Source organism: Tasmannia lanceolata, unplaced genomic scaffold, assembly GCF_043159265.1.
Source record: "Tasmannia lanceolata isolate RefF3 unplaced genomic scaffold, GAP_Taslan_0.1 ptg000002l, whole genome shotgun sequence".
NCBI lineage: Eukaryota > Viridiplantae > Streptophyta > Magnoliopsida > Canellales > Winteraceae > Tasmannia > Tasmannia lanceolata.
The window spans coordinates 45,959,206-46,031,294 of NW_027518679.1; the positions used below are offsets into that span (position 1 = coordinate 45,959,206).

A 72,089-nucleotide genomic window follows, 5' to 3' on the forward strand; every position below is an offset into this window, starting at 1 on the left:
TAAGTGAAGGTTCAAACAATGAAATACCTCCATTTATGCATAGGAATTTCAAGTCTAACGAGATAAGTCTTTCCCTTTTCTTTTGAAAATGGTGGGGGGATTTTCAAGATTTCCAAAATAAAATATTTTTGAAAAAGAAAGGCTTTTTAAAAAGTATTATAGCTTTTGAAAAGAGGTGAAAAGTGAAGGGGGGAAGACTATAAGTTAAGTCTGGCATTGGAAAGAGAGCAGAGTAGAGAAGGGTTAAAAAGTATCCCTCTACTTTTCCCTCTTATTTTGAAATTCAAATGGTTTTGCAAATGGCGGGACAAATAGGCAGTGCAGCACGCCATTTGCGGATTTTTGAGATTTCCAAAATAAAATATTTTTGAAAATAAAAGGGCTTTTTAAAAAAAATGATAGCTTTTGAAAAGAGGTGAAAAGTGAAGGTGGGAAGACTATAAGTTAAGTCTGGCATTGGAAAGAGAGTAGAGTGGAGAGGGGTCAAAAAGCATCCCTCCACTTTTCCCTCTTGTTTTGAAATTCAAATGGTTTTGCAAATGGCGGGACAAATAGGCGTGCAGCACGCCATTTGCGCAAGTGCACATGATGTGGACACTGGGCTGTAGGGCACTAGTAGTGCTTTTTGGCACAGCTTGAACGAGTCGCTGATCATGATCTGAGGTGATCTTGATTTATCGGTGTGATCGGGCAATGATCGATCCATCGCGGCTGCAATCTGGACCACACGATCACGCGTAGATGTGATCCGGCCAATGATCAATTACAATCTGGAGCGTCGGATCACAAGGTAAAGGTCAGTGCATGATCGGGTGCGATATGGAGTGCATGATCTCGACTAATCGCATGTCAACATTCAAATCCTCATCCAGGGAGATCAAGACCACAAGTTTACGATTGGTCCCGATCTAATCGTCAATTGAAGAGAGTCGATTTTGGTTGGTGGAGTTGCGATCAAGTGCAATCTAAGGGCCAGAAACTCGCTTGTGAAGGAGCAATTCAAATATAAAAGGACACTTACATGTTTATAAAATGACTAAAAACACACCGTTTTAAGTACCATACGAAAATTCATTGTGGGAATTGCTCTCTAGTGATTCCAAAGCACTGTAATCCCTCTAATAGCCTTTAGTACCTTATATTTTTCTACTCGTTATCTTTCTTGGGTACTGTTATCATGAAGAAACATGAACAGCATCTCAGTCTTAATAAATCCAAATGTTAAACTACCAATTACTCCAAGAGCTTAAGCTGTTGGAGAAGGCGTTATTTAATCTTTTATAATTTTACACTTTCCCTCATGTGTGGCCCCTTTTTCTTTGGGTTTAATCTTTTATACTTTAACACTTGCCATCATGTGTGGCCCCTCTTTCTTTGGGTTGGCCTACACGTGGCACATGTGGTCCTACTTTTGAGTTTGGCCATTGCAGTGGATTTTGCTATCAAAGAGGTTTGAACCTGGCATTTGCTCTGATACCATGTGAAACTGCCAGTTACTCCGAAAGCTTAAGCTATTGGAGAAGGCCTTATTTAATCTTTTATACTTTAACACTCCCACTCACATGTGGACCCTCTTTTCAGGTTTTGGCTTATACGTGGCACATGTGGCCCCTTTCTTAGGTTTGGCCATTGCATGTGGATTTTTGCTATCTAGGAGGTTCGAACTGAGGACCTTTGGCTTTGATACCATGTTAAACTACCAATTACTCCAAGAGCTTAAGATGTTGGAGAAGGCGTTATTTATCTTTTATACTTTAACACGTAAGGTGTTTCGGGTTTCATTACCGTTTGTGCAAATACTTCAATAAGCATAGGTTAATTTCTATCGGGCTTCATTTTATCTTGGAGGCAAATTTGTGGTTAAGCTGTATAATTCAACAATTGGTGGGGGCGAATATCTCTTAACCAAAGCAACATCAGTAATGGGCCTTAAGCATTTCATCATCATTTTCTCACCAGTTCATCATCCCCTCCACCATCCATTTTTTCCAACACAAGGCAAATTCCCACACTTAGTCCCTTGAACATACCAACTTACCAAGTGACAAGATATATGTCTCTGTGTGTGTGTGTGTGTGTGAGAGAGAGAGAGAGAGAGAGAGAGAGAGGAGCATCGTGTGAATTGTAACACTTAGCGCTGCAATAGGGTTGGGTTGGGTCGGGTTTTTCAAAACCCTAGCCCAACCCTGGATCCCATAATCTCGACCCTGACCAGCCCTAACCCTGAGTCAGGGCCGAAAAACCTCAACTCATTGCCCGCCCTACAGGGCTCAGCGCGGCCCTGGCCCGCCCTGATCGGACCGGGGAGGCCTTGATTGACCCTAGTTCAAATACATGTTAAGAGTGCTAAAAATAAAGCAACCACATGTCATAAAGAACAAAATGATCAATAAACAAAGAAAGGGAACAAAATAAAACAATATGAATTCAACAACATGACAGGCAACAGAGACAATTAATAATAATAATCTAAAGAAACATCAATCCAAGATAATAGAAAACATTAGCAAAAGAAACATGCACAGATAGTTCAATTCTATATTGAAAACTTAGGGTCGGGCCGGGTCGGGCTGACCCGAGGTATCAACCCTGAACCCAACCTGACCCTGAGTCAGGGCCAAAAAAATGAACCCTAACCCGCCCTCAGGGTTGGAAAATCCAGCCCAGACTCTATTCAGGCTCAGGGCGCGTCAGTGCTGACAGGGCCAAACTTGCACCCCTAGTACTAACACTTCTCTGATTGGCTAAGGAGATCACGTGTGAATTATCACACTATAATAAAAGCTAAATAGAAAAGTGCAAAATAAGAAGGGAGATATCTCTATTGAACATGTTCCGTACAGCCAAGTCAAAAGTGTCATGGAAGACCTCGATCGACACACAGTGTGCTCCTATCATTTCTACAGTAGTATATTATTTTAGGGAAATGATATATTTGACCTATTTCTTCCCCAGGCCACCACTTGTTGTGTAAAAGAGTAGTGACAAATATGCTAGAGGGAGCTGGCCCAAGTGAGAAAACGGGGCAAATATGTCACTTCCCTTATTTTAAGCATTGCACTATTGAAGTTGTACATTATTTTAAGCAATAATATGGGTTACTGATATTGGCACTACCATGTTTTATTAATTGCATAAACACAGCTTGTCTTTTCTGTTTTTTAATTAGCTCAAATAGTTTTTGGGCACTATAGATGTTTAAATAATAAAGAAAATATGAGGTAGTGCAATTATCAAAGCATGGTAGTGCCACTATGAGTACTTATATTATATTTTTAATTGTTGCTATGGCCCCACCTAGTTCTTTTTTGGTAGGTACCTAGTTCTACACTTCTACTCCATTGACCAACAGAAATGATATTAGTGAATCTCTCAGTACCCCACTAAGGCTTTAAAGAAGGGCCCACCGATATGACTTTACTAGTTTTATTGCCGGTGGGGTCCAGCGTATTGTGCCGATGAGGTCTTGGGCAATACAGCTTTGCTGGTCAGCCAAATTTCTTCAGTAAAGATTACTTCAATCTACATACGTAAAAGTATTTAGAGGAATGCTAAACTCAGGAGCGCCCTTGCAAAAATGGGATGATAGGGCTCCCCCGTTGGTTGCAGATCACCAAAATCCGATTTAATGTTGCTACGTGTGGTTGCTTGGACCGGCTCAGAGAGTAGAGGAATAGGAAGTCAAAGGGTCTGACAAGAATTTTGATTTGCCTAGAATTAACTCGGAAAATTGTGTAGTAGTGTTCGGTTGCGCGGCAAATAATGGGAGAGTAGGAGAAAAAATAGGGGGTGTCATTACTAATATATGGAGAGAGGGAAGAGAGAGATAGAGAGAGCGAGAGAGCATCATTCCCTAGAAAACTCAACCATAATTCTCTTTGCTTTTGGAATGAGTAGATAAGAAAGAGATGAGCAATTATTACATGAGAGAATTCCAAGGGAATCAATAGGAGTCCAATGCATTTTGGCAACCAAACGTGGAATGGCATGCCAAAGTCAAACCAAATTCCGACGGCTGCCGAGCTTCTGTTCAACCAAACGAAGAATTAGTGATATGCAACCAATGAGTGGGCCCATTCATACCATTTTTGCAAGCCCTTGACTTTAGCACTTGCCAGGCAATTTCTCTAGAATAAGGGATTTGCTGGGGAAATTCGCAAAATCCTAGTGCCAGGTAGTAGGTTTTGGTCGTTTTGCAGTTATTTTTTGTGAATTCATACATACTCTGAGACTTGTACACATGTTTTGAGATTTTTTCCTCAGAATGTAAATTCAAGACCCAAGGGCGATTAATTGATGCTTAACTGAAATTACCTAATAAAAATGGTTGTTTACTTCCTCTCTGGTCAACTCAGCTTAGAGTCTCCATTGGTGAGAGAGTTAGAGCTATTTTTCTTATGTTTACTAAAAATTCGATACAGATTCAAATATTGGACCGTAGAAAAATCTATGATTGCATAAATAGAAATCTATATAAAATCTATTGTTCTGTCATAATAATAAAAGGAATATAGTTAAGCACAGATGATTTTCTCATTCTGATGGCTGCTCAAAGACCAAAAGAGGAGGGTCTTGGTTTGGATTCTATTATGCCAAACCATTAAATAGGGTTTCCAACTCACTCACACCTATCACAAAACTAGCAAGAACAAGGACTTTTTAAAGAAGAAAATGGGTTCCCTTTGAATGAACATTGTTTGGAAATAAATGGAATTACAACCAAAGTTCTTGGTAAAAGATCAACGAGAAGGGATGAAAAAAGTTCAGAGTTTAGACTGTCATGACTTAGAGAGAGAGAGAGTTGAAATAATAAATGAAAAGAGAAGAGAAGAAGACAACATTGAATGGGGAATTCTATGGGACATGAGATTCTACAATCAGGTGGGCCCTATGCTTTGATTGTTGAATCGACAATAGCCAAATGGACTTTGACTAGCCTTACTATTATTTGGAGTAATAAACATATGACCACATAATTCTTGTGTTTTTACTTATTTGAACAGTTAGCATAAGAACTTTGGGGCACAACCTATTTACACTGTGGTCATCCTATGGTATGGACACTACACTTCAGTTTCAAAAATATGGGTGGGGCCTAAATTGGTACGAACCACACCATAGGATGATCCAAACCATGGACGGCTTGGATCATCCTATGTTGTGGAGTGTGGACGGTACGCTTCAATTTGAAAAATATCGGTGGGGCCTACGATTGGGCCTCAATGTTAGTGTACGACCAAACTCCATAGGATTATCCAAACCATGGACGGCTTGGATCATCCTATGTTGTGGACAGGCCTTAATGTTACTTTACGACCAACTCCATAGAATGATCCAGATCATTCATTTGATGGGCCACAATGTAAAGTTTTTGCATATCACAAATACCATGTCACCAAAAAGAGATCATTTAATTATAAAATAGCAAAAAAAAGAAAAAAAAACATTTATTTTTTAAATATTTCTTAAAAGTAATGTTTTAAAAGCCGGATTACATTGAACCGGCAGAATCAAACGATCCAAACCATAGTTAGCAAAACGTTATTCGGCAAAAGAAAGGGACGGGAAAAATTCGAGTTTAATACGGTGTTGGTTAAGAAAACATTGTCTAAATAACATAAACACAAAAAAAATGTGTTTAAAATTTTGTAATTTACAAAATATAGTGGGATAAAAGTTAAAAAGTTGGCCAAATTGCCTTTAAAGTGCATTTTAACCATGTTAAAAACGTTTTCCTCAAAAAAAAAAAAAAAAACTCCATTTAAAACGGTGTTTTGCTAACTGTGGTCCCAGCAAATCTAATATGAAAATGATGGGATTCAATTGATTTTCTAAAACTTATGCCAGTTTCAATAAATTGGACTGAAGAAACAGCCGCATCAGATCCAACTGAGTTGGACGGGCCCATTCAGCTTAGTTTTAAAACATCGCTTAAAAGTCTCTAAATAGTAGACCAGAGTTTTTTTCCGGCCAAATTACTCTTCAATCCCTTCTAAAATCATGATTTTCTACCAATCGGTCGTGTTCGTTTTAGATTTTGAGAATTGATTTTGAGTCCAAAGCTGAGTGATGGTCTCAAATTACATTTGATTTTGAGTCCAAGAATCAGTTTTGGACTCAAAATCCAAAACTAGCCGTGCCTAAATTTGTGAAACAACCAATTACTCCAAAAGCTTAAGCTGTTGGAGATGGTGTTATTTAATCTTTTGCACTTGAACACTCCCTCACGTTTGGCCCCCCCTCCTTTCAATGTTGGCCTACACGTGGCACGTGTGGCCCCTCTTTTGGATTGGCCATTACGTGTGGATTTTCTTTTAATAACAACGAGTTTTGAACCCATTACCTGAAACAACCAATTATTCCAAAAGCTATTGGAGAAAGCGTCATTTAATCTTTTACACTTCAACAAAATTTCGTAGCCTAAAAGCAAACAATTTTGTGCAAAAAAAAAAGCTGCTGATATTTGCTCTACCATGTTGATAATGACAGAAACTCACCTTGTCTTTTCTTTTTTGATTGGCTAGTTAGAGTTTTTGGGAATTGTAATAGAGCTTTTGAGATCGAGTTAAATAATAAAGGACACAATGAGTTTGTGTCATTATCAAACAGAACAGTGCAAATATCAGATAAATGTTGTTTCGATCATTCGATAAGTGGGCCCCACTTGTGCTTCTACCCTATCATATTTTTACTGGTGCACAATCATATAAGAACTATCTCTATACTATGGTAGTCCGATTGGGGTTATTTTGGGGCCATTGAAGATCGAATGTCGACGTATAGGATGGACCGTCCAGATCAATCAAAGGTGGGGCCAACTACATACATACTAGTAATTCGGCTTGCATTTATTATATTAAAATGTGGTAGCTCCCTAATGAAGCAATCATGTCTAGTAGTTTTGTAACATAATAGTCATGAGGATGCCGAAATATGGTTCCACAATCAACGAATGGTAGATCTCCAATTAATGATATCCTGCGCTCACGGAACACCCATTAGGGGTCATGGAGTTATGACTCCAGGAGACCACTCCGACACTCAAGTTAGAAATCGGTACAACAGGAGAAACAAAGAGATAGGTGAACTGGAGAATTGTAAATCTTGCTAGCGATTCTAAGATGCGTACTTTTGAGCTGAGCGTGGGTTTTTTTTCTAGGAGAGGAGATCACAACTGTTTAGGAGACTTCCCTTATTAGTGGTCTTTCCTTATTGGACGATTTCCTTTGGAGATAAACATCAAGTTTGCTCGTGGAACTGGTTTCTATTATGATGGAACGACCTTGTAGGAAGGTTGCCGTCTCTCACTAGGACTTTCCTTCTTAGAGAAGACTGCTAATCCCTTGCAGATGGAGAGTCCTTGCCCTCGCTTTCTAGGCAGCAAGTTTAGTTTCCAAATATACTCAATGCCACGAGTCAATCATCTAAAGGAGGTGCCAATTTTACGCCCAATAGGAGGCATATTTATCATCACCAAACCAAAAAAATTGAAAAGGGGGTTAATTTTTGTCAAAAATATCAGCTACAAAAAGACCAAAAAAAAAAACAAACAAACAAACAAACATAAAAAATCCAACGCCCAATATACATTTGATGTGAAGTATTCCAAACTTGGCTTTGTTTGGAAACATCTGGTCGCAAGGACATGTGTTCCAAGCTTCAAATCCATCCAAATTATGTAGAAGAAAAGCATAGAGCAAACTTTCCTTTGTTTCCTCTCTCAGTTCATACATGTGATGTCTACTTGTCTAGTATGGATTAACCAAAATCACATTTCCCATTCTTTGACAAAACTCGGAAAAAAAAGAAGAAGAAAACTGAACATTTACAAAAGGGTATGTAGAACTTTAACGCATTCTGACGTTAAAGGGGTGCGAATTATCCTACAGGGGGTGCAAATTTTTCATTGCCCTTTCAAAATCCTTATTGATCTTGTGGGCCACCATTGTACCCTATAGATATGTCTGCTCCCATGCCAAACGTGGATATAATCCGCTCGATCAAGGCTATGCAAATATCAACGGTCCTCGTCTCAGAACAACCACTATGTGGTGGGACCCATCACTAGTCTCTCATTTGTACTATGGACTCTTACTTTCACGGGGTGTCTTTTGGGTGTTCTCTAGGGACACGAAAACGGCAAAATGTTAAACGTGGTAGTTTGAACATTGAACATGCAGCTTTCGTGTCTCCCTAGGACTCTGTTTGATCAGATAAGTTTTGGATTAGATGATTTCAACTCTTCTATCAAAATCCCACAAATGGTAGTCAAGAACCATATGTTTATAAACCCGAAAGGATGTGGCTCTTTGGCGTAAAGTCATGGGTCGAACCCCCCCTGCTTACCCGATGCGCGTGGTTTCCGGGTGATTGTGCGCATCTGTAGGGAAATAGTCCTACACTGAAGGGGATGGGGACAACCTTTTCTCAGTTAAAAAAAAAATATGATTACACGTGTTAAACACTTTTTGTTCACATTAAATAATACATTCTCTTTTTCTTCTCAAGAAAATCTTCACCTTTCAAATTAGTCTGGATGGTCAAGGCCTAAGAACAGATGTCAGATCCTTCAGGTTGGTCAGACATGTGTTTTGGTACATTTACAATGGCAACCCAAATGATCTAGTCTTCCATACTAATACTTGTAGTCTACCTGAGTTGTCTATGTAAAACAATCTTTCTACAAAGTATCTATCTTCTCTGCGTTCCTACAATCTTTCTTTCGAAGCCATTGATTTTGGTATAGGCACCCCTTCTCACTATCGAGAGGAGTAGTATGACTAACATTTATCCACATGAAATATCCTTAATCGTGATCTAATGGGTAACTGACAATATGGTTTAATATCATGCATGAGCACTTTTCATGTATGACTCTAATGTTTATCCTTTAAGGGTGTCAATGGACCCAGACAATCCGATGGATCGTAATGTTAATGTATAGGATTTGGATTCAAACCGTGTTCATTGGATCCATATCCCAAGATCCAAAATTATTTGGGATAGTGACCAAGACAAACATATAAAATCCGATGGAGCATCCTAGATCGGAATGAAGGGCAACATTGCATGAACATAGCCTTTATAGTATCTTTCATTTATGTCTATTTAGGGGTGGCAATTCGTAATATTTAGGGCACATTTGGCAACCAAGAAAAAAATTTAGGGCAGATTGGGAGAGACTTGGCACCTCCCCTTCCCTCCTTTTCATCTCTTATTTCACAATTGGCTTGACCAATATTCCATGAATAATTTTTCATGGTTGCCAAAAACTCAAAAGTGACCTTACTGTGAAGGCCAAAGAAACATTTCATTTTGCCACTACTTCATTTCGATGATAATTTTCTCCTATCTGGAGTTATCTTCTCTTTCCTCCCCTGACTCTAAGCCCTAGCTGTATAAAAATGTAACTAAGACCTAGGACACTCTGAAGGTAGGCCTGATTCAAAATAGATTGTGACCCAAACTTGGAAAAAAAGGATCCCACCAAGAAGAGATCCAAACGGAACGTTACCTAGACATAGGTGAATTTGATCCCAAGCGTATCGGATACCCCTAGGTTTAATCGTGCCCGGGTAGTTTTTATGTTAAAAAAAACCCCTGATGGGATGTTTGGGGACAAAGAATAAAAAAATACACAAAATATTTGTTTACCCAAGGTGAAAGAGGCGTAGGGCGAGCTGGTGAGTGAGAGATTTAAGGGAGCAACTCAGGCCAACCCGACCCAACCTGAGGAACCCATTTTTCCAACCCAACCCGATTTCCAACCCGGCAGGGTTCAACCCGATTTCCAATTTCCTCATCCCGACCCGATTTCCAATTCGGGTTGCGTTGGGTCAGGTTGACCCGAAAAAATCACAGCCTAGCTATCAAATTTGATATTGCAGTAGAAAAGTAAAGTCTAAAATGGTAAAAACAAAAATATGGCACTTGACCGGAAAAGTCTAAAACTCTAAAAAGTAAAGTCTAAAATGGTAAAAACATAAATATTAATAAAAGTTGAAAAAAAATAAAAAGAACTTCACAAAAACAAGTCGGGTTGCAATTCACGTCGGGTTGCCCGATACCGCAACCTAACCCGATTTGCAATTCGGGTTATAAAACCCAACCCGACCCACAACCCAACCCGGAAAAACCCAACCCGGCAAAAAAACAGGTTGAACCCGTCGAGTTCGGGTTGAGCCCGACCCAAGTTGCACCCCTAGAAGAGACCAAGTGATCCAGTTTGAACACGGGAAAAAAAAAATCCTCATTTACAATAGTTATTTTATTTTGATTTCCATATTTCCCTCCACATCACATCCCTCACTCCCATGTTACGTGCCTAGATGAGTCCCACTCAGGTAGAATAAATTAGTTTATGTTTTGTGATATGTTCTCTCTAGTTGTTTGATATGGATACAACATAAGGATTATCTAGATTGGCTTGGTTTGGAGTTTTAGAGCAAGTGGTCAAGTGAGTTTTCTATAAATATGTAAGTAGCTTTTTATTAAATCATCGAAGAAACTTCTTACAAAAAAGTGTCTGTATGCAAAGGACGACCGACCCTTCCCTCGACGTGGGTCAGCAGGCTGATATTCCCCTTAAGATCAATTTTGTCACGAACCGAATCAGGTTCGTAACAATTGGTATCAAAGCAATTGATCCTGCGTCACGGTTGTATCTTAGGAGATTTTGGATTCTATACATGATGATTTTCGAAAGATCAAAGCGCTTGTTCTAGAATTGATAGAAGGACGTCGACAGTTTGCGGAAGGCTTGAACAAAATTAGCATAGCGATCAAGGAAATGCACAGAGATGAGGAAAAGCAGAATCCTGAAAATGTTGATGTTTGAGTAGAGAAAAGAACAAGAATTAATGGGGACAAGGATGAGTTAGTTGAACACATTACTGAAGAGCATATTTATTTTGTTCTAACTATTTGATCATATGTCATTTAAATGCGGCTCCATGAAGAATAGTATTTCTTTCCAAATTGGATCATAATGGATTTTGACAGCAGTGTACAAATGATGGTGAACACTATTTTTGGAGAACATGAAAGGCTAATGCCAGCTATGTTTTTCAAAAAGAGTATGTCCCATAAGATTTAGGACCCCGTGGAATAAATGTGGAATAAATTATTGTTTCCAATAATCCAACCTTGAGGACAACGTTGATTTCAAGGGGGATGGAATGTAGATGGGTCCCATGCCATATCAATTCCCTTGATTAATTTGTCTAAGTGAATCCGGACTAAGGTAAGACATAAATGGAGGATGTAGGAGCATGAAAGCCCATAAATGAGCTACGATCCTCTGCCAACTATCATGAGAGCTAGAAAAGAGACCTTGAAAAAGCCCAACGAGGACACGATTGTCATTCTGTAAGAGTTAGGAACCTAAATTTGTAAAGTCTAGTAAGAATCTTGGATAAAAAAAAGAAAGTTCTGCTAAAAAACGTACAACCATTCATATTTTTTGCATGAGATTATGAATATGTATAATGCAGCATGGCAAGAGGAAGATAACTAGGAAGGCATGAACACAATGGTGTGCTTAGTACTACTGCCACCACCTCTCTGCCCCAAAAGGGCTTCTCCATGGATGGAAGCAAGCCTAAGTCTCTACTCCACAGCCGAATACCTTACTTGCCTCAGGAACTTCTGCGTTGGGAATTGCCTATGAAACACCATCCACAAGTTGGAATCCAGGGAAGAAGGGATCTTTGCTGGGCTGGGAAGAAGCTGAGCGGAACTGGCCTGAGCTATGGAAAGAGGTGTTCACCCACATTTCTTATGAGTGAAGGTGTTCACTCATAAGGCTGGGCTGGGAAGAAGCTGAACAGAACTGGCCTGAGCTATGGAAAGAGGTGTCACCCACGTGTCTTATGAGTGAAGGTGTTCACTCATAAGACAAAGGAACTTTCATTTGAGCCTCTGACAGCAGCCACAGAGGCTTTTCAGCAGATTTTGTCTTCATTCACGAGGTGGCTGCTGTCAGATGCAACAGACCATCTGCGAAATGCCTTATGCGATGGACGCTAGCAAATTCCTACTAATTTAGATTAGGATAATCTTGATTTAGCAATTCCTATGTTTATCTCCATCTATTTCTATGTTTAAAACTTTATATAAGCACATGTTACTGATAATGAAATCAATGAAGAAACTTGTTCAAGAAAGTGTCTTTGTGCACAAAGGAGGATTGATCCTTCCATCAAAGTGGATCATCAAAGTGGATCAAGAGGTTGATCTTCCTTCTAAGAAGATCAAATCCATTGCGAACCAATTCAGGTTCATAACAATAACATGGCTTGACTTTTGTTCTCGACATCCTACTAGGAGACTAGTTCCTCCTATTCTAAGAAGTGAGAGGGAGCCAAGGAAACAAAAATGCCGAAGTGGGGTGATGGCCATCTAACCGGACCAGCCTTTTTTTTTAAAGCTTTTGCTAAAAAAATGAACTGGAATCAACCCCAATCCAACCCAATTTTATGGTAAAAGCTCAACCCGAATTCCCAAAAATCGACTCGAGTAGCACCCTTAATGAGCATGCATGACGCAAACTTTGACCATTGCTGGTAATATAGTAGCAAATAGCCCTATGAGCAGCTTAAGAGTTGAAGAAAACCTGGAGCATACATGAGCTGACTAATGATATGAACAACAAAAATGTCTCCTTTGGGGATGATCAAGATGAGAGGTACAAAGTACAAACTAGCTGCAAAAAGTTAAGCGGAATGAGTTGAATATTTCACATTTAGTTGAAGTGATTTTTCTAATATCACGGGGTAAGCTCTAGATTCCATCCCTTGTCTTCTAAATTCTTCATGCATTGAATTATTAAAATTTCCAACAAAGTAAAGAAGGGAAAGAAACAATCAAAGGCTGGGTCAAACCAATAAAAACCACTTTACTTAGGATGATTTTCAAAGCAGCCAAACAGAAACCACAATATATTGAGAAGGTAAATTGTCCCATTTAAATATAATAAAAAATGAATGCTTTACAAATTTGATGGAGAGGAATACAAACAAAAAACAAGGAAAGAAAAAAGGGAGTCAAATATTATGCTTGTTCTCACCTAATTAAGCCAACGTGCAACTCCATCTTCTTCACCCACAGCTGCTAGAATCTCAATGTGTACATCCAAGACAGCCTGCATTTCATTGCAATCATGGGAAAATGAGAATCCAGAGCATTGTTTACCCAAAACATTTGAAGCCAACACCTCATACAACATAATGAAAATCAAAATATGTGCCACAGATTTTTTTTGTTGATGCATGAGATAGTCAAATGGATTGAACTCCATTCACATCAAAATTCTTAGATTCAAGTAGGAATATTATGGTAAGTAGAAAGAACCATGGACAGCTATATGAGTAATGGTTGTCCAATACCCAAAAATATGTGCAATAAAAAGAAGATATACGATGTTTTTAAGCCACCTTACAGCCTTTCAGGTCAGGCCACTTACGCTTCTTATATGCATTCGCTATACCTGATCATGAGACTTAAGGTTGTGGCAGCCTAAACAATCCATTGACCAACAAGATTGTTCTAAAGGTCACTTTCGTTTGAGAAGGCTACTCATCAGCAGAAATCACTGCAAAAAATACAGTTCAATCTTTCATGGGCACTTCCCGGAAAAGAGTTACGGGATTACCTTGACAAATGATCTTCATCAAAACTGGAATTTTCTGTAGTCTTGAGGTGATATTCCTTCTTAATTGTGTCAAGTTTAACCTTGATGATAGCTCTTCTAGAAACAAACAGTGGAAAATGCCTGTCAGAAGTAAAAATTTGTTTAACAGGTACTTCGAAACAAACAGGGCCTTGGGAAAAAAAGGGGCCTTGGGAAAAAAAGAGCGCAAGGAGGATCTCTATCACGCAGCATACATAGGTCTAATGTTCTATAACGGACAGCTAAGTGACTGGCTGACTGCTAAAGCTACTAAACCGAAACTAACTGTCTCAAAGTGTCCAGAGATCAGACAGCATATCAGACAAACACGTCATAGCGTAGCTGTCAACTTGTCATATATACGAAAGAATATCGCAGCAAAGTTGAGAATTTTTTTACTAATTAATACAATTCTGACAAAAAAAACGTTTTACACCTCAAAAGGTTTGTGGATACTTCCCTCCTAAATTAGACCTTCAAAACCTTAACTCGGAGGCACCAAAATTTTCATCGCATGCTGGTTATTTCATCGTCAAATATCACCACGTAATTACTACTCATGTTTTCAGAATCACAGTTTCCCAACAGAGTTGCAACTGCTCGTGAATGTAGGATTTTGGAAGTATTTCTTGCATCTGTTATAGACATGAGTCAAAATCAGCCGCTGGCATGTATCAGTTGATAGGAATTGGAATCAAGAGAGTATGACATAATATGCACCTCCGGTCTCAATAAAATTTTAAAAAATCACACCTGTATCAGGAGCATATCAGGCCGATATGGTGTCTCAGCGGTAATATAAGCCTACATCAAGCTGATAGGTTTTTTATTTATATTTTAAAATGTAATTTTTTATAATTTCATATTGTGCTTTTTGGAATTCTGATATAACATATATTGAAGTTAATAAGTTATATAGGCCCAATGTATTTTTTTTATAGGGAAAAGGTTTCTGAGGTATCGCTCAGCCTGAGCAACCCACTAAATACACCCATCTCCCATAGTTGTTTGACTCATCCAACCCATTCATTCTATAGGTTATGGTTAGGATTATGGTTATGGTTAGGATTATAGGTTATGGTTAGGGTTATGATTTGTGGAGGTTTTGAAATAGATGACTAGAAATTAGGCTCCTATAGATCGAATGGTTAGGATTGTGGTATGGAGATGGTTTCTTAGGAACACCCTATCTATGTGAGGTCCTATAGAATGAATGGGTTGGATGAGTCAAACTACATGGAGATGGTGTATTTATAGTGGCTTGCTCAAGCTGCACGATACCTCATAAACCTTGCCCCCCTTTTTTATATGTTATAGCTCATTAGTCTGAGTTATTTTTTATGCTTATTTGATAGGGCCCATCTTTGAATGGCATTAATAGGATACCTCTAATTCTCATAAGTTGAACCATATAAATTCAATGAAGGGGATTTTGAAAATGAAATCTCCTACTTTGTATTGGGAAGCGATGATATATTCACCCCCTTTTCTTCCCCAGGCCACCCCCTCTAGTGCATTGATGACTAACTTTATACACTACAAGATGCCAGGGGAAAGGAAAGGAGCTAAACAACCAGCAGCAGAATTTTTTACTTGTAAAATGTCAAAAATACTCTTACATGTGAAAAGGCAAAAAGACTATTTATTGAACTTGAGATATATAAAATGAGGTTCATCATTTGTTAAATCTAATGACATAAGGGCTTCCCTTTTTTCGGTTTTCCACCTATTGACAAAGAGAAAAGGACTTAATGATATCGTACTGAGTAAACAAATCAAGACAACCAGAATATGACCCAGCTGTGATGATGTGTGTCCTTATATTGCAAGGGATTGGTATACAGATTCCTCATAAGCTAACGTGTTCATAAGCCTCAATCAGGTTATAGCCTCATATTAATTAGCTAAATATAGATTCATTCATTATATTCAGTTATTCACTATTCAGCATTTTTTAATGGAAACAAAAGGAACTATATTGATGATAAAAGAAAGAATGGGTCCCAATATGAATGAATCATAATGAGAAAACCAACTAAAACAAATCTATAGAAAAACATCGCTAAAAAAGTGTCAGACCATTGCCTATGCTAAGCCCTATATATGCCTTCCCTAGTAACGGAGTCCCCATCTCGTTAGGAATCCTGGCGATAATAGATTGAGTGATGATGAAATATATCTATACATAAATCATAAATATTACAAATGATGTTTGAAAGTCTCTGAGCTCAGGTTATATTCCGTCACCAAAGCTATTAAATTTGAAAAAATCACGTTCCACTTTGACTTGATTTGCCTCCCTTGTTCTTCAAATATTCTTTTATTTCTTTCATTCCACAACCCCTGCATCACCACAAAAGGGGATATTCTACATAGGATCCTTTCCTTCGCTCAAAAGAGGCCCTTGGACCATTTGGAAAATAGATTAACCAACAAAGTTGGGAAGACATAAGAGACTACAAAGCAAGGAAGCAGGATTCTTCCCTGGGAGCCTTTGATTCCCGCTTTCGATTCCCGCTCTGACAACCTTGAGCAGGATTCTTCCCTAGGAGCCTTTGATTCCCGCTTTCGATTCCCGCTCTGGCAACCTTGCTACAAAGCACCTCAAATTAGTTGTCCACGCTGCCTTGCCTTTAACATATAAATAAATAGTCCACATTTTCTCCTCCCTCTTACACATGAAACATCTTGGCCCAATAACTCACCTCAAATTATAGAAAGAGGAGACGGAATGAGGAACTTGACTACTCATCATTGAGTACAAATTATCGTCCACCAAAGCTAAACACTTAGTGAAAACATCATAACAACGATCCATGAACCCGAAGACGCCATTGCTCATGGATGGCCAGAACAGATCTTTGAACCATAGAAAGCAATCTGACAGTAATCTAGGTGGCAATTCATCAGATCTGTAAATTCCTTACTAGCAAGAACTACTTTCGGTTCGTTGATAGCCTCATCGAACTTAGACATCATAAGCAAAATGATACCTACAACCAATTTAGGTTTCGGCACAATTTCCTTCAACAGGAAACATTCCTCAATATCCATCTTCAACTTGGTGGCAATTCCCTGACACAACCTTTTCGTAACTATCCTCATCGGTGGTGGTACAGAACAAATCTTTGTCTGGAATAGTTGGTCACGTCAGAAAAGATGTTTAATACACATCTCCTACAACTCTTTTTCATCCTCACCAATATCATCATCATCATCAATGTCAAAAATTGGCGTGGTCTCCTCAAAGAACAATTCTTCCTTCTTGATATCATATCAGCTTAAATATCAAAAAAATTGGTTTAGTTTCTTCATACGATACTTCTTCCTCTTTAACACCATCAACATCATCATATATCAAGTAGCGGTGTAGTTTCATGGAAACAAAATTTCATACCTTCATAGTATTCATTCTCAACAAAAGTGTTGTTCAATGGAAGTTGTTGTCTAAGGGATTCAACTTGATGAAGTAGATCAGCTACTTCTTCTACCTTCCACCCATGATCAACATCTTCAAAAATTGCATCTCTCCATGATGGTGCCATGATCGATCTCAAAGGACCAAACTCGGGCTCTGATACCAATATGATGCAGTGTGAAAGAAGAACCACGAATTTGGGTCTAGGAATCTAGCTTACAAACTATGAAATCCAATAAGAATAACAAGAACTTAAGCAAAGGAAGATGATATCTTTATCTCTCTACTATTATTCCAACTAGAGTAAAACGCAATAAACATAAAACAAGATCCAAATTCGTGGATCCTCCTTTACACTGAATCACCAGCTCAACTTCCCAAGTTGTCCGTTCATAGTAAAGCATCCCTTTGTTCTTGGTTTTTATCTCCCATCATTTGTTCCTTTCTTGATAATCCACTTTTTATCTACAACATTTCATAGAGCTAGTAGCAATTATAAGTTTATAGCAGCCCAATCAAGCCTAAATGATAGGTCACAAAAGAAATTAGCTAACATGTGCTTTTCGATAGCAAAATGGACATACTGCAGAGGAAACAGGAGGCATATGGAAAAAGAAAGAGAGGCATATTATATCGACTCAATCTTTACAGTATCGCATTATTTTCATACCTTCATAGTATTCATTCTCAACAAAAGTGTTGTTCAATGGAAGTTGTTGTCTAAGGGATTCAACTTGATGAAGTAGATCAGCTACTTCTTCTACCTTCCACCCATGATCAACATCTTCAAAAATTGCATCTCTCCATGACGGTGCCATGATCGATCTCAAAGGACCAAACTCGGGCTCTGATACCAATATGATGCAGTGTGAAAGAAGAACCACGAATTTGGGTCTAGGAATCTAGCTTACAAACTATGAAATCCAATAAGAATAACAAGAACTTAAGCAAGAACTTAAGCAAAGGAAGATGATATCTTTATCTCTCTACTATTATTCCAACTAGAGTAAAACACAATAAACATAAAACAAGATCCAAATTCGTGGATCCTCCTTTACACTGAATCACCAGCTCAACTTCCCAAGTTGTCCGTTCATAGTAAAGCATCCCTTTGTTCTTGGTTTTTATCTCCCATCATTTGTTCCTTTCTTGATAATCCACTTTTTATCTCCAACCTTTCATAGAGCTAGTAGCAATTATAAGTTTATAGCAGCTCAATCAAGCCTAAATGATAGGTCACTAAAGAAATTAGCTAACATGTGCTTTTCGATAGCAAAATGGACATACTGCAAAGGGAACAGGAGGCATATGGAAAAGAAAGAGAGGCATATTATATCGACTCAATCTTTACAGTATCGCTCGCATTATTTTCATACCTTCATAGTATTCATTCTCAACAAAAGTGTTGTTCAATGGAAGTTGTTGTCTAAGGGATTCAACTTGATGAAGTAGATCAGCTACTTCTTCTACCTTCCACCCATGATCAACATCTTCAAAAATTGCATCTCTCCATGACGGTGCCATGATCGATCTCAAAGGACCAAACTCGGGCTCTGATACCAATATGATGCAGTGTGAAAAAAGAACCATGAATTTGGGTCTAGGAATCTTGCTTACAAACTATGAAATCCAATAAGAATAACAAGAACTTAAGCAAAGGAAGATGATATCTTTATCTCTCTACTATTATTCCAACTAGAGTAAAACGCAATAAACATAAAACAAGATCCAAATTCGTGGATCCTCCTTTACACTGAATCACCAGCTCAACTTCCCAAGTTGTCCGTTCATAGTAAAGCATCCCTTTGTTCTTGGTTTTTATCTCCCATCATTTGTTCCTTTCTTGATAATCCACTTTTTATCTCCAACCTTTCATAGAGCTAGTAGCAATTATAAGTTTATAACAGCCCAATCAAGCCTAAATGATAGGTCACTAAAGAAATTAGCTAATATGTGCTTTTCGATAGCAAAATGGACATACTGCAGAGGGAACAGGAGGCATATAGAAAAAGAAAGAGAGGCATATTATATCGACTCAATCTTTACAGTATCGCATTATTTTCATTTTCACAAGCATTTTCAATAGCAAAGACGGTAAGAACTATTCCCAATAGAGAACGACATATTAGTAAACCATAACTCCAAAAGAATAGGGTCAAATGAATGTTGACAAGCAAACAAAGATGTGAAAAAAGGCAACAATTTTACAATATATATATATATATATATATATATATATATATATATATATATATACACCAAAAAATATGTAAGAAGAGCCCAGCACATAAATATTACAAGACTAGCAAGCTGATAGGAGGAAAATTGTGCACCAAATAAACTTACCAAGGGATTTCTACAATTGACAAGCCTACATTCCTCTAGAAAAGAACCTTCCAACATCCAGCTCTCCCAAACATCAAAGCTGTGACTTGCGAATACAAATTCCATACTTCTATTTATCTGAGACAAAAAGAAAAGAAAAGAAAAGCTTGATTCATACATAAAGCATGAAAGGAATTCATCTAAAGTAAAGCAAAGTTGGGCCATATTATATAGGGCAGTGATAAATCGACCCCGTATATCTTAAATCGACCCCCATATAGAGGCAGTGCATATATACACACACACACACACACACACACACACACACACACTAGTAAAAGACCCCGTGCGATGCACGGGCCAACAAAGAACTATACGGACCACATCATCGGTTGATCCAAACCGTCCATGTGATAGAATACAACATCAATAGGTGGTGCCCGTAAAATCATTTCCATAGGCTGATCCTAGCCCTCCAATCTATAGAGGTTTCAATAATCTGCTAATTTGATGTTCCTCTTAAGGTGCCCGGAATTGGTAAATATTTTTAAAGGTGTGCGGAATTCGTAATATCCTCAACAAATTAATAAGGAAAAGTAGTTTTTTCGTAATTGTCATATGTTGATAACTCTTCTCTGTAGTTTTTTCCGTAATTGTCATATCCAGGTACCCATTGTCCGTAATTTCCAAACACAACTTTACGACTTTACCACGTAATGATTATTATTGCTAGCTTCTGTCGGTACTTATTATTGCTAGCAACCTTTCAAGAAATAGTCTTTCCATGCAGTTTTTCATCACATCTAATAGGACAAATCTCTGAACACATACAATTGCAAAGGATGGGGGAGACGTAGTATTTGGGGAAGGTGGCTAGCAAATCATGATTCGAAGATTTTTCAACTAATTCCAAAATTCATACCTTTTTGACCCTTACAGGGATAGTATGTACAGATATGTGGAGATATGTGGGGAGGGCAAAAAAGGGTAAAAATCATCCACATTGACGTGTTAAATGGACATAATTCCTCATTTTCTCTTATGCTATTATATATATATATATATATATATATAGAGAGAGAGAGAGAGAGAGAGAGAGACATGGAGGTCGATTTAAGATATTAGGGGGTTGATTTATCATTGCCCCATCACATAATTTTCTATTCAGAAATAGGGGCATAATTATCCTTATTAGTGTATTAAATTTTTTCTTCTACTCGTTACATCTTTTAGTAAGTGCAGTTTAGCGATTGTATACAAGTACAGAGGTCTATTAATCAAGAGACAACTACTCTTAAATTCATATGGGATGTTTTGGGTGCAATGTGCAACCTAATACATTTTACAATATTTAAACTGGTATTCTAGTACTAGAGCCACTTGTACTTGTCTACAACCATGAATATACATCTATCAACATTGTGGTTATTTCTAGTGACTTCTTTGGGACCGATTCGGTTCTGTTGCGGAACCTAGAATCAGCTAAACAACATAGATAGTTTTCCAGCTTTTGTGTGTTCACATGTATTCAGGGGAAGAGACATGGACTTTCATAAGCATGCGTTTACATATATTTTGGGGGGGAATATGGAATTTTCATAAACATGCATATAATTAGAGGAAAAGCTGTGAAATTTTTATACACAGGTGTATCATGAACAGTCTGAGCCACCTTTAGCTTGAAATGAATATCAGTTAAGCACACAGAAATTGCATAAAATACCTTAAAAAGAAAGTAAAAGCAAAGAATGACAGCCTATTACTTGCACTGCTATAATATAAAACGACGGCAAAATACTAAGTCAATCGAGTCAAGAATCTGAAATTACCTGCAACAATTTTCCACCAGCAGCAAATGATCGCAATCCAATGGTGTCCTGAGAAATTAATTCAAATACCACATCAGTTAAATAAGAACAACTAGTATGTGTCACAATTATTGATTGATTGCCAGTCTGAACTGCAAAGATAGTATAGACTTGACCCATAATTATAGATCGAGAAAGGAGTTCCCGATTACATACCTTGCTTCTAAAAACAACAAGGAACTGTGCAGCGGGATCCCTTTTTGTCACATTAGAGATGGTATCCAGGAACCAACCACCGCCAAGGACTCTTTGTCTGGACACATGAAACCCAGGTCGATCCCTTGCATGTAAAGCTATACAATACCCATCTTTCAGCAGTTCACCAGATTTTCTACTGAGCCGTATGCTTAATGCTGCCTGCTTTTCAGAAGCTGATTCTGGAGTAGATTCAACTGCATAAGATTGCCTATTTCTACTATCTTCTGGGGACGCAAAACGAGAACTCGAACTTAACACTTGATCTCTACTATCTTCTTCTCTTTGTGAGGTACAATTTCTATCTCTTTCTAATGCAGAAGGGTCATCTAACTTTTGTTGTAATTTACGGCGAGTAGGCCTCTTTTTACTCTTCTTACCTGACCTGCTAGCCCTGCCTTCAGATCGAGTAGACGTATTTCGAGATACACTTGAACCTTGAGACTGAACTTGGGACTCCAATTTATTGATACTTTGTTTCTGGCTGTATTGTGGACTCACCTGGCTTTCATCTGCCATCTGAGCTTCTTTCTCTTGTTTCTCCAATTGCTCGCCTTCGATTTCAATGTCACTGTTTTCATCATCCTCGTCAGAAATGGCATCTTTTGGAAAAAGCCCATCAAAGAAGAAAGTCTGCAACATACAAACAGCTTTCTCCCTTATTTCCATCCATATTTCTTCACTGTAATCTGCACTGCGGGGTAGTATCAATACATTTGGCATCTCCCTTACCTGAAGGGACAGTTGGATAGATCAGTGCCCACCACCAAATAAAAGAAATGAAATCATTGTCACAAACAGATAAAAATTGAGCCTGCAATGAAATGTGCTTCAAATCTGACATAGAAAGATACGTTAGATATGGTTAGAAATAATGTGCATGCACTTGAAAAGATCTAAATCAGTGCAGAGAACTGACATGCAATTGATACGTTAGGACATTCTTTCATGCCTTTGAAATGATCAATATAATTGCATACATAAAACTACTGAAGGGTAACATTCGAAGAAAAAAAATACTAAAGGGAAGAATTTAACTCTTTTCCCAAAGCCCCAATAAAAGAGTAAAAAAAATGACAATAACCAATCAGCTATAAAAATGTAACATGAGCAGAAAACTTTAAATGACAATAACCAAACAACATTCAATTTAACTTTAAATCTCAATAACCAAACAACTTTAAATTTAGGGAAAAATACACTTAGACCCCCTGTGGTTTCTGACACATTCAACTTAACCCCTAATGTTTAAAAAGTTACAAGTTGACCCCCTGTGGTTTCAATTTGTATAAGGTAGGCCCCCTCAGTCGACGGTTAGTGTATTTTTCCCTTAAATTTATATAAATTGCATGTGAAATATGGCATATGTGTTATGTATAAATATTTAAATGAATTACATGTGAACTGCGGTATATACTAAATTATCAGACATGCGAGATAGTACATGTCAGTAGGTGTTTGATGTTATTAAACCATTATGGTTGATTTTGTTTTAAATGATAGCCAACTTTATTGTCAAGAAAAGACCAAGGAGGTCAATACAAAATAAGCAAAAAGACACAAAAAATTAAGATGGAAGGGAATCAAACAAAGCCAAGACTTCTTTGGATACTCCTCTCGCTAAACTATCCCCCTCCGTATTGGCAATACGGAGAACATGCTGGAACTCCACCGAAAAAGAGGCAAACCAATTGAACATCTCATCAACGAAACGGTCAAATCTCCAAGGGTGCTTCTTATTTCCTTTGAGCCACCGAATAACATTCAAAGAGTCTCCTTCAATTATCACGTTTTCCCTTCGATCTCTAGCAAAGAGCTTTAATCCTTGACGAACTGCCCTCATCTCGGCCTCTCTGTAGCATCGGCTATACCAATGGGACCTGCAAAGGCCCACAAGACCTCCCCACTCTCATTTCTTAGGATTCTGCCAATCTCGACTGGCCAGGATTCCCCAAGCTTGAACCATCAAAATTAAGCTTAACATATCCCATCGTTGGCAAGATCATATCCAAAATTTTGGCAAGAAGGCAAGAAATTGGTAATGGCTGATCTGATCTCAAAAATATCAAGGGGCGTTTGTTGAACAGAGGCAAATTTTGGACAGAGTTCTAATAGCTAACGAAGTCATCGACTCAGTCAAGCGTCAAGGGAAAAGGGGCATCCTACTCAAAATCGATATTGAGAAAGCCTATGATCACATTGACTGGGATGTCTTGGACTTCATTCTGTCGAAAATGGGGTTCGGAGAGAAATGGAGGAGTTGGATCCACTCATCTGTATCTTCGGCCTCATTCTCTGTATTGTTGAATGGTACTGCGGAGGGGTATTTCAAAAGTAATCAAGGGTTGAGACAGGGTGATCTGCTTTCCCCGTATCTATTCATAATGGTGGTAGAAGTACTGAGTTTGATGCTATCCACAGCTGAGGAAAAGGGATATATCAAAGGTTTAAGACCAAACACGAATACTGAAACCATCACCCACCTCCAATTCGCAGACGACACCTTAGTACTGATCCAGGATGAAGAGGAATCTGTTCGGAGTATATAAAAAGGATCTTTAGATGGTTTGAAGTTGTATCTGGCTTAAAAATCAATCTAGGCAAAAGCACGCTGGCTGGAATAAACGTACCATAGGTTAGAGTGAAGCTTTTTGCAGAGATTATCGGATGTGATGCAGCAAACCTTCCTATTTCATACCTTGGACTTCCTTTGGGTTATGGTATTCCCAGCACAATGGGACCCTATGGTAGAGAGGATTGAAAAGAAGCTGGCATCTTGGAAGAAGCAGTATATCTCTTTCGGTGGGAGAATCACGTTGATAAAGGCAGCACTGGCTAATATGCCGGTATATTTCATGCCCATGTTCAAGATTCCGGTCAAAATTGAGCAAAGAATCGAGAAGCTGCAGAGAGATTTTCTGTGGGAGGGGAATGATCATTGTAAAAGGCTCAGACATCTGATCAATTGGAAAAGGGTGTCAAAACTAAAAAACCCGTGGAACTTGGGATAGGAAAATGCGCAATAAATCTTTAATGGGTAAGTGGTTCTGGAGATATGGGAAAGAAAGAAACGCTTTGTGGAATTCGGTAGTGGGAGACAAGTACGGGGGGGAGGAACTTGGAGAATGGATGGTCAAAAACCCATCTACTGGAAAGGGATCGGGAGCATGGCGATTGATATGCTCGTCAAAAGATGATTTTGAATCCTTCGTTCGATTTCGAGTGGGAAAGGGCAATGAGGTACACTTCTGGTCGGACTTATGGGTCGGTAAGAAACGTTTCAAAGATGCTTTTCCTAGATTGTTTACATTGGCAAGCAAAAAGGATGCCCACATTTGGAGTATATGTTAAGGGACCCGGAGGCGGGAAAGATTTTTTGGGATATCAGACTACGACGTGATTTGAAAGGCGAGGAGATTAATAGTTTTGCTTCTCTTGTTTGCCTACTCGAGTCTCAGTATTACTAGCCGAGGGAGTCGGATGAAAGAATATGGACCCCGGAAGCTCACGGCGAATTCTCTTCTAAATCTATTTTCTCTGTTTTGAACAATGGAGATAAAAAGGCAATCTGTCATGCAAGTATTTGGAAATCCTTAGCTCCACTGCGTGTAATTGCTTTTGCATGGACAGTAGTACATGAGAAAATCAATACATGTGAACATATAAAATGAAGATGTTTTCAAATGGCCACTAGATGTATTTTGTGCAAACAGGCAGAGGAATCGCTTGATCATTTACTTCTCCACTGCCCGTTCACCAATCGGGTATGGATGGGGATGGTTAATGCTTTCGGCGTCAAATGGGTTTCCCAAAAATCGATTCGGAGGGTGCTCACTAATTGGTATTTAGTAGCTTTTGGTGAAACAGGGCAGTTGCTCTGGAAGCTGCTACCTTATGCTCTCATTTGGAGCATTTGGAAGGAGAGAAATAACCGTATCTTCGCGGAGAAAAACAAGACCTGTGAAAGGAATGGAATTGAAGTAAAAATTGAGCTTATATCATGGTTAAAGAGCATTAGAGGGACATCATATGGAATTGGGGAAATTCTGAGAAACAGGAACGCGGTGATTTGGGAGAGGAAGATTAAGGATAAAATCACGCCAAAATGGGAGCCGCCAAAGCCGTGTTCTTTGAAGTTGAATTTCGATGGTAGTTCTATAGGAAACCCAGGACAAGCAGGAGCAGGTGGAGTATTGAGGGACGAGAAGGGGGACATATTGATGTCTTACTCCGCTCCCATAGGGATTTGTGATGCCAATGAGGCGGAGGTGAGAGCTCTACTGTTTGGATTAAAATGGTATTCATCTCATTTCTCTAAACCCCTTATTGTCGAAGGAGACTCATCGAATGTAATCTCGTGGGCTTCTGACAATTCAAGAGGACCATGGAGGTTGCAAAATTATATTATGGAGATTAAGGATATTGTAAGTAAGATCCAACAGACAATTATTCACAGAAGGCATTCGGCGAATGTTATGGCGGATGAGTTGGCAAAACTGGGTGCTATGCAGGAGTCAATGCAGTTGTGCATAACGGGTAATGTAAAGGGAATGGGGGATGGGTAGTTTTAGATTGTTATTGTACCTTTAAACTGTAATTGTTCTGGGCTGCTGATTATGTAATCTGGATGGGGACACCTTGTCCCCTCTTGGCTTTCTAGGGATTAATAAAAGTCAATTTTCAAAAAAAAATATCCCATCGCTGGCGGAGTCCACTCTTGGGTGATCTTTTGCTTATTCTCCGCAGTAAGACACACTTCTTTCCAGCCTTCCCAAAGTTCGTAAGCGGATACAAACTTGGTTGCGAGAGATTTCACCCATAAAATCGTCAAGGCTATAACTTTTATGAAAAGAAAATCAGGGCTCTTAAATATCCCTTAAAAAGACTCTAGTGTTCCGTTAAAGGGCTCTTAGATATCCCTTTAAACCATTATGGTTGATGTCTTGCTTATCTGATGGTTACTAAGTGAGTATTTGTGCATATTCTAGCATTTCATCATAAAATTCTATCATCTGCATAGATTTCATACATTTCTGTGATTTTACAAAATTTTCACCGAAACAAAAACATTTCCATTTCTGTGGCGACCGAAATCGAAATCAAAATCGAAATCGAAATCGAAATTTAAAACCTTGCCCCTACTCCTGCTCTAGAGACAATAGAGGATCCCGCTGTCTCCTTGTCTCTTTCTAGGAAAGAAAATAACTTGTTTGCCCCCGGCTCCTTGTCTGCAAATGAGATGCCTAAAAAACTAGTAAGTACTAACCTTTAGCAAGGTGTTTTCAGCCCAGTCCTCTATCTCCATACCAAACCCACTGTCTAGAACCCTATCTGTTTCTGATTGGTGGCCCACTATCCACTATGAAGAAAGATTATCATCATATGTGACTAAAACAAATACCTATATTTTCTCTTCTCCATCCCCAAGAGCACATTGGGCTCTAAGTCACTTAATAAATGATGATCACCCATTTGATCTGAGGGGCCACCACCCAGCATTATTGCCTTTGCAGTCAGCTTCGTCGCCAAGTTTGATGAAACCTAAGCTCTATTAGCCTCTCTCTCCAAGGGCACAGGCCATTGGCGTAGATGCTACCGTGATCCGAAAGCCTGTCACAATTTCTAGCTATTTTGACCCTATTAAACTCACTATCCTTGCTTCTTTGACCAAGACCGACTTGTTGGGTCGACTTGACTCCTACAAGCCCAACCCGACTAGTCTCTATCTCAACTCTTTAATGGTTTCTAGGTCGCACCAGAGAGGACAATCACAAATACCCACCGGCTACCTGCATTTCTGGCAAGACGCAGTTTCAGACACCAGAATTGGCTTGACCCCACATCGAGCCCCAAATAGTATTGCATCTCTTGTTGTGGATCCCATAGCGAAAAGAACGTATACCCAAGCCCTAAGAAATAAGGCCTTCTAACAAGAGAAAAAACATCATAACATGATGATTTAGTGGACCAAGCAAGCTTTTACTCGCGTTCAATTGCTGCCATCTAGTGAACTGGCAATCTCCCTATTCGATAAAAGCCCTTTATTGATTGGTCCCATCACTACGGCATTTTGCCTCACAAATGCCGTGTGCAATGTACCCTGATACCAGCAACCTGGCACTGCAAGCTTGCAGCATGTGTCCCATCTTGAATCACCAGTCCAATGGCAAGATATTCAATATTTGAATCTCCCTCTCGACTCTTAGGCCAAGCACAGCCCCACCAAGCTCTCTAAAACACTTAGTCCAGCTGACTACCAACTGAAGCAACTCTAGCAGAGACATCACATCATCATCCTTTCCCCTCGGCCTATGATTCGATAGGAGACTACAAGATCTACCAAAACTACCTCATCTCCTAGCTTTTGGTGAACGTCAATGCTGGCCCTTCTATTAATGAGGGTTCAACACATCTCTTCTAACAACGCTAGCACTGCCCCTATCCTCAGCCCCCTCCTGTCTGTAATGACGAGCGTCTCGTGTTTCCTCACATCTCAAAGAGATATCAATCAGTGGAGCCTCAGAGACTCCGGCCTAACTAAACACTTTTTCATACGATCAATTCTATCTCCTACTAGGGAAATCGTTGAGGTAGCCCCAAGATCACCTTTTGGTCTTCTTTCACTTCTACATCAAATAGGGAGCCTAGCACTTCTCTAAAAGTGAGCTTATGTCTCAAAGAGGGCTCTGTTGGAGCCCACCGATGAATAGAATAATCTTCCACATCATAGGCTCAAGAATTTGGCATGGAGCACCCATCTTCCAACCTAGAGTTCGGCCTACTAGGGTCACTGTCCTCTAAATCTTGTGGAGACACACATCTATCATTCTTTGACAAACTTACTGTAGGATTTGCACCACGCTCAATACTTGAAATGTTTGAACTTGCATCTCCGCGAATCTAGTCTCCATGCCTTCGTTGCCTTTTCTTGCTTACAATCTTTTGAAGCGATAACTTTAATCAAATTGCCAACACCACCAACTTCCTCCTAAAGCCGTCATAAAAGATGGAAACTTGTTCTAGAAGTGCTCTAGCCTTGGTTTCATTGAAGTCTTCTAACCCTAAAGCTATCTAAACTATTTGTGGATCCATTGAAGTATTTTATCCATAGAGCTATCTAAATTTTTTCTATCATTTCAAATCATACCCACCTCCCATACAAGCTGTCCCCCAATCACCAACACACTCCCTTAAAATTTGAGATCGATAGTGCTCATCAATGGAGCAGACCATCTTGCCACTAACTCTTATGAACCTTTCATTCAGCTACAACCACCTACTTCTAGTTACATTAGAGATTTTTTTATTTTAGCATTGACATGTTAGACTTTCATTTTGCTCATTAAATTTCCTTTCTTTTGATGAGCATCATCATTTTCCACTACCTCTGCTGCATCTACAAAATCCTATCATTTCTATCCTCCTGGATTTTGTCTTTATTCATTTTGTCACTGTATAAATTATTTCAAAAGTGAACGGGTTATTTTCATCCTTTCAGTTATATCACGAAAGGGCATTTGAGCAATTTATTTTTAAGTTGTAAATTATCATATGAGTTGTTTTCCTTCTCACTTGGTTAATCTAGACATACAGTTTTGTGCCATATCACAAGCTCAGATCCAAAATCAAGGTCAAGGGTTTTTTACATATAAATCAAGAGTATTATAAGTTTTTTTTTTTTGAAAGATAACGATTTCATTCTATAAGAGTACTATAACTATATTAAATACTAACTCTTACAAACATTGCAAAGTCCACTGAGTTGTTTTCGTTGTCACTAAGTTAATCCTTTCAGATTATCTTAAAATTTTACTTGCTGGATAAAACTTTCCAATCAATCAACCAGTTCTTAAGCCATTTTGGGTTGGTTTGAGGTAACTTCTGGAAAAACCCAAATGACGGTTTTATCATATGGTTAGGGTTTCTTGAGTAATCAATTTTAAGCTGATCAAATCATGTTTGATCAAAATAGTTTTCCTTTCTTTCTTTATTGAAATCCTACAATTTTATTTTATTTTATTTTTTTGAATGACAGGAGTCCTACAAGTTTGCATTCATCATATTCTGAGTTCAAAATTGTTCTGCATTGATGTGGGAGAGGTTTAACAATGGGAAGGTGAGTCTTTTAATGAATATGGAAGGAACCATATTACCATTAAGGAAAAAAGGAACCAGATGTGATATTTAGTTCTAGAAGTGCATATCTAATGTATAGGTGGCCCTTTCGGCGGGCTTATGTCAATTATGTTGTACTTTTAGTGTCCAACAATGGTCTTCTTTGTATGTATAGTCCATAATATAATCTTATTTAAGTCTTAAAGTTTCAGTTTCAGTATGGATTTTGATCATGACAGAAATGAAAATATTTCGGCTTCAAATGAAAATTTCGGTGGAAATTATGTACAATTATAGAAATATATGGAAACATATCAAATAATGACAATTTAAGATGAAAGTTCAGGAAGTGCTAGAATAAGTACAAACACACTAAAAACCATCACATAAGCAAAAACCACCCGCCATAAGCAAAAACCAACATCAAACCCCTAGTGAAATGTGCATCGTGCACGTCTAATAATTCAGTACATACATACCGGATTTCACGCGTAATTTATATAAATATTTAGACATAATACATACACCACATTTAATATGCAATTCATGTAAATATAATTATGTAACACATATTGGTATGACACAATAATACACTTTTGTTTTTGGTTTCGTTATGCATTTCTGTTTCGGTGGGGATGGAAATAGAAACATTTCTGACATTGCACGTCAGTTTCAGTGAAAATTTAAAACCATGATCTTATTAATAAAGTTCTAAATTTTACTTGTTAAAACACTATCAGAAATAAGTAGCACCTGCCCTAACCTGATAATTTTCATAATTTTGGAATATTTAAATAATTTCTGGCATTCGTTGTTATTTCTAGCTTCTCAGTTGCTATTCCAAAGCTAATACCAAAGAAGCTACCTTTCATGAGGATATGCTATAACAAATTAACTTCTCATAAGGAAATTGTATGGTATGTTTGATGAAAGCAAGAGAAGTCCATGTTCATCTGATACAAATTTAGTTTGAAATTCTGAGTTGGCAGTAGAGGCAGCAAACTAAACCAATAATATGTAACATAGAGCTGTACAGATTTACCACAACTCATGTAACAGAATTTGACAATAATACCCTAAGGCTAATGCTCATACCCATGCTTCCATCCATTGTGGCCCTTCAGCACCATCCAATGCACAACCCGCAATGGTTCCATCAATCAGAAGCTGTTTCAGAGCACAATCATCTAACAGCTGACTGCTACCTGTATTCACAAGAAATGCCCCTGCGCAGAAACATATCCATCCTTCTTTAGATGCAAAAATGAAGAGATGGTCATATATACAAGCAGTCAAATAATCATATTTAAATTATATAGAGCAACAGTATATTGAAAAGAAAATACAAGATTCGCAAGAAAAATCAAGAAATTGACTGAAAATTACCAGGTTTTATATGTTTCAAGCATTCACCATTGATAATCTGAACTGTTTCATTGGACAGGGCACAATGGAGTGAAATAAGGTCACTTGATGCAAGTAGATCATTAAGTGTATCCATTCTTCGTGCAGCCGGAGGAAATGTAATAGAAGGTCGTCCTGATTTTACTTTTGCCTGTACAAAATTGTGTTAAGCACAGTCAAATGCTAGAGAAAGAATTCAATATATAATTAGATATAGAACCTAACTAAAGCATGTTAGAATAATGAGCACCACATGCAACTTTAATGAAATCTTCTGCTTAAAAGCTCAAACTGAACTCATGTCATCAAGTTCATGTGAGATCAATAGAACTAGAAATCTTCTGCTTAAGAGCTCCAACTGAACTCCATATATACTTGAGGGCAGCATGTTCCTGGAAAATAGTCCACTGATTTCTTGGACAATGTAGGCATTAGAATTTATTGTAAGAAAGTTACTTGTGATTCTTTACCTATGAATTCTTTCATTGATGTAGCAGAGAAACGCAACTTCTTTCCTGGAAACAGATAACCCTCCTGAAAAGACGAAATCGGATCGAGACCCGGATTGACCCCCAGACAATTGTGTGTAGATTCTACTAAAATCTTCACATGATGTGTAGTCTCCACGCATAACCTCAAAACCCACCACCTTAACCAACATCGTGTTTAATATGGCGACTCTACGACTCAAAGCATCTGCAGCCTTGTTCACAACACAAACCTTGTGTTTGAAAATAAGCATATACTCCTACAGGAACTCAACCCATTTGGCATATACTCCTAAAGGAACTCAACCCATTTGGCGAATTTAGCCACCACATCCTTAGGAATTCAAGTACCCAAGTGCTTGGTGGTCACTATAGAGAACAGACTCTTAAGGTAACAAGTAAGGACGCCAGTAATGTGAGAGCTAAGAAAATGTGAGAGCTTTGAAGTCCCATAAACTGATTTCTGTCCTTACCAATGCAACAAGCCTCTTATTATGACAGAAGGATAAATCAACAAATCCTCTACTCAACAATTTTAACCCTTATGGTATGTGTGTGCTACTATGACAAAAGGGAAAAACCAACAAATACTCTACTCAACAATTTTAACCCTCCCATGTTATGTGTGGGCTATTCATCTATTTCTGTTATCAGTTTGACGAACGAATCCTTCTGGATTTGAATTTCAAACCAAAAAATATTTCAAGAATTATAACCTTCAAGACGACAACTCTTCCCCCAAGTAACCACGGATCTTCTTCATTGATTCTATACCCGGTAAAATAACCCTCCACCTAGGATTTTAACTGGGCTTAAAACCTTCATAAACAAACATTTAACATGATATAACATAAAATTATCAAAGAATGGCTCAAGTTAAAGTTAGAACAGGAGCTGCCCCCTATCGCATTTGAGTTCAGACTTAAAACTTTTCAAATGTTGTCATCCATTTCTCATGTCTCCATTTCAAGATAGTGAAACTTTTCTTCGCAATACAGTTTAAAAGATTGAGATTAAGGCATTTAGAATAACTCCACTAATGGTGCTGCCATTCATCTGTATTTACATGTCATTATGATTTTTAGCATACTCCAACCTAGATGCCCTCCATTTGCATGTGAGCCTCTTGCTTGCCCTGTACTAGCACTACCCTCAATAGGATTAAAACAAGCAAGGCTGAAGAACAATTTCCCCCTTACAGGTACCACAGTCAGTCAAATTTATTGAGAAATAAACTTTGGAGAAAAAACGCTTTCCGTATCAAAAGAACCTGACCACTTGACTATCTAGGTGAAGCAGATAGTGATCAACATATTGAAGCACTAAACCCATGGGATAGTGACCAAGAAGACAATCCCCAGTTAACCATAGTTTCCAAAGTGCAATTGCACCATACTTTCAATCATCAACATTTGAAAACAAACCCATTTGAAAGACTCCAGATACTACATTCATTTCAATTCCACAGACGTGGCTGGAGGGAGACTAATCTAAATGGAGATGGGAAACAGGAACATTTCTAACCAAATCCAAAGTGATGTGAAATTGTATGTTACGTGCCTAGATGAGCCCCACCTGGGGTCGAATTAATAAATTAGTTTAGATAATTGTAATGTGTGGTGTTTTCTCTCTAGTTGTTTGGTATGGGTCGGAGTCTTAAAGATAACGGTTAAGGTGCCTAGATTAGCCTGGGTAGGAGTTTTAGAGGAAATGCCAAATGAGTTTTCTACTTGGCATAAATAACATGTAAGTAGCATTTTACAGGGAAATGAAGAAAGTTATCAAGGAAATTGTGTTTTTGCACACAAACTATGATTGACCCTTCGCTTGAAGGCGGGTCCAGAGGCTAATCTTCCCTCTAAAAAGATCAATCACATTGCGAACCGATCTGGGTTCCTAACATTGAAGAGGGTGGCTTATGCGAAACAACCAATTACTCCAAAAACTTAAGCTGCTAGAGTTGGTGTTATTTAATCATTTGTGTTATAAATGGAGTTAGGGTTAGAATGAGGAAGAAGAAGAGGAGTAGAGATGATGGAGAGTCTACACTAAGGAGCTCATCATGTAAATGATGTGTATAAAGGTCCCAAATAGGGCAGCAATGTACAATGACTACAATATCCTCTAACTTACAGGTAATACCTAAACTATCCTTACATGTTATTCAACAACTTGTACCTCATGGAGGTCGAAATAGAGCACGCTAATCTTGAATGCCAAGCTCCTAATGATCAGCGCGCGAGCCGAAGCCGATCTCCCCACAATCCCAAGCACAAGTCCCCTACATCTCCTCATCCCACGGCAAAGAGGCTGCAACGAGCCCAGCCATCCAGAAGCCGAGAAGCCATGGCGAGAGAGAAGGTGAGTCCGCCGGAGCAAGCCGAGGAAGAGAGCCATGACAGTATCAGCCACCTCTTCGGCTCGGCTGGCATCCACGTGGACGAGCCGGAGCCCTAGATCGGAAGCTAGGGCTGAGTCAATGGCTCGATCGGAGGAGCCGAGACAGAGGATGAGCTGCCGCGGATGGAGCCGGCTCTGGGCGGCTCGAGGTAGGAAGGCGAGGGAGTGGAGGAGGACCGCGGATGCGGATTCGATCTGGCCGTCGGATAGTTGACTTAAGCTGATGTGATCGACGGTGGCAATTCCGGCGAGGGTTTGTTGCTCGAGGGTGTAGTCTTCGAGGCAGTTTAGGGCGACTACAAGGGGGTGGATTGGGGAAGTTTGGGGTGGTTTTTGGGGGCTGGAGAGGGTTGAGTTGGGTGGATGAGGGTGGTGCATGGTGGCGCTTTTGTGATCGAAGTGCATTGCCTTTTTGTCTGAGTTTCTCCGGCCAAGATTTGAGGGTTTTGTTTTGCTTCTTCAAAACCGGTGGGAGAAATGGCTTCTCGGCCTTCTTTTTGCAAAACCTCTCGTAAGAAAACCCCTTTTACATAAAGTTGCTGATAATGGCACTACCATGTTTTGATAATTAGACTGAGCCTCAAAATGCTCCCGTGAGACAATTAAGAAAAAGACGAGTAGAGTTTGTGTAGTTATTAAACATGGTTGTGCCAATATCAATAGCTTTACCTAAATATCTTTTTTTATTAAATTCTCTACCAGTGTCCCTTAATTTTCCTTCCAAATTTGAGAAATGATATTCATTGATGATGGTTTCACATAAATAAACACTTTTAATAATGTTGTCGATAAACTTTTGGCAATTACATTATCTTAATCTATATCCTCACTAAGGGCTCGTTTGCATATCTCATGCATTTGTATTTTGATTTGGATTTGAGTTTTGAATACAAAACACGTCAATCATCTTCATGATCATGTTTTCAGAGAGAGAGAGAGAGAGAGGGGGAGGGAGGGATGTCTCGTTGCTGCCGGAGCAACATCGAGGAGCAGCGATGGTGACGGAAGTTGCCACAAATATTGATTTCCAAATAATGTCTCGCAGAAAATATTTGAAAATCGAAAATTTTTGCACTGTTGTAGCTGATTTGGAAATCTAAGGATCTGATCCAGTTAAAAATATCAACTAAATCTAAATCTAAATCTTGCTGGTATCCAAACGTGGCCTAAAGTTATGGGATTTTTTGTTCCAATTATTAAAACAATAAAAGGATGAACCGAAATATAGCTGCTACACCAAAACTGGGACCAAAGCTAGGTAAGTGTAGGGGAGTTATAACCTATCAAAGCCATATAAGTTATACAAAAATCCAATCTCAACCCTACTATCCACCTCGTCTAATTTTATATAACTTGAGGGAGCTCCGACAGATGGATTTTATCCAGATCATCAACCTCAACCCTTCAACGTGCTTTACTTCGATTAGGCGGGCAAGACATCAAACCAATTCCATCTCTTATGAATTGTCTTGGGATAATTGTCTCGTGTCTCACACTCCTATCCCTTTAATATGGGTGGTGGTGTGTTTAGAAAATATGCTCAGGTAGATGGCAATTCAAGAGGGGGTGAGTTGGGCTTTATAAAAATTACGCCCTTTTAAAAACCTAATGCCGAATTCACACTAAATTTGAAGTTAAAGATTAATTTAATATTTAATACATGAAAGATAAAATCCAAGTGCAGTGAATAAAGAAGAGCAAAGAGGAAATGAGAGCTCACCGGGGATTTTATAGTTGTTCGGTCTTAAACCCAAGACCTACTCCACTCCACCAACAAATCCGATTGATGGCTTCACTATCTGATCTTCTTAACCTCGGTGAAGATCTACTGTTACAATCTGATAATTTAAACCCTGGTGATGATCCTCACCATGGAGTTGTCTCTGCGCCTCCCAATACTAGCCAAATACATTTCCTCTAGTTTTTTCCCACTTGAAAGAGACCTATCGTTAGGGGAGATATGATTATTAGAAATAAGTTAAAGTTAAAAAAACATGATTCTAATTAGGAAGCATTCCACATAATAAGAATTGATTACTAATTCCAGAATGAGATATCATGAGAACAGTTGAAGAACACAAACTATTTTATCATGAAAATGTTTCTTAGCATAACTATAATTTCAATTTATAATGCCCTGTTTGTTTTAGATTGTGACCGCCGATTGTGAGCCTCAAACCTAATATTGGACTCAAATTTTCTTTAATTATGAGTCCAATAATCGGTTTCAAGCTCACAATCAGTTGTCGCAATCTAAAATTAACATGGCCTAAAATAGTAGGCCACAAGAGATTATATGTTTTGTATGCGCAGGTAAGTCCAGTGGTTTGGGATCGAGCCTCTAGCCCAATGTTCAAAGACACTGCCATTGGCCTAGAGGCCTAGGTTCAACCCCAGCTCAACTACCAAAACAAAGTAAATCCATTATTTTTCAGAAAGTACAAAGTGGCCCACTTGATAGGATGATCCAAACCATTAATTTTTTTGGCTGTACCACGTAGATCATCTCCATAGGATGATCCTAAGCCCTTCAATCTAAAGAGGGACTTCAAATTATATAAACCTCTATAAATCGGAGGGTTTAGATCATCCTACTTTATGTTCCAACAAATAAACGGTTCAGATCATCTTTTGAACTTTTCCCGACGTACTCTCAGAAAAATACTCGACTTCACGCGCACTAACCATATAAATCCCCCATCACACAAACCCTAAAATCAAAACCAAGAAAAAACCCTAGCACAGAAGCTGCACAGCTAGTTTTTTCATCTCTTCCATTCACCAAGCAAAAAGATCTGAAGAGATGGGTCGGGTAAGGACGAAGACAGTGAAGAAATCCTCTCGAGTTGTGATCGAGAGGTATTACTCTCGCATGACCCTTGATTTTCACACCAACAAGAAAATCCTAGAAGAGGTAGCGATAATCCCCTCAAAGCGCCTCCGAAACAAGATAGCTGGATTCTCGACCCATCTCATGAAACGGATCCAACGAGGTCCGGTTCGAGGGATCTCTCTCAAGCTTCAAGAAGAGGAGAGAGAGCGAAGAATGGATTTTGTTCCTGAAGAATCTGCAATCAAAACTGAAGTAATTGAGGTTGATAAGGAGACAATGGATATGCTCGCTGCTCTTGGAATGTCTGATCTTCCTGGCGTTGTAAAACAGGCGGATCCGCCTTTGTCTGTTCCTTCATTCGCGAAGCCGCTTGGAGGATTTGGTGGTCGCAGGGGTTAGGTGATTGAGTAATGAGATTTTGTTTGGGTTGTTTTAGTTTTGTAGTTGTTTTGTGTTTCTAGGTTTTGAGACTTTGAATTTGGAGTTTGTCTGATATGGTAATTTCGTTATTTGCCTTTACATTTTGGATACATTGGAAGATGTTTTTTTTTGGGTTGAAATAGTTTGAAGTAATTTCAATGTCTGAATCTATGATGTCTGCTAGTATCTACCATCTACTATTATATATCTTATGATTATGGCATTTGGATTGATTTTTGAATAGTTATTGCTGCCTGGAATTTGTTCTGTACAATCAAAGTAGTTTTTTTCCTCACGAATTATAGGATTGTGAGGCTCAAAGGGTAATACTTGTTGATTTTCATGGTGTTTTGTGATTGAAAAGCTTGTTTTATAGCAGAGTATGGTTATTTTTTTAATAGTTATTGCTGACTGGACTTTGTTCTGTACTCTCAAACTAGTTTTTTTTCCCCTCATGAATTATAGGATTTTGAGGCTCAAATTGACACAAAGGTTATACTTCTCGATTTTCATGGTGTTCTGTGAATGAAATCTTGCTATATAGCAGGGTATGCATATTTTTTTTTATCATTATTACTTCTCATACTTTCATCTATTGTACCTTTTTTTGTCATGAATTATAGTATTCTGAGGCCCAAATGGACACACAGGTTATACTTCTTGATTTTTACGGTGTTTTGTGACTGAAAGCTTGCTATGTAGCAGAGCATGACTATGTTTTATCTTTATTTCGTCTTATACTTTCATCTATTTTTATTTTCTCCCTTTATAATATTATGTATTTAATATTAATTTTCCTTTTTTTTGTTATCATAGTTATCGATTTGCCTAATGGCAGATGGCATGCTCGGTTGGTTGCCTATGATTTTCATATTTGTAATTTGAATGCAAATAGAATTCCGGTATGTAGGTTTTGGTCAGTGGAGCTTATTCATCTATATATTTTTCTTTCAGATGCTAATCGTTTAGATTAGAAGTATGAAAAACTGAAAAAGAAAGCGATGGGAATCTTGAACAGGGTTTTATGTGAGATTTTGGTGTTTTGCAAAGTGTCTGTTTAGGTTAGCTCTTGGAATTGTTTTTTCTTTCCAGATTTTATTTAAGCGGGGGCCTGAGAACTTTAGGTTCTTTCTTTTATTTTCTTTAACGATTTTAGAACTTGGATGTGAGCTCTTTTATCTCTTGCTTGAACCACTGTCTCGTGCTTAAACCACTGTCCTCTCTCTCTCTCTTGGTTTGATTCAGTCCGAGATCCTTTCGATGACCTATGTTGTGTCGAGGGATGTCTATATGATCCGATCGATTGCGCAAGGCCCGCGGTAGCAATGGAACGGGGGAAAGTACTTTTTATTATATTAGTAAATGAATCAGTGTTTCCATGGAGGTAAATCTTTGCCTGCTAGGCAAGAGGATAGCAAGTTACAAATTCTGTCTCGGTAGGACATGTATTTCTATTTCTATGAAATTCATAAATGAAGTAGTTAATGGTGGGGTTACCCTTTTTTGGCATCAGAACATGGGTTTTTGTGATGTTGATAGTGAGATGTGGTCCACAACAGCAGCATAGGTGGTAATTTCATCTATGATGGTAGTGTTGTTCAAGGGAGGACTTCCCATGTGTGCAAAGAAATTCAGAACTATGCTCAGAAATTGGGTAACTAATGCTTAGTATTACACAATGAGAAGCACTGGCGTGTGTGCAATGGAAGTGATGAGGAATCTGATGAGCATGCATGGGATTTATCTCTTTAAGCAACATAGAAATCTAGATGTTATGCAGTCTGAGGATAGGTAACATTATGCTCTAGAAAGGGGAAATGATACTGGGATTTCAGTCAGCTAGCCATTTTACAGTTGTGAGCATCTTGAGGAAATTTTGGATTGACTAAATAACATGGAAAATTCTTTTATTGGAGAGATTAAGTTGACACAAGTAATGGAGAAATTTGTTAGCATGAAGTTGGACATGTTGTGAATTGTTGGGATCAGGTGACCTATATTTGGAGGAATAGGGAAGGAGCTGATATTCATGTGCGATAAGAGATGCAAATATTTGTGTCAACGAGACAGCCTCAGAGAGTTTTCAAAATGAAATTTACCTTGCATTTGGACCTGGTCAGACTTGGGTTCGATCTTCTTTTGTATGAAGTTCGGCCAAGGCCCACCACATTGAATTCCACGATGTGGGTCAGGTTGTGTGAATAATTTATTTCTGTACAACTAGTGATAGAAGACTATACATGGGTTTATTGAAGAATTCTACTAGGTAATTACTCAGGATTTTCCAGGCATAGTTACCGGAAACTTCTTAGTTGGATGGGAAATTCACTTACCCAGAAACTCACTTGGGAAGTTAAGCTCTTCCTCCTTCTTTAATTTAGGTGAAGTGTTCTTCCCTACACGTTTTCTCTCAGTTAAGAGTTTGCTTCCTATTTGATTATTTCTTCCTAAAAGAATAATTTTTCCTTTTGATAATGTTGAATGTGCGTATTTAAAAAAAGAGTGCATTTAAAACTTGGAGGAATGCTAAACTTAGGGGCACCCTTGCAAAAATCAGCTGAAAGGGCGCCCCTTTGGCTGCGCGCCACCTAACTTTTTGACTTTGCAAACATTATAAATTCACTTTGGTGAGGTGCAGCCAATGGGGGCACTCTTTCTGCTGATTTCTGCAAGGGCACCCTTGAGTTTAACATTCTTCTAAACCTTGAACACTCATCTCAAGTTTCAATGAAAAATTATGTTGGTCATTTTACCCAAAAAAACATTAAATATATATGAATAAAACATGTGAAACTAGTGTATAGCAAAGGAGGGCACCCTTGAGTTTAACATTCATCCAAAACTTGAACACTCATCTCAAGTTTCAATTAAAAATTATGTTGGTCATTTTACCCACAAAAACATTAAATATATATGAATAAAACATGTGAAACTCGTGTATAGCAAAGGAGAATTCTACCGGTCAAAAAGCGGCCAAAGAAAAATCCAGTCGACTCGGCACGATGCAGTTGAATATTCGATTGACGTGTCCATCTACTCGATTGACACGGTCATAAATCAGGAGAGTCAAAGGAGTTTTGATTGACTTTGTATTACAAAATGCGGATTCCCCTCCGGATATTTTATTGACTGCCGCTGCTGTTTCGGGGGCGGCGGTCAAGGTACCACTAGAATCAGATTTGACCCTCTGATCCCAGCAGCGTCCCAAGCTCCTTGCCTGAAGAGTCGTAGCCTTTCGTCACTCCCGAAGATAAATGCATAAGGTCAACAAACTTTTTCTTTGGTTTCACATCTTGGTATGCAGACCCTCTGCGTGCATACTGAAAAAAGAAAGTAAAGACTTCCCCCTGCTCCACTAAGTACCCGGACAAGAATGTGGCCTAGGCCAAAGGGAGTCTACTCGAGGGAGTCAACGATGATGTGGACTTGTAATTCTAATTAGTCTCTAAGTCTTCTTTTCTACTTATAATCCTTACCTATATTAACCTTCCCTCCCTAACCTACTACAATCCTACTCTTTCTATATACTTCTTGTTCGCTACTTCGTTTCCAATGAGGCTTGTTACATGCTTCATGTTGACTTTCATTGACGCTTCCCACACATTTTCTCTTTACTTTCTTGAGAGCTTTTCGCTTCCTGCATGTTCACTTTTCTAAATCCCTCGCCTCTTGCTTTTGTTTCCCGCATCGCTTCTCGCACTCGCTTCCTACTTTGGCAATGCCCAACATGTGAACCGTTTCAGAGCCTCCATTTTGTAAGATGTTTTTTATACATAGCTGTTGAAGGTGGACGAAGCTTACCAGTTATCTGTCCAGGGCCTCGAGGTGCATCAGTATTATACCAATTTAAAAGTATTAATTGAAATTTATGCCAAAACCTATGTTGGGAGTAGATCTCCCATTATAATAAATATAAAAGCAACCATTTCAAAAAAATAAATATAAATTTAACCGACTTAACACTATCATGCCATTCTTAAAAATCTGCCACAAAAATACGCTCCTCAACATAGGATATTAATGGAGAAGAACATGAAAACATATTGCATTGATTCTTTTTTTTTTTGCATGAATACTTGTGTATCTTTAATGTTGTTGTATGGTTTCGAGATACTTTTGTTTGTAATTTAATTATATACATGTATATGTATTGCATATAAATATGTATACTTTACCCATTTCAAAAAATAAAATAAAATGTATACTTTATAGAATCTGTTTGGAGGATTTGGTGGTTAATGCCCCCTAGGTTTTTGGGTGATAATTCGGGCACTTATTTCTAACATTTTCTTTGCATCTGCTCACTCATCTGCCATAATCTAGCACTTTGAATATTTGAAGATTCACCTACAGCTAGATAGTCAATCACCTTCTATAAATTGTTTGTTCGAAGTTTATACATCAGATAATGATAGGGTGTGTCTCTTATATTTGTGCTGATGGTGGCTATTTTTGCATCTGTCACACTCACAAGGTATTTGATTGATCTGATTGAGACTATACTTTTTCATTGAGCCATATTCCAACTGCCATATCTGCTTGTCGTACCTGTTCCTTACTGACTTCTAGAATTCTTAAGGTTGCTTGTGGTCCAGGGTCTTTTGTGGGGCAAAAGAACACCCTTAATTTTAACCCATCCCCCTCTCTCCTCTCTCTATCTCTCTTCCAATCACTCGTTTTTCCCCCCATTTCCCTGTCTCCTCCTTGTAATTCCAAATATCCACTTCATATTCCTCCATAGGCATACTTAATCTTCAACTAACATGCTCGAATTTTCTTTTACCTTCATGTCTTTAAATGTATTTCCATCTCACACAAGAGATTGAAGGAAGCCTTACATGCTTGCTCAACCATGCTATTCTCCTTTTTGTGTATTTCTCTGGTCCCTTGTATATCCAATCACTTGATATTCCTCCATAAGCATGGCCATTTTTTCCCCTTTCCTTCGTGTCTTCTAGAAGTCTCTGGATCTGTCATTTGAGATCCAAAGTAACCCCACATGCCATTACGTCCTTGTTGATTCTTGCATGATGCTTATTTGACCATGCTATACCTCATCGTACTGTTACTTTATTGCGATGAATGAAAATGGTCTTGGTTTGGAAACTCAGACCTACTCTACCTTGAGTACATGCCTGATCATTATGTCGTGTGGGAGTAGGACCGATGTTTGAAGAATGTCTCCTACTACCATCACATGAAGGTCTATAACCTATTTTTATTCAATTAAAATTTGAGAGAAAGAATAGAAGAGATGGGAAAAGTTACTTGTGCCCAAAGGAGAGTGATATTGCTTAGGTGCCTATTATCAAGTAAACCTTGCAAATTGAACAATTAGTCATGAAGTGGAAACTTTGTTTAATGTCTTCTAAAATCCAGCTATCTTTTGCCTTTGTCAAAGTGGGCCTCAATTGAAGTTTGACTCTTGAATGGTGATTTTGATCAAAGAATGGCTTGAAGGGACATTTTTTCTATGTGAAACGTTACCATTTTAATACACAATTGATTGATTTTGATGTGGATATGGAATTGATGTACTTCAAGACTCCTGCGGGTTGAATATTCTTTTGAGGGCCTATAGTGGATATGGGTGATTTTAATATGATTAGGCAATTGTAAACCATTGGAGCCTTCTTTGACATTATTGGCAGACATTAGCTTATAGAATTGCCATTTCAAGAGAGATTCATGCGGTGGTCCATCACTCAATAGTGCCCGATCCGTTGAAATTGTAACAATTTCTTGTTTTCATTGGTTCAAAGGAGGCTTTTTAGAGGCTGTTCAACCACTTTTTCTACATGTATTATTATTATTATTATCTTCTACAATGTTCTCTTGTTGCCTGATAAAAATGAGGGGTTCCAGGGATATGTCTTTTATTTTGATTGATTGGGTCCCCTCAATTGAATTCAAAATGTTTACCTCGTATTGGAGGTGTTGGGTGACTGTTCTGCGCCATTGGGTCCTAGCTTATTTTTGAAACTTGAGATTTGGAACCATTATAGTTATTGTGCGTGCGCCCACTCGTTTGCTTGTGTGTGCAGTTTTGGTCTATCAATGTTTGCATTTTTTTTTTTTGGTGTTTAATTTTCCCATTTTTAGTGGCTATTTTCTATTTGTTTGAGGGATATTTGATCTCTTTTAACATTTTCAAAGGAATGGTGGGGTTAAAATCAAAAGCTACTCATTTTCACACTTTTGGGAATTCCATTCTTAATGGCTGTTTTCTATCCATTTGAGATTCATTCCATGTTTTCTAGCATTCCCTAAAGAATGGGAGGCTTAAAACACATCATAAGTCCTCATTTCACCCTTCTGAGAGCTTTATTCATTCTTAAAAGCTTACCCGAGCTAGAAGGTTGATGCATTTCTCTTCATTTTAATCTTCTCAAACGAATGTGATCGTTAAAACACATCAAAACCCTCTTTAATAATTTTATATTCTCTATTGAAAAAACAAGCCATCGGTCAAAGTATTTTTTTGGAAACAGAAAACCTGAAACGATCAGAACAACCCAACATTCCAATCCAAGTGAAAAATGAAATGGAATTGATAACCAATGTTAGAAATGATAAATTTATGATCTAATACCATTCATAAAAAAACATATCATCTAATAATATTCCATCCCTCATACAAGTCTCGAATTCTCGAATTCTTCTTTCAATAGGGTTCCAAGGAGGGTTTACAACCCAAATGGGAACCAATCCGAGGTGGGATTTTGGTGCTTCTCCATGGTTTAGGCTTCTAGATCTAACTCAGCTGGATCAGATTATTATTGAGGGAGGGTGATTCCCTCATCGTGGTGAGATGGGTGAGAGATGGCGGATGATACTGAGGAGATTCAGGACATTCTGGAGGATGATAGCATACATCACTTCTACATTTGCTTGATCTTGGATAATCAGAGTCGATCCATCTTATTGACTAGCTCTGCTGAGTTTGTGCTCCCCAAGTAGACGAGCTGGGCCATTTTTCGTCCCTTTTCTGTTTGATAATTCACTGTACAAACATTTTCTTTTTGTCTTCTTCAAATGCTTTGTACTTTGACCACTCGGTCATTGGGCTTCACTCCTTTCTTTAATAAAATCACTCTATTAAACAAAATATAGGGTAAGATAGTGAATTTAGTGCTCATGCTTAAAGTGGAAGAAGAAAGGAGGGAAGGGATGTCATGTGAAATATTGAGATGAGAAGGTCAAGAGGAGGATAAACAATAATTGGATGAGAGGCTATAGAAGAGGGAGGACTGATTTGCGACTAGAACAGATGGATAGAGAATAAAGGAGGGTGGTGGAATAGGGATGTTGTGATAAATTTCGTGCGTGTTCACGTTTCTTTTACGTGTGTGCTAAAATGCACATCACTAGAGAAGATTGGGGCTACCTTAATGTTTATAGTTTGCAACTCATTAAATGCTATCATGAAACTTAAGTGAGGTGCACATTAGCAAGAAAAAGGAAATGAGAAGAAAGAGGAACCCTATAGAGATTTCATAGGGTTGGAGTTGAGGATGATTTGCAAGAATATTTGAGAGGAGAAAAGAAAAGCTTTTAGGATCTAGTTTTCAAAGATGAAAGAGAGAGGGAAAGATGGTGAAACAATCGCGAGAAGGTGAGCAATTAGGGGTTATAACCGAACCGAACCAAATTGGTTCGGTCGGTTCGGTTTCGGTTTTTTTTTTTTTGGAAATTCGGTTATTCGGTTTCGGTTATCTAAAAAAAAATTCGGTTGACCGAAATAACCGAAATTTTGATAAAAACCATTATTTTTTTTAAAAAAAAGTGCTATATGGGCACTCCGTTGGATGATCAAAACCGTCAATTTGATTGATCACAACTTAATTAGGATGATCCTAGCCCTCCGATCGAAACTGAGATTTTATTTTTTTCCTCTTTTTCTCACACTATTCGGTTAACCGAAATAACCATGTTTTTTTTTTTTTTTTTGAAATAACCGAATTTTTTATCGGTTTGGTTTCAGTTCAGTTTTTAAAAATTTCGGTTCGGCTTCGGTTACCAAATTTCGGTAATTTCGATTATCAAATTTCGGTTATAACCGAATAACCACCCCTACGAGCAATGGTAGGAAAGATCAACTATGAAGTACCTCCTTGGGATATTAGATCATGGCCCTTGGTATTAAATCTAGATGATCAACTGATACCATCCAAAAGTATGGAGATAATATGTGAAGAGAATGAAGACGAGAGAATAGGGAAGAAGAGAAAATGTGTGGAATTGTGTCATCATTAATTTGAAATCTAAGAGTACAATGACTCATGTACTATATGTTTCAAAAATAACTAAACATCTTTCTGTGGTCTTTTGTAACAAGATCGATCATCATCCAATTTTTGAAATTAAAACACGATTTAGCTTTCATTATCTAACCTAATTGCTATTTCTCCATCCCAAGTGCCACACTTATTGGCACAAAAGACCTCTGAAAACCACCTACCCCACTATTTCAGCCACACCCTCAATGCAAAATCATGAGCCATAAACTACTACTACTACTGCAGAAAATAAAATATCACAAATCTCTCTCGAAATCTACCACCTCGCTTATAGAAGCAAAATCCAAAAAAGAACCGTATACATATCCACTAACTTGAGGGTAGAGATCTCCCAAACATGGAAGTTCCAAATAAATGAAACTACACCCACTAAGAAGATGTGAGAGGCTTAAACTCCCATAAACTAATTTCCTTCTTTAACAATGCAACAAACCTCTTGTTCATTTTTTGGCCATTAGGCCTTCGCTGTCTAAATAATACTAAGTTGAAGGACAGCCTTTTGGAAAATCTGCTACGAGGGTGCCCCATTGGATTCACTTCACTCTTTCAAGTTTGGCTACCATGAATTTTTCTCCCTGAAAAATTAGCTTACCCGGTGTGGGTGAGGCTAGGAGAGGATACATACACTAGTGACTGAGTGAGAAAGTAAGAATATCTTTTGGAATTTTGGAATTTTCCAATAGCTTTTGGAATTTTTCTTCTTCAGGGCCCTGGAGTTATCTCCTAGACCCTCATACGATGAAGTTTTTGGGGGACTCTTGGTCCCTTCTCAATGTAACTTTCGTATGAATATTAATGCGTCTCTGTCACTTTTCAAAAAATGAAAAAAAATCTAAAAAAGGAAACAAAAAACTCCACCCAAAATATGATCGACTATTTCCTTGTTTTTTGACACTTCCCCACTCTACTTATTCTTGACCTCTTGAGTTTTTCCTTCTCCCACCTGCACTACACATGGCCTAAGTGCAATGGTAACTGCAAGTTAAATGCAGGAGATAGATGGATCCACTTCGCTCATTTGAGTGCTACTTTTTTTAGGCTACATGTATCTAGAAAAAAAAAAAGGGCGGCCCAGTGCACGAGACTCCCACCACCATTGCGGGGTCTGGGAGGGCTAGGTGAACGCTACAAGAATCTAAAGAAGACAATTACTTTCCTAAAGAGAAAAGAAATTTACTTTTCTGCTTCTAGCACTAATAAGTATCTTTCAGCGGCGGTGATGACCGCCGGTGAAATAGAAGGGAAATAATATATTTGCCCCATTTTTTTACTTGGGACAGGCCCTCTAGTATATTCATGACTTCATGTTTACACCAGAGGGGCTGTCCGTGGTAAAAAAAATGGGGCAAATATATCACTTCCCTAAATAGAAACCTTTAGCAATGAATACCGACACCACATTAATCGATGAATCAGGAACCATCAATGCATTTTAGAACTTTCTTGCCACCCAAACATGCCCTTAGCTCCGAAAACCAGTACTAGTGGATTACATCACATGTGTCATCTAGTGATCACATCTTAACCAGATACAAAATTTCTTGATTCTTGAAACATAATTTCCTTAAATAATCTGATTTTAGGAGATTATTACTTGTAGGGATGGAGATGCTTTCTCAAATTGTCATAGCCTTGCAGCAATAATCATGAACTCCCACAAACTTGTCCGTTTGTTAATATTGTCTTCAATGTAACAATTACGAGTTCCTTAAGAGCCATTGCTTGCAAAGCGAAAATTGAAGATTTCGCAATTCATATTCGCTCCCTTTGAAGTTCACCACCTTCATAGTCTTCAACTACTTTCTTAAACATTAGAATGGTAGAAGTTGTGATGCCTAAAATCACAGATAGAAATAACAATATTAGTATTAAAAAAAACTACAAAATGATGGTCTTCTAATGATAAGGAAACAAAATTCTTGGAGTTTACTTACATTAAGATGCCTTAAGTTTACTATTTTCTGTTGTTAGAGCCTCCAAAATAGGGCAGCGTCTCAGTAAGGCAAGAAACTCCGAGCAATTCATTTCTATGAAGAGCTGTCTTCAGTCTTAAATGCCGAAGATCCAGTAACGGAGTAGCAAGATGTAGCAGTTCCTCACCAATCACAATAACCTTCAAATATAAATATACCCTTCAAAAAAAATAAAAAAATGTAAGTACAAGATATAAAAGTTACATGAGTTGATATTATCTTAGTAGCCAACAAAAATTACTTAAGACTCCATTTCCTTTGATGTAAAATGGGTGTAAAACAAATTTTACTTCCATTTTTTAAATTAAAAATTGACACAAAATTTCTTTTACCACCATTTTATGTCGAAAGAAAGGAGCCTAATGTTGGAAGGATAGTAATCCTCCGGCAAAAACGCTACGCACAGCGGAAGTATAAATCACGTAGAACAAAATTGTAATTCACTTTTGCCTGAGAGAGAGAGAGAGAGAGAGAGAGAGAGAGAGAGAGAGAGAGAGAGAGAGAGAGAGAGAGAGAGAGAGAGAGAGAGAGAGAGAGAGAGAGAGAGAGAGAGGCAATTTGGGCGTTTTTCCTTTGTGGATAAAAACTCCAAAAATATTTATGCGCACCCTTTGAAGTTTCTTTTAATTTTCAAACTCTAGAATAACTCACATAGATATTATCTAATATTTTGTGCAAGTTTGCAAACCATTTTTGGAAACCAAAATACCAATCAAATTGGACGTTTTTCCTCTCCAAATTTTTTTGGGCGTGTGGGATGCCCACAACAACTCTGTTTGCAAATATAAGTTCTTAGAAAATCTCCTAAAAGATCTCCACAAGATCTCTCCTCTTTATCTCTTAGGAAACAAATTTCCCAATACAACTAGTTTTCCTTTTTCATCTTTTCTAATTAATTAGAAACAAGATATTTTAATTAAAATAATATCTTCCCCATTGGACGAAATTCCATCTGTTTAGGGCACTAACTCTAACAATAAAATGGGTGTAAAGAAGAAGATTAGAAATTCTCTAAAGATGGATAGTATGGTTTATGCAAAGATCATCTTTCATTGAGCAATAATACAGTTTCGATTTTATCTTATTTTTCCTTGGGGATTCAAGGATTTTATCTAACGAGCCTTCTTTTTACAGGCTTCTACAGTGTCAACAAGGCATGTGTTTTCTTCTTAGTAGATTAAGTTTTTATCATGACTGTCAACAAGATCACAAAGTTTTATAATTTCTTAATGAAAACTTCTAATTTATTCTTTGTAGTTTTACATTGTGTAGGTTTATTAAATCCAAAAGACCATGGAGATTGTTTATTTTTGCTATAAGGGAATGGGCACCCTCCCTCTAAAGGCTAGCTTTTAGGGGTGAGTTCTACCCGGGTAAATTCCCAACATTTACTTAATCGTATTCTACTGATAAACATGAAGCTTTCAAAATAAATAGCAAGGAACAAGAGAAAAAAAAAATGAAAATAATGATGAGAACTTATACATGGGTCGTGTAGCAACAGAAGGTCAAGGTCCATGCATAGTCAACATGAAGGAAGTTGCTCAGAATATCATCATGTTCATTGAACTCATATTCAAGCCCAAGCCCAAAGTCAAATTCAACAGCCATCAAACGAAACAAATTATCAGGGAAGAAGACTTTCATTGATATGAAAAACTCTAAAAGGCATGGGTTTTTATAAGGAGAAGACAACCATTCGTTCAGACCTAGTAAAGGGGTTGGGTCTATTACTTTTCCCAAATTAGTGGTTTTTCTAATCGTGTCTTGTTAGGTGCATCTGTATATTGTTTTAATTTTCTTCCATCTATAACTTGTCCTTATCTTTTCTTGATTCATGTGGATTTATGTCCATGTATGTTGTTTTAATTTTCTTCCATATATAAATTGTCCTTATCTTTTCTTGATTCATGTGGATTTATGACTTTATGTTCCCCCAAAACAGTGGTTTTATAAACCATGTCTTGTTCGGTGCATGTGTATGTTATTTTAATTTGCGCAGTGATAAATTCGCCCCCTTCTATTACCATATTCACCCCCTATTTTTCAAAATGGACTGTACTGATCCAAACCGTCCTTTGATGGGCCACAATGTAAATAGGTTGTGATGATCCTGGCCCTCCGATCTATAGAGAAACTCCATATAATCAAACCTCTGTAGATTGGATGGCTAGGATCATCCTATGGAAATGATGTTTGGGGTACAACCTATTTACATTGTGGGGTTGTACAATCCATTTTGAAAAATAGGGGGTGAATATAGTAATAGAAGGCGGCGAATTTATCATTGACCTTTAATTTTCTTCCATATATAAGTTGTCCTTTATCTTTTCTTGATTCAAGAGGATTTATGTTCCCCCAAAACTGGTAAACCTATTCAATGTCCAAAATCTTCTACATATAGAGACGCAAGCTCTGTCAAATGGAAATTTGCATGTATCTCATTAGCATACTGATAGGGTGTAAAGCTCCAGCCTCTCACAAGCCGCCACCTGTCCTAGAGTAGGTGAGCTCCAGCCTCTCACAGGCCGCCACCTGTCCTGGAGTAGGTGAACTCCAGCCTCTCACAGGCCGCCACCTGTCCTGGAGTAGGTGAGCTCCAGCCTCTCACAGGCCGCCACCTGTCCCAGAGTAGGTGAGCTCCAGCCTCTCATAGGCCGCCACATGTCCTGGAGTAGGTGAACTCCAGCCTCTCACAGGCCGCCACCTGTCTCAGAGTAGGTGAACTCCAGCCTCTCACAGGCCGCCACCCGTCCTGTAGTAGGTGAACTCCAGCCTCTCGCAGGCCGCCACCTGTCCAGGACACCTGTCCTGGAGACCTCACCAGGTTTTCCCCTATAAATAGGGGTTCAAAGCTCAAACCAACGGGTAATACGAAAAACCCTCTCCACCCAAAAACTCTTAAGACTAGCTCTGCACTCCTGCTCATACTGACTTGTGTGTCGAAGGGCCTGTCCGGAGTAAAACCCGGGTTGGTCTTCTGACCTCGCTTGCCTTGTGCAGGACTCAGCCACTTCGCTCCCCTTCACTCCGGTCCCTCAGGACTCAGCTCCTCTGGTCATCCAGCTCAGCTCTTACGTCACTGTCGTACCTGTTACCGATTTTCGGCCTAACAGATTGGCGCCATCCGTGGGACCTCAGAACTAAAAGCCGTTCTCAAACATCTCACAAAAATGGCAGGGCGCAAGAGCGCGCGGATACCTACTGCACGGACCACCCAAACCGTGCTGCCCCGTAGGACCCGGAGCGAGCGAATCGCCTCGCTGGTAGTAGCATCTTCTGCTACAGCCGAGCAGAGCCCTGCTCACTCAGAACACCTGAATCCTCTGCCCACTCCGGAGCAAGTTCAAGCTCTTTTTCAACAAATGACAGCTCTCGTTGGGTAGTACCAGCAATTACTCGGGATTCCTCCCCAACCTCCTCCAGAAGCTCCACAATCTGTCCAAGAAAGGCCAGACACCCACGAGGGAGAGTCATCGCGCCGTGGTGAAGATCGAACTCACCACTCCACCAGACAAGTCCATCACCCCACAGTGAGGCATGCTCAAGCAGCGCCTCATCGCCGCCAAAGGTCACAGTCCCGCTCCGCACAAAGGCGCCGAGCTCATGAAGATCGTGGACCAGTGAAGTCCCGGTCTCGTCATAGGAGTCCGGAGAGCCAGTCCGGCTCAGCGGCGAGCCAATCTGTGGGAAGAATCAAGTCCGTGGAACGTAGAACGGATCCGCTCCTACAGAGAATGGAGGAAATGGACCACCGAATAGAGGAGCTGGCGAAGGATCAGAGCCGGCCCGCCTCCAGGGCGTTCTCAAGCAGAACGCCGTTCACTGATGATGTCCTGGTGCTCCAGCACCCAGAGGGTTTAAAATGCCCGCCGTCCCGCAGTACGACGGGACTACTGACCCCGTGGATCATTTGGAGACATTTAGAACAACGATGCTCCTCCACGGCGCCTCCGACGGCTTCATTTGCAGAGCGTTTCCAACGACGCTAACTGGTGCGGCAAGAGACTGGTACTCCAGAATCAAACCAAACTCTGTCAGTAACTTTGATGACTTCGGGGAGGATTTGGTCCGCCACTTCATGAGCAGCCACAGGCCAAGGAAAACAACAGCATCCTTGATAGCCTTGCGGCAGGAGGATAATGAGCCCCTGAAAGTATTCGTTCGCCGCTTCAACAGGGAGGCACTTCAGGTGCCCAATCTAGATCCCTCAGCGGCTATGAATGTGCTCCTCGTGGGTGCCAGGTCTAATGATTTCCGTCGGGCTGTAGCTCGACAAAATCCGCACTCGCTGGCAGACCTGATGGCCGGGGCAGACGAGTATATTACGGTGGAAGAAACACTGGTAGCTCTTAATTCAAATCGGAGGATAACCTCTGAAGAGAAAAATCCCACCAAGCAGCGCAGGGAGGATAAACCTCCAAGAAGAGAGAAGTCCCCATTTCCGCAAAGAAGAGAAGAGAGCTTCACACCTCTCAACACCTCCAGAAAACATATATTGGCTGCGATCAGCGAAGAAGAATTCGTGAAGTGGCCTGCTAGAATGATCTCCAAAGAAAACATGAGAGATCCATCAAAATACTGTCGGTTCCATAAGGACCACGGTCACAACACGGATGAGTGTTGGCAGCTCAAAGAGAAAATTGAACAGCTGATCGGCCGGGGTTATTTGAAAAAGTATATTCGAACTGACGGCCGCAAGCAAGAACGGAGAGAAAAGAGCCCCCAAGGTCGCAGCCCTCGAAGATCACAGCCGTCCCCTGCTCGGAACAAAACCCCTCCGCAGGCCAGTACGCAGCCAGAGGCACCACGGTCTCGGCCAAGGGGGGTCATTGGTACAATCATGGGTGGACCCGCCGCTGGGGGCACGTCCTCCGCTGCTCGCAAGGCGTATGCGCGACGGATCAAAACCCCTCCGCAGGCCAGTACCCAGTTCATAAAACTTGGGTACTCTGGAAACCCAGTTCACTAAAACTCGGGTACTCTGGAAACCCAGTTCGATAAAACTGGGTACTCGCTGCTTGGTTCGCCACGGCTCGTCTCCGCAAAGATCGGGAGCCCACTCCTGGTCCAGAACCAGCCCGGATGCAAAAACCAACGCCGCCTGGAAACCCAGTCCACTAAAACTTGGGTACTCTGGAAACCCAGTTCACTAAAACTTGGGTACTTGCTATTTGGAAACCCAGTTCGCTAAAACTGGGTACTCGCTGCTTGGTTCGCCACGGCTCGTGTCCGCAAAGATCGGGAGCCCACTCCTGGTCCGGAACCAGCCCGGATGCAAAAACCAACGCCGCCTGGAAACCCAGTTCACTAAAACTTGGGTACTCTGGAAACCCAGTTCCCTAAAACTGGGTACTCGCTGCTCGGAAACCCAGTTCGCTAAAACTAGGGTACTCGCTGCTCGGAAACCCAGTTCGCTAAAACTAGGGTACTCGCTGCTCGGAAACCCAAGTTTAATAAAATTTGGTCATCCTAAGCCGTTCAAAACATCTCAGGCCGAACTGGAAATGGGGGTTATAAATAAGGAGAGTCAAAGGAGTTTTGATTGACTTTGTATTACAAAATGCGGATTCCCCACCGGGTATTTTACGCCGCTGCTGTTTTGGGGGCGGCGGTCAAGGTACCACTAAAATTAGATTTGACCTTATGATCCCAGCAGCGTCCCAAGCTCCTTGCTTGAAGAGTCGTAGCTTTTCGTCTTGACTTCACTCCCAAAGATAAGTGCATAAGGTCAACAAACTTTTTCTTTGGTTTCACATCTCGGAATGCAGACCCCCTACGTGCATAATGAAAAGAGAAAGTAAAGACTTCCCCCGGCTCCACTAAGCACCCGAACAAGAATGTGGCCTAGGCCAAAGTGAGTCTACTCGGGGGAGTCAACGATGATGTGGACTTGTAATTCTAATTAGTCTCTAAGTCTTCTTTTTTACTTATAATCCTTACCTATATTAACCCTCCCTCCCTAACCTACTACAATCCTACTCTTTCTATTTTCTTCTTGTTCGTTACTTCGTTTCCAATGAGGCTTATTACATGCTTCATGTTGACTTTCATTGACGCTTCCTACACATTTTCTCTTTACTTTCTTGAGAGCTTTTCGCTTCCCGCATGTTCACTTTTCTAAACCCCTTGCCTCTTGCTTTTGTTTCTGGCATCGCTTCTCGCACTCGCTTCCTACTCTGCCAATGCCCAACATGTGAACCGTTTCAGAGCCTCCATTTTGGAAGATGTTTTTTATACATAGCTGTGGAAGGTGTACGAAGCTTATCAGGTATCTGTCCAGTGCCTCAGGTGCATCAGTATTATACCAATTTATAACTATTAATTGAAATTTGCTATGTTTGGAGTAGATCTCCCATTATAATAAATACAAAATTAACCATTTCAAAAAAATAAATATAAATTTAACCGACTTAACACTATCATGCCATTCTTAAAAATCTCCCACAAAAATAAGCTCCTCAACATAGGATATTAATAGGGCAGTGATAAATCGACCCCCCAAAATGATAAATCGACTCCCCATGTGTCTTTCTCTCTCCTCCGGGTTAGAGAGAGAAAGAGGAGAGAGATAGACACATGGGGAGTCGATTTATCATTTTGGGGGGTCGATTTATCACTGCCCTATTAATGGAGAAGAACATGAAAACATATTCCCCAAAACAGTGGTTTTTTCAACAGTGTCTTGTTCGGTGCATGTGCATGTTGTTTTAATTTTCTTCCATATACAAGTTGTCCTTATCTTTTCTTGATTCAAGAGGATTTATGTTCCCCCAAAACTGGTAAACCTATTCAATGTCCAAAATCTTTTACATATAAAAGACGCAAGCTCTGTCAAATGGAAATTGTGAATGTGTCTCATCAGTCATTAGCATACAGAAAATCATAAAGTCGATACATGTGTGGGTCCCTTGTTTTATATTTTAAATGTTGGTCACACATATTTGTCTTGAGATTTTTTTATAAAAATCTAATAAAAAGTAAAATATTTAAAATTTATAAAAATTAAAATTTAAGAAAAAGTTACGAATTTTTCCTGAAAATTTGTGATGTTTTTGTAGCAGATAATAAAATATAAAGATATTTTAATGATTTTTTAGAACCCTGGATTAGGTTGGTGCCATTTCCAGGTGTTCTTTAGGTATTTTCCGAGTTCGCTTTTCAAATTTGGGGGTCTAGACTTCTACTTGCCTCTGCCTGACGTGAACTAATTTAAAACTAGTTGAGAGTTTCCTCTTTAAATTCGACTTAGGACTAAAGAATGGGGTAATTTCTGACTAGATTTAGATCGTGCAACAGCAAAGAAATGGGAGTTCTAACCCATGCATCACATGTTTTGCGACTCTTTGCGATCTCTCTCGTGTTGAATGCTGGAATTTCTTGAGATTTGGTGGTTTTCTTGGGTCTTGGAATGTATGAATTGACATTGACAGTCAGTTTTGGACTCACAATCGGTTCTCAAAATCCAAAACAAACATGGCCTTAATTTTACATCTGATAATCACTTTTGGACTCATAATCAGTTCCCAAAATCCAGAACTTCTCTGGAAACCATAATTAAATAATGGAAACAAAATTCGAGAATTGCAAATGGGGGACACACTTTTTCAAAAATTATTACAGAGGGACGAAATGAGGGTTATCAAGTCTCTAAAAGGGGTTTAACAACCCTCTAAATGGGGTTATCAGACTCTCAAAAGGGGGTTATCGGTTCTCTTTAACAATTTTTCAAAAGTGTGTCCTCCGTCGGCAATTCTTGTATTTTGATGTCCCCCATTGGCAATTTTTCCTTAAATAACTTCCTAAATCCTAAGGCCTAATTTGGCTACAAAAAGGTAAGTACGAAAATGACTCACTCCTAAAATTCCTACCTCTCCCTCTATTTCCACACATAAGAAGGTTTCCTAATTTTTTCTATACTCCTACTTGTGAACGTGTGTGTTCACCACCGACTCATGAGAGTCCTACTTATAGTTAGATAACTATTAGACCTGTTAGATAGAGTTTTTTATTTATTAGAATTCTAGATGATAAGTGGTGAAGAGTTTGATTTTATCTCTAGTTCGTTGTGGTTATCCAATACAGGCTATGTATATAAAGTGAACATGCGAATAAAGTAAATGATCTTCCATGGTTTCCGAGTTTGCAACTTCTTTCTCTTTTTTTATTCTTTCCTCTTGTTACGTTTCAATTATTTTGTTCTCTTATTCTTCCAAATTATCAAAGAAAGGTTTACACTACTATACCTCTTTCCTATGAAACAACAGCATTCTCTTTACAATGCAAACAATTCAAAATCCCAACTCCCATTTCTTCAGATTCATAAAAGTAAATCTCCTCATTTATTTGGCCTCTTTTGGAGTACTCCCTAAACATCTATATTCTCAACTCACACAAAGTTTCCAAAAACATGGGGTAAATTTGAGTCCAAATAACAAGTATTAGACTCACAATCGGTTCCAAAACAAAAGTTCCATAACAAACGGGGCTCAAGATAAAAATAGGGAAATGTTATCAGCACTACTGTATTTTGATGAGGGCACTCCTCACTTTATTAATACCGGCATGACTCTCACCATAAAATGATTCAAACCGCCCATTAGATGGGCCACAGTCTAAATAGGTTGTGCCCCAAGAATCATTTCCATAGGTTGATGCTAACCCTCCGATCTATCTCTATAGATCGGAGGGTTAGCATCAACCTATGGAAATGATTCTTGTGGCACAACCTATTTAGACTGTGCGCATCTAATGGACGGTTTGGATCATCTTATGGTGCGGGCCATAGCGTATACTTTTAAATAAAGTGAGAAAGTGAGAAGAGTGCCCTCATCAAAATACGGTAGTGCTGATAACATTTTCCTTAAAGATATCCCGCGAAAATCATAAATACGCCCCCAAATCTCAACGATAAGAGATATAATCGTCTTGGTCCTCGGATCTCTCCTACCTTTTCCCCCTTTGACTCGCCCCATCTCTCCTTTTTCCCCTTCCTTCTCCAATTTTAAAACTAAACCCTAATCACACGTCGAACAAAATAAATATCCACCCAAAAGTCACACAATACCAAAACCCTAATCCCTCTCCCTCTCTCTTCCTCCCTCTCCAAAATCCTCTCTTTTCTTTAATGTCTATTTCCTCCAGGCAAAACCCTAGAGGGAAAAGACAAATACAAAGACAAAGACAAAACCCAACTGAAATTCGTTTTCATCTTCGTTCTTTTAAGTGATTTCCCCCTTTGTAGCAATGGATTTAGATGATTACCCAGAAGAAAACCCTTCAATTGCAATCTGCCCAGCCAAAAAAACCCAAAATTATCCTCACTATCGTCTCACAAACGGACCCACATGCCCTCCCCTAGGCTGGTTCGAGATCCGACTCTTCTATGTTCGTATCTCTCCTTGCATAATCGATTCTGTACCTCACCATCTCACTCTCTGCCATCTCCGCCGTGAGATCGGAGTCGCCCTCGAAATCAACGGCTCACGTATTCCCGCCACCGAAATAGCGTCCCTCACCCTTCGTCGAGATCGCCTCGATAAAGAATCATCTGAAGTAACCTATGTAAGCACAGATAGTATTAAGATCACAGGGGCTGCGGAATTTGAAGTTTATGAGAATCAAGATATGATCTTATGTGGGTCAATTGAAAGGATGGATTCTCCTTGGAATAATGGTAATGATTCTAAGACTGGTTGGAGTATGGATTGTTATTCTGCGGCTTCGATTGCTGGTGGGTCTTCGGCGTTCTTTCAACCTAAGCTTGGGATCTCTTCGCCTTCGATTGAGGTTTATGTTGCTGGTTGTTGTTCTGGGTTTCCTTTAATTTTGACTAAGACTATTCAGGTTAGTCCTAGAAGGAAGATTGCGAGGCAAAGGATGTTGGATTCGATACCGGAGGACGAAGAGACTGAGAGGGAAAGGAGGAGTGTCAATGGCGTGATTCAGCACCGGAGGTTGCATTCTGTAAGTGAATTGCGTTGTTTCTTTTTGTATGAAATCTATGCTTTTGAATTTGTTAATCTATGTGAATTATTGGGTTTTTCTGATGAAGGTCATCTTTTGTGTTGATTGTTCTTGTCATGGTGAATTGGTTTTGGTAGATATTTTTTTAAAACTTTTACCCACTTAGCAGTTTTTTGTTTATGATTGTTGAAGGCTAGAATAATTAGTCTTGGCATATAAAGTAGATCAGGGCTTTTGGGGATTGTTTTAGTCTTCACAGTGGTTTTACATCAAGCGCGAATTGGGAAGTGGAATTTTATGCATTGAGCTATGATTCACCAAATAGTACTATGTGAACACATTGTAGTTGTTTGGCAATCAGCAAAACATGATTTTGAGTTGACACAACCATGTCACATTTTTTAAGCAAGTAACTATGGCATATGTTACTCTGTGTTCCGTTCTTCATTTTGTTGTTTTCATTTTTGATAAAAAAAAATAGAGGATAAGAGAAGTATAAAAGATGAGCACAAGGCCTACCTAGCTTGATAAGAAAAGGACAAGGGGAGCTTAGACTTTGCAGAGGTCCAAGAATGAGAGTCGTGTCAATTCCTGATGAAGAATCAGAAGAATGCGAGATACGAGTCTTAAGTACACCTACTCCTTATGTTATGGCTAAATATTACTCTATTAGATATCTTCAACTCTGGTATTCGTGTATCCTTGTGAAAGAACCAAGCTGATTGGACATCTATGATGATGAATTGCTCTGTTTTGGAATGGTTCTCACTTTTCACTTTTCATAGTCACCCCGACAATGTGCATTCTACCTTTGACTTTGACTTATTTGGCACACTGGTTTTTATATCATAATATAGATGGAGCTCATAGGCCTTTCCATCTTTGTTTGAGTTAACGTCCTTCCAATAGGCACTAGGTCGCCTTAAAGCACAAAACCCTTGGCCCAACTATTCTCCATTCAACACTTTGAGGATGGATTCAAAGCACTCCCGATAGAAAATGTCATTTTCCAATATGCGATGGCCATGGAAGATGAGATCTTTTGAACCTCAGTGGATGGCCTAAACTTGATCTAGAAAGAACACATGGAATAAGCTTATCACAATGAACTGTGTTATGAACGTTATTTCCCCCCCAAATATCATCAAACATAGGTCAATCTATTAAATTTGTCCATTTCAACCATTCTTCATTAGTGCATGATCTCGTCTCACTTTTCTAGCCTTAGTCTCTCATTTCCATATTGGTGGATGCAACGAGTAATTTGTTTTGATGTATTTTATGGGGTCCTACAAAGCCCCCTATTTTAATCGTCGGAGGATGCAATGTTTAGTTTATTTTTCTTCGTCAGAACCTCACAACACCGAACTATCTAGACATAAATGTTGAAGAAAAGCATTCTTTGTGGCATAATAAATTACCTAGATAGATCATTTACGCTTAAGGAGTTTCAACAAGCATGCCATTTTAATTTTACCTCCTTTGAATCAGAGCAAGTATGGTCCATCTTATTTATTTCAAAAAAATAAATAAATTATGGCTTATTTATCAGAAGTTTCAAATTCACTATCTTTGATCCATCTATTCCATGGATCATCTTTAGATATAAGCATTAATTCTCGTTATTGAATATCTACATCCATAAAGATATTCTATAAGATCAAAATGTAAGATGGCAATAGAAATACAGTTGTTTTAATTTTGTTGGCCAATGATCGAAGGGGCTTCATTCCTCAAGAGAGTTTAACAATTCAATTTGTTTGTATCAGAAATTATTGTTGTGTGCTTCAATTAAGGTTTGTCATTATGGAGTTCCATCTATGAGGTTAAGTATGCAGAGCAAGGCCGAATGCTCAAGTTGAAGTTAAGCAAAAGGTTGGTCTAATATATGGATGACTTGAGCTCCCAATTTCTTCAGGCTTCCTTTCGGTCTAATATATGGATGACTTGAACTCCCAAGTTCATTAGGCTCAAGTTGGAAACTGAAAGATGTTTTTACTATCTGGTGTTTGATTTGGAGTCCGTATGTGTTTGTTTTATTTAATGTGAGTGACCGGATATTTGTGTACAGTGAATTGGATTTCACATTGTATATGTTGTCTTAAGGGATTTTAGTAGGTGTCGGAGATGCTAATAATTCCATCTCTCTTCTAATGATGGATGGTTGATGTTGCAGTCTGGATGAAGGTTCCTTCTTCTATTCTAGGTCCTCTCCATTTATTGGCATTTTGAGTTTTGTCTTATGACGTGTGTATTCCTATGTCTTCCTAAATGATTCCTACTGTAGCTCCTTGTGGCCTCTCTTTTTTATGGCATGCATTTACAGTCCTCGATGCTCGGATGACACCTCATTTATTGGTTTAGTGTAGTTTTGATTCTTTGATTTTGTTACCTAGACTCAAGGTTTTAAATTTCTGTTTTGATTATAGCAGTAACAGAAACATTCAGTTCCGATTAGAAATTTTGGTGGAAAATTTGTAAAATCATGGAAACGTATGGAAACATATGCAAATGATAGAATTTTAAGATGAAACTTCAAGAATTGCTTAATAAGCAGGACTGCCATTTGTGTTTAATAACATTGAACGCCTACTAAAATGCGCGTGTCTGATAATTCACTACATATGACATTTCACATGCAATTCATATAAATATAATTATGTAACACATAATGATATAGTATCCTGCTAACGCCCTTATGATTTTGGGTTCGGCATGCGTTTCTGTAAATACCTAGACTTGGGTCTCATCCTTAATTTAGCAACGGGATAGTGGTTGCTTCTTCTAGTACTAACTTTATGTTGGTTGATAAGAGCTCTTTCGTTACCGACCTATTTGGAGTCATTGATTTCATGTGCTAGTCCCTTTAATCTGACTTTCAGTGCTCAGCCTGTATATCTGTTTGTCAAAACGAGAGACTTCCACATCATTTACAAGCATCATTGTCTATGAATCTGTGCTAAATTGTAAAACTTTATTGTATATGTACTAATTTTGACAAGCACAAATTCTTGCATTTGGACCGAGTAGCTTTAGAGCCCCTGCAATGCCATCATACTTTCATGGGTTGGTTGAACATCTTTGGTTTTGGTTATTTAAATTTAGTCAGAGATTTTTTTGGAGCACTCAATATCTCTGATGTGGTCCTAACTATTAGATTCCTAATGAGATCCTTGTAGGAGGCTATTGACCTCATCGGTCCAAGTAACTGTATTTTTTGGCCCGATTCTCTCAGACACGGTATATTCAAGGAATCCTCAATGCCATTAATTAGATGAAAAGCAGTGCGCTTTTTTACACTTGATCTTCATTCTTAGGTAGTCATTGCTGTTTGCCTTAGTGACCATTTCAGAGAGAGTGATAATCTTGATTGTATGGCTGATGTCCTTCCAATACGGCATGCTACTATTTAAAATATACATGCTTTGAAATAGTAAGAAAGGCCTTCTTATGAGATGATGTGAAAGGAATACTTATTGTTTGGAATATTTCATACACGTTAGTGAGGACATGTTGTGTATTGGGCAGCCTTTGGACCTTAGCATAAGTCGTGAGCATTATATGTATTCTATAGGTAATCTCTACCCTAACCATTCTGTCATCTTCTTTCCTTCTCAATAAATTTGTTATAAAAGGGTGATGCTTATTTTTAACAGACAGTAGTTCAAAATCTGTTCATTCTTTTTCTTCTAATCATACACATGAAGCAACAAATGGTTCCAGCATTAGGGTGCTCTTTTCTAGGTTGAAATTGGAGCAAAATCTTGAGTTCTTGCAATTTGTGTGGAATATGATTTTAGTTGATTACCAATTATTGAATGCTACACGATTGTCGTGTCTTTGCCATTGATGCACTTGCGTGAATGGCATTTCAAGCTTCTGTGCTTTCAAGTCAACTATAGCATTCAACTAGTTCATTAATTACTTGTGTCTGGGTGGGCTCTGTATAGTTGCGCGAAAATTGAATATAGCAGTTGCTTTGTAGTAGATACATCTAGAGAAGTTGCACATCGGAGGTGGTATCCAGTGATCCAAATCTGACTAACACTAGTATTTGTTTATTTTTGCTTTTGTTTTGTTTGGCTTGCTTCCTTTCTAAGACCCACACACCCACACACCTCTAAATCTCCCACTCCTCGAAATTCCCACATGGGCGGGACTACTAAGCAATACTTTAAGACAGCAGTGTAGTCATTTGCTGTTCATTCCTTACTGATAAAAGCCTTTATATCTTGGAGAAACTTGTATGGTTTTTGTTAACTATGAACGCTGAATCCTGTACCATTTCCCTTGATTTTCTAATTGAATTCCTGGAATGGAATCTCAAATCAACACCAGACACGACAAAAGTTCTGAAATTCTTTCAGAACATTTATTGTAGTTTTACAGGGATTTGCTTCTTGCTTGTGCATGTATTACCTCCCTTGAGGCAAAGTCCAGCAGGTTTTTTTTTCTGTATGGTAGATAGTATTAATAATAGTGAAAGGAGATCGAGATGGTCAATACAGATAATACAAGATCGAAAAAGGAAACAAAAGAAATATGAAGGGGGGAGATAATCAAAACGCTCCAAACTTTCTCTGGATACCCCATCTTTAGCTAGCTTAACCACTACCCCATTTGTGCTTCGCTTGACATGATAAGCAACTATTTGAGATCCTCCACTATTATCCTGAATTTCATCAAAAAGAGCCGCAAATCTCCAAGGAAACGAATGAGTTCCATTGAACCACCTAATTACATTCTTTGAGTCTCCTTCTATCTCCTCCTTTTCCAATTCAACATTGTTTAGAAGTTTAATTCCATGGTGTATGGCCCGCACTTCCGCCTCATTTGCATCCGAGATACCCATTGGGCCCGAATAGGCCCAAGTGACATTTCCTTGGTCATCTCTTAATACTACCCCTATTCCGGATGGACCCGTGTTTCCCGTACTTGAGTTATCAAAATTAAGTTTCAAAAGTCCCTGGGCGGGTGGCTCCCACACTTGATCCACTTTGGGCTCTTCCCTAGCTCCATTGCAAATTACTCTCCAACCATACCATAGATCATATGCAAACACAAATGCAAAGCTAGGGAGGGTTCTCACCCAAGATATTGTGATTGCAATCATCTTATTAATTAGGAAGAGTGGTCTTTTTGATACTCCTTTGAAAACCCGTGCATTTCTCTCTTTCCATAGAACCCATAAAGTAGCAAGAAATGCTACCTTCCATAGGATCTTTCCTTTTCCTTTCCACGGAGTCAATTCCCAATTTTCTAGCAATTCTGCTAGTTTGGCTGGGAAGACCCACGCTACACCAAATCTTGATAACAGTCTACTCCACAGCTCTCTTGCCACCGTGCAATGTAACAATAAATGATCCACCGTTTCCCCCGCTTGTAAGCATAGAGCACAATGATCATTGATTAGCATCTCTCGCTTCCTCAAAAAGTCGACTGTCCGTTTTCTTTCTAAAATTGCCGCCCATGCAAATACACAAATCCTTGGGGGAGCTTGGATTAGCTACCCAAAAAACGTGATTTTGCTTTCTAGAATGAAACAGAAATTGTTAAATCATTTTATTAGCTTCATTTCGTGCTCCTCAATAATGTAATTGATCTATTATGTGTGTGGATTCGCTTGGTATGTTAATTTTCTCATGACTTTGTCTTTTATGTTGTTATGTTACTGGGATCCGCCTTTCATTAAGGCCCCTGTTGGCTGCCTCCTCTCGGTGGAAAGAGAAGTGAAAAACGCCAGATTGAATGGTCACGATGAAACAGAACTGTCCTTTTTCACTTTGCTTTCCTCCGAGGAGAGGCAACCAAATGTTGCCTAAAGTGATTCATTCACCTCTATGTCCTGTTACTTTTATCCCCCGTCTTACGTGTGGTTTTCACAGGTCCCTGATGGCGAAATTGATGACTATGATTCTGAAGAGAAAACAGATCATCGTTTCTACGCTGAGACTATGTATCCCGATGACGATGGTCAGCTCTCATGGTTCAATGCTGGGGTGAGAGTGGGTGTAGGGATTGGATTGGGGATGTGTCTAGGAATTGGAATTGGCGTTGGACTACTCATGCGCTCTTACCAGGCAACAACCAGAACCTTCAGAAGGCGATTCTTCTAACTTTGTACCATCAGAAGCAGCAGTTAGTGATGGATTGAATTTGCTGGAAATGCTTCCAAGTTTGGAGCCTTGGGGAAATGCTCATCAGTCACTCATATATGGGTATGAGTCTCGGCACATCAGTGGAGATTTGTACAGTTTATGACTTTTGGTCACAGCTTTCTTGAGAAAGCTTTACAAATGGCCTTTCTTGTCCATCCCATTCTTCTCCATCGCATTCTTGTAGTTGAGGACCATCATATATGCGTGGTGCTTCAATTGATGGTGAGGTTGATATAACAGAAGATCAGTGATTCACTAGACGACATTTATGGGTGGCGGGACCGGATTCAATGGATATCAGTTTCCACCCACACGAGGTATTTAGACATTGTTAGAGACAGTAATGCATGAGTGTGCAGGTGTGATGTGAATGTGTGTGCGTTCATTTCTTTTACAATTGTGTTGTAGGGTTGCTAGTCCAGATTTCACAGAGAATTTATTTATTTTTACTTGCAATAACAAAACTTTGAATCCTTGTTCAACTTTTTTTTTTTTATCACGTATGATATTTTGCTTTTGATTTTTTAATAAGATAACATGAGACTTGCTTTTGGTTCCTTCATTCATGAATACAAGGCTCACTAGAAAGGATCATTAAACCATAGGCCCCTCTATTGCAGGAATTTTCAGGAAAAGGTTGTAAAGGAAGACACTTCTAAAATTTCCTACTTTTTCTTACACACTATAAAAAGATAATTATGTCAATACGTAGAGACCGGACCAAGCTTAGGTGCGACATGGACGGGGATCTACGGTCAAGATTTTGCTTGGGCATGGCGCAATGAAGTTACAAGAAGTAATTGTGTGTGTAGACCACAATGGCCATGCCGTGTGTATGTATGCATGTGTATATGTTGGGTGACACATCACTAATCTGTGGGCTATAAGTGCAAGTGAGTGGGGGCCATACGTGATTGTGATGTTTTCTTATAAACAGGGGTTAGGGGTAGTGTTTTTTTAGTTTTTTGATATTTGGAGAATGGAGATGTAATTTTTGGGGAGTGGAAACGATTCTTGGAGAATTCCAAGGAAAGAGGGGAGAAGTTCCCCAATGGATGGACAACACACCCCTCATGAAGGCGAGTTCCGTGCGCATCTCGTTGGACGGATTGACTGCTATTGTGCCAAATCCGAACCCCGTTGAGGCGACCCTGTTGAGGCGACCACGAGTGTTTTGTACTTCTATTCTTTGTTCTTTGAAAATTATCTATGTTTCTTTTCTTATTTCTTGTAATTCTTTCCGACTTTATCTGTAGATTTCCAATAATTCCTCATTTTATTTTTGAATTTGTTCATATGTCTTTGTAGTTTTCTTGTTGTAAGTTGTATAATGATCTTAGATCTAAGATCTATTAGATCAAGTCCTTAAATTCATGTTAAAAGAGTCCACTTTTCATTGAAAATCCTGTGCATTTCTCACATTTTCAGATCTGATCATAAACTTTAAGATCTAGATCTGATCTGAAAATTTTCAAATTTGATGTAGAATAGTGACAGAAGCAGCAAAGGAAATTCCCATATCCAGATTTCAGATATGAAAGTTTATGATGAGATCTGAAAATTCACGTGAAATGCACAGGTTTTTCAATGAGAAGTTTACTATTTTAGCATGAATTTAAGGACGGGATATAATGATGTTAGATCTATGATCATTATTCAACTTACATCAAGAAAATTACAACGATATATGTACAAGTTTAAAAATAAGACAAGGACTTGCTAGAAATCTATGGATAAAGCTGAAAAGAATTACAGGAAATAAGGAAAAAAACATGGATAATTTTTAAGGAACGAAGGATAAAAGTACAAAACCCTCAATGATCGTCTCAACGGGGTTCGGATCTGGTACAAAGCACTCAATCCGTCCAATGAAGTGCGCACGGAAGTCGCCTTCATGAGTGTTGTGCTATCCATCCAATGGGGAACTTCTCCCCTCTTTCCTTGGAATTCTCCAAGAATCCTTTCCACTCTCCAAAAATTACATCTCTATTCTCCAAATGTCAAAAACTAACAAAACACTACTCCTAACGCCTATTTATAGGAAAACATCATAGCCCTCTTAAGTCACTTACCACTCATGCATACATACACATATCATGGCCATTGTGGTCTACACACACAATTACTTCTTGTAACTTCCTTGCGCCATGCCCAAGCAAATCCTCGTCTGTGTCGCACCTAGGCTTGGTTAAAGGATCCTCGTCCCTGCCAAACGCTACTGAGAACATATTAATCAGATGACTCTGATCCTCTGATCAATCAAATCCTTCTTTAGAGTGCCACCAAGTAATATTAAAGGGTCCAAGGAATCAGTGATGGGGTTTACTCGGAAAAAAGAATAAGAGAAGTGCCTCTATGAAGTTAATGAGTTAATCTACCATTACTCTAGGGAGATGATATTTTCTGGCACCTTGAAATCCCCCCAAAGATGTATACCAAAAAAAAAAGGTCCCCTTACATGAACATTAGAACCCAACAAAAGCCTCAAATAGTGTTTATCACTACCTAACCTAACCAGAAATTTGAATCAGGAAAGGGCTGGATTTATTTTTATTTTTTTTGGAACATTATGGAGTGAAATATAAGGAGTTCTACAGAAATAGTGACTTGTTTCAACAATAAAACCAAAGGGGCTTATGTGATTACAAAAATTAGGAAACAAGAAATAAAGGATAAAACACACCTTTGAGTTTTTTGACGAACTTCCTACAAGTGATTCAGTCGCAAATCCCAGTAAAAGGGGGTGGTGTATCCCTACTTAAAGGGGGCGAATATATCAGCACCCTTTTTTTATTTATTCCACTCAAATATATTAACCACCTCCATAACAATGGCTCAAATTCGCGAGTGAGATTAACTTCTTAGTGAATTCGACCATAGTTTTGAATTGGAGCACACTTGTTCTGACCTTTCTCCATCCACCGCAGCAAAATAGTATCCACAGACTATCGCCATCTGATTCATGTAAGAAAGGGGGGGCCAATATTATCACTTCCCCCAATAATGGTAGCTTTTAGTAGTTGCAAAGAGCCATTTGTTAAGTTTCTCATACTTTGTAAATCTACTAAGGTGGAGGAGGCTCTTGAAGGGAAAACAACACAGGAGACTGTCTGAGGCATACTTAGCAAAACATGATTTTGCAACAAAAATGGGAAAATTTTGAGATTAATGTTCGAAAAATACAATAGAAAAGCGGAAACAGAAAAAACACATTTAAATTTTGTCATTTACAAAATATAACAGGTAAAGATTAAAAGTTGGCCAGAAATATGCATTTAATACAGGTCGGGTTGAAGCTAACCTGAACCCAGCCCAAAAGTCTAAACCGTCAATCCGAACCCGAACCGGACCCAATTTCCCAATTCGGGTGGGTTGAGTCGGGTTGGGTCTGGTTGACCTGGTTACGATGATATCTTTCCCCTTTAGGTTTTTATGTTCTAAAAGTAAAATAGAAAATTATATATATATATATATATATATATGAGGAAACTGTTGGCTCACCAAACTTATGGTGAGCTAGCTTGCCCAATCACATGGGGGCCCACTTTGTTAGGATGATCCAAGCATTCATTTGAAAGTCCCTTACATAGATGGGAGGTGTACCAAAAATCAGCTCCATAGGATCATCCTAACCCCTCCATTTGTGGAGGACAAAAATGGACAGACACAAATCTGCCCTATTTTTGTCCTCTACAAATGGAGGGGTTAGGATGATCCTATGGAGCTGATTTTTGGTACACCCCCTATCTATGATAAGGCCTTGCAAATGAATTGTTTGGATCACTCCCCAAAATGTGGGACCCATGTGATTGGGCAAGCTAGCTCACCATAAGTTTGGTGAGCTTAAGCTCACCAACAGTTTCCTATATATATATATATATATAACACAATCCGACCCGTGATTTTTTCGGATTGAACCCAACCCGAGTTGCACCCCGTAACCCGAACGTGATGGGTTTGTTTGCATTTCCTCCGGTTGGGAAAAGCCAACTCATTTTAATTTCGGGTTGGGCTGGGTCGTGGCCTTTGCAACCCGATACCTGACTTCTATTCTCTAATTTTATCTTGATTTTCGTTGGGTTATGTTTTTCTCCTGTGTTTTTCTATTTGGCCCTAGATGAACCCGAACCCAACCCGACTTGATTTTCAGGTTAGATGGTTGTATTAGGGTTAAGATTAGGGGTGGACATGGTTCCGGTTCAAACCGAGGAACCTAACTGAACCAGCACATATGGTTTGGTTTGGTTCTGTTCGGTTCCATATCTATATGGTTCGGTTCCGGTTCTGATATCCTGGAACCGGTGGAAATTCTGTTCGGTTCTGGGTTTGGGATCTCGGAACCGAAAACCGAACCGAGAACCGAAACTCACCTTAAAACTCAATGCCTCCTCATTTGATAAAATCACCCCACCCCCTTTTAATTCACCCCTCTTTAACGTGTTGCTAAATTTTAATTCACCTTTCAAATTTGTGCCTGATTATCCCAAATTTGTGCCTGTTTGTAGTTCATATATAATTTTTGCATTGCCCAAATTTGTGCCTGATTATCCTAAATTTGTGCATGTTAGTGTTTGTAGTTCATATATAAACCGAACCGAACATAACCGATTATAAACACGATTAGGCAAAATATATACATTTGGTGAAGGTTGGGTAAACCCAGAACCGAACCGAACCGATTATATATGGTTCTGGTTCGGTTCGGTTCCAAACATATATGGTCCGGTTGTGGTTCCAATTTCAGGGAACCGATTATATATGGTTCGGTTCTGGGTATCCCCCAAAACCGAACCGAACCGAACCATGTCCACCCCTAGTTGAGACATCTAGTGCCCGGTTGGGTTAGGGTTGACCATTCTCTACCCGAGGCTCAGTTTGGGTTGGGTTAGAGTTGAGGGAATGCCATCTCAGATTGGACTAGGGTTGGCCTCAACCCCATGCAACCCCACCCAAGTTGCACCCGATGACGTAAGTCAACAGGCCCACCAGGCACCTAAAATTCTAAATATAACCAGCCAATGAATTTGCGTCTCTTTTTATTATTGGGTGAGTAAACAAACCAATCAAGTTCCATCTTGGAAAGGATAGCATTATTGAATGAGAGGTGAGTTTTAAAATTCCAAGTAAATTCATTACTTTTAGTTTCTCTTATAAAAATAAACGGTTGAGATGTTTTGCAGCTCTCATTGAAAAAGAGTGATGTTGACTGGGTGGGTAATGGTAGATGATGACTATAAGACAAGGCGTCTAAAGCAAGAGCTTTGTTCGTCTTTTCTTCTCAGAAACTTCTGTTTTTCCTTCGACGCGTTTTTCCTTCATTTAAATCCATTCTCAGCTCTCTTTAGTCTCCCAACAATCGATTTCTTTGTTCTTATTTTATTTTCTTCTTTTTTTTTTCGTTGATTTTTTACTTTTTTGCTTCATCTGGGTTTTGAAGTTGAGAATCGGAAGAAATGAAGGTTAGATTTGTTTTTTCCTTTTTGTTTAAGCTAAACCCAATTCAGATTTTTCATTTTTTATTGAGTTTAGGAGCATGGTTCTTTATGGGTTTCTCTCAGTTTTCTTCTTCATTGGGGATTTAGTTGAATGGATCTTGTTGGTTTTGTTTTAGCTCTCTAACTTAGATTTTTAAAGGATCTGATGTATAAAGTCATGATTCTGTTTTTTCATTTTCTTTTTTCTTTTGTTTACTTGATGCTTGACTTTGGTTAAGATATTCTTGATTCCCCCAAAAGCTTGATTGATCGAGTCTTCTTTCTCTCTTTTCCCACTTTAATGGTTTCATAAGCTTGTTTCTTGTAGGGTTTTTTTTTTCCCCTTTTATTTTCTATAATTTTAGAAGATTAGAGGTTGAATTCTTTCTAAAATCTTACTTTTACCCCTTTAATGGTTTCAGAAACTTGTTTCTTGTAGGGTTTAATCTCTTGTTTTTTTATAATTTTAGAAGATTAGAGATTGAATTCTGTGTAAAATTTCTTATTTTCCCCCTTTACTAATTTTCGGAAACTTGTTTCTTGTATGGGTTTTTTTTTTCTCTTGTTTTCTATAATTTAAGATGATTAGAGATTGAATTCTGTTTCCTGTAGGCTTTTTTCTGTTGTTTTTTATAATTTTAGAAGATTAGAGATTGAATTCTGTCTAAAATTTCTGACTTTTCCCCCTTTACTGGTTTTCAGAAACTTGTTTGTTGTATGGTTATCTTTTCTCTTGTTTTCTATAATTTCAGAAGATTAGAGATTGAATTCTCTTTCCTTTAGGGAATCTTCTCTTGTTTTGTATAGTTTCAGAAGATTAGAGATTGAATTCTGTGTTTAAGTTTTTTTTTCTCTCGTTTTCTATAGTTTCTCAAGATTAGAGATTGAATTTTGTTTAAGTTTCTCACTTTTCCCCCTTTAATGGTTTTCAGAAGCTTGATTCTTGTAAGGGTTTTACTTGATTCTTATGGTTTTTGTGGATGTTGCAGAAGGTTGTGTTGAAATTGGATTTGCATGATGACAAAGCCAAACAGAAGGCTTTGAAGTCTGTCTCTGGCCTCTCAGGTATTTTTCTTAGACAAGTAGGAATTCCTTAACCAAAAAACCATATTTAGATTTCAAGTAAATGACTTGTTTTCCTCATTTTCTAATTTTGTAGGGATTGATTCCATCTCCATGGACATGAAAGAGAAGAAATTGACAGTGATCGGAGACGTGGATCCAGTCAATGTTGTGAGCAAATTGAGGAAAGCCTGGCGTACAGATATACTCTCGGTCGGCCCTGCGAAAGAGCCTGAGAAGAAGAAGGAAGAGCCCAAGAAAGAAGAACCCAAGAAAGAAGAGAAAAAAGAAGAGAAAAAGGAGGAGAAGAAAGAGGAACCCAAGAAAGAAGCGAAGAAAGACCAAACTGATCAAATAGCAGAGCTGGTCAATGCCTACAAGGCCTATAATCCTCACATGACCACACAGTACTATGTTCAGAGTGTAGAAGAGAACCCAAATGGTTGTGTTATATGCTAAAAATATATATTTGAAGATGATGATGGTTTATATGTCATGGTTTTGAGTTCTCTTGAATGTTCGATGTGAGGTGCTCCATGAACAGAGAAGCTCTGAATTGTCAATTCTGGATTGATATTCATGTCTCTCTTCAAGGAAATGTACAGAGATAATAAATCTCTTGAATGAATTAAGTCTTTTTTGTAGTGATTATTTCACCATATGAGTATCTGTGTTGGAAGAGAATTTGAAACTGAAATTTGCAGGAATCTCTTCAAATGCTTTTGATTACATTGGGCCTGAAATTGGGAAAATTGGAAGTTGGGTGCATTGATTTTAGGGTACTAATTCACATGGGTCAGCTGAATTATCTTGAATGGCATCATCTTTTTGATTTGAGAACCAGGTGATAGTATATTAGATATTAGGAAGAAAAAAGGGAAGTGAGATTGTACTAACCTAAGTAGTAGATTGTCCTAAACAGCCCTCTCAATATTGTATTGTGTACACGCTGTTGGGCTGGAGCTGTATTCCAGCATTTTTTTCCCATCTTTTCTGTATCAATTCCAAATCCTCTCCCCTTCTATTTCGATCATATACTTGAAACAAACGTTGAAATCATACAGAATCAGAATAATATGATACCAATTTGAATGCTTGATCGTGGCAATCTAACTAAATGCATCCTTTACTTCTGCACTAGTTGTCTACAATAAGTCAATAATAGGAAAAGTAATAGTCTTAAAGGTCATGTTTGGCAACTATGAATTCTCTCTCTTAATTGAATTTGAGAGAGAGAGAGTCAGTAGGGGTGCAACTCGGGTTGGGTTGAGGCCGGCCAACCCGAACCCGACCAGCAGCCATTTGCTCAACCTGAACCCGACCCGACCTGAGTTCCAACTCGACGAGGTTCAACCCGACCTGACTCGAGGAACCCTTTTTGCCAACCTGAACCCGACACAACCCAAGGCTTAAAAAAAAATAAAAATTATTAAAGATGTCGGGTTCACTCGGGTTGCCCAAGCCCTCAACCCGACCCGACCCGAGCTCAACCCAAACCCGACCTGAACTCAACCCGACCCGTCGGGTTTAGGTTGACCCCGCCCGAATTGCAACCCGAGAGAGAGAGAGAGAGAGAGAGAGAGAGAGAGAGATGCCCCTTAAACAAAAATTCCATGAAATGATTTTTAATGGTTTCCATACATGTCCCAAGATAATACTATGTGAGTCGTTTTGCTTTGATTCCTTAATTTCATAGTTGATTTGTGATCTCCATTCGAGCTTCATCTCTATGAACAGTTTTTTCAATTCCCCAAATGTTGGCTTTCTACTTCAATTATGTGTCTCTCTGGTCTAATTAGTTATCATATCAGTTGTCCCAGTATTTAGTTTGTTTTTTCTTGAAACCGACTTCATTTCCGAAAAAATACAAAGAAAAGAGGTGAAAATGCTGTCATGTTTATATAAAAGGAGTGGAAATACTGGAAAGGGGGGGTTGAAAATACAATTTCCCCATATACAAAGCATATAATAAGCATATAGTGCTGTTTCTTATTCTGCAAAGACATTTTTTTTCTTCTTAT

General features: G+C 38.9%; 4 protein-coding genes and 1 long non-coding RNA gene across 7 annotated transcripts; 3 read left to right on the top strand and 2 right to left on the bottom strand.

Moving 5' to 3' along the window:
- Window positions 1–12,941: 12,941 nt before the first annotated feature.
- Window positions 12,942–34,372, bottom strand: LOC143875556 (C-terminal binding protein AN-like). 2 transcript variants are annotated; one of them, XM_077377146.1, is made up of 7 exons: window positions 33,661–34,372; window positions 30,977–31,145; window positions 30,686–30,816; window positions 21,437–22,207; window positions 21,242–21,289; window positions 19,434–19,550; window positions 12,942–13,141 (listed from the first exon to the last, which is right to left on the bottom strand). In XM_077377146.1, the coding sequence occupies exons 1-7, from the start codon at window positions 34,285–34,287 to the stop codon at window positions 13,067–13,069; spliced, it is 1,938 nt and encodes a 645-aa protein (XP_077233261.1). In that variant the 5' UTR covers window positions 34,288–34,372; the 3' UTR covers window positions 12,942–13,066. The 2 variants fall into 2 exon arrangements, with proteins under 2 accessions (XP_077233261.1, XP_077233251.1); XM_077377136.1 differs by lacking the exon at window positions 12,942–13,141 and adding an exon at window positions 14,040–14,304.
- A 2,313-nt stretch (window positions 34,373–36,685) lies between these two features.
- On the top strand, window positions 36,686–37,114 carry LOC143892338 (small ribosomal subunit protein eS17-like). The gene has a single exon (XM_077396884.1). The coding sequence runs from the start codon at window positions 36,686–36,688 to the stop codon at window positions 37,112–37,114; it is 429 nt and encodes a 142-aa protein (XP_077252999.1).
- Window positions 37,115–46,890: 9,776 nt separating this feature from the next.
- Window positions 46,891–49,032, bottom strand: LOC143885523 (uncharacterized). Its single transcript, XR_013253385.1, has 3 exons — window positions 48,894–49,032; window positions 47,370–47,567; window positions 46,891–47,270 (listed from the first exon to the last, which is right to left on the bottom strand). It is a non-coding gene; the product is annotated as an uncharacterized LOC143885523 (long non-coding RNA).
- A 7,293-nt stretch (window positions 49,033–56,325) lies between these two features.
- Window positions 56,326–64,014, top strand: LOC143875566 (Erythronate-4-phosphate dehydrogenase family protein). Its single transcript, XM_077377159.1, has 2 exons — window positions 56,326–57,374; window positions 63,260–64,014. Exons 1-2 carry the CDS (start codon window positions 56,655–56,657, stop codon window positions 63,488–63,490), a joined length of 951 nt encoding a protein of 316 aa, XP_077233274.1. The 5' UTR covers window positions 56,326–56,654; the 3' UTR covers window positions 63,491–64,014.
- Window positions 64,015–68,801: 4,787 nt separating this feature from the next.
- On the top strand, window positions 68,802–70,727 carry LOC143875575 (Heavy metal transport/detoxification superfamily protein). 2 transcript variants are annotated; one of them, XM_077377176.1, is made up of 3 exons: window positions 68,802–68,991; window positions 69,996–70,071; window positions 70,166–70,727. In XM_077377176.1, the coding sequence occupies exons 1-3, from the start codon at window positions 68,986–68,988 to the stop codon at window positions 70,525–70,527; spliced, it is 444 nt and encodes a 147-aa protein (XP_077233291.1). In that variant the 5' UTR covers window positions 68,802–68,985; the 3' UTR covers window positions 70,528–70,727. The 2 variants fall into 2 exon arrangements, with proteins under 2 accessions (XP_077233291.1, XP_077233284.1); XM_077377169.1 differs by lacking the exon at window positions 68,802–68,991 and having other exon boundaries at window positions 69,987–70,071.
- Window positions 70,728–72,089: the final 1,362 nt, after the last annotated feature.

Bases quoted from the DNA above. Each gene is read 5' to 3' on its own strand.
- LOC143875566 (XM_077377159.1), top strand. From the start codon at position 56,655: ATGGATTTAGATGATTACCCAGAAGAAAACCCTTCAATTGCAATCTGC. The intron at 57,375-63,259 runs GTAAGTGAATTG...TGGTTTTCACAG, and splicing joins AGCACCGGAGGTTGCATTCT to GTCCCTGATGGCGAAATTGA.
- LOC143875575 (XM_077377169.1), top strand. From the start codon at position 69,987: ATGTTGCAGAAGGTTGTGTTGAAATTGGATTTGCATGATGACAAAGCC. The intron at 70,072-70,165 runs GTATTTTTCTTA...CTAATTTTGTAG, and splicing joins GTCTGTCTCTGGCCTCTCAG to GGATTGATTCCATCTCCATG.
- LOC143892338 (XM_077396884.1), top strand. From the start codon at position 36,686: ATGGGTCGGGTAAGGACGAAGACAGTGAAGAAATCCTCTCGAGTTGTG.
- LOC143875556 (XM_077377136.1), bottom strand. From the start codon at position 34,287: ATGCACTTCGATCACAAAAGCGCCACCATGCACCACCCTCATCCACCC. The intron at 30,817-30,976 runs GTAATTTTCAGT...GTTTCTGCGCAG, and splicing joins CTTGAAACATATAAAACCTG to GGGCATTTCTTGTGAATACA. The intron at 21,290-21,436 runs GTATGTAATCGG...TTAATTTCTCAG, and splicing joins TTGTTGTTTTTAGAAGCAAG to GACACCATTGGATTGCGATC.